Genomic DNA, 72089 nt, shown 5'->3' with positions numbered 1-72089 from the left:
TTGTTTAATTCATACATAAAGATAAAGGCTCATGCATGTATCCACATACAAGAAAACAGATTCAGACACCAAGAGGAAGATAGAAGCAGACTTCACTGTTAACATTCCGGCAGAAACTTCAGAAGAGATTTTATTAAGCTCAACTCAAATGTTTATTTTAGAGGGCACATAATACAAAAGCTGATGAGTGAGAAATAATTTTCAAAAGGCTGAAATTTTGCTCAGATTTTTTTTTTACATGACACTTCAGAAGCATGTACAGGAACACTCAAGATGAAAAATATGAGAGAACTATCTAGTGAAAGAACATCAGCTATTAATTGACCCAAGCATCACATAAATGGGCAATGTACAGAGGAGGCATTCAGCAGCCTTAGGTAATCTCTGGGGAGAGGTGGAGCAAAGCTATGTACTAGGAAAAACAGTATTTTAAAGTAAGCAATGACTTCTAATGATGAGTGCCCTGTGTGTCAGGTGTGTCAGTGGTGAAAATACAAGTCTGTGAGATGAACACAAGATCTCATAGCCTATATAACGAAATGGCCTTTTAAAACAAATCAAATTCTGTCCTAGGCAGAATGATAAACAAGGGAGAGCTCCAAGCTGAAAGCAAGCAATATATTTCAGTGTTAGAAGATCTATTTTTAATCTTCCTCTGACCACATTTTGTAAATATGCTAAAAAATAGTGCAGAGGAATGGAAAAAAATTCCAACTCCCTTAGACCAACAGTAGTGATCTAATTAAAAAAGATTCCGAATGGCCCCCAAACCCAAGAGCAGGCTGGGAAAACTACTAACTGTGTCCTAATCTCTAACTCACAAGGGACTCCAGCAGGCCTGAGACCAAAATTTAAAGGCTTACTAGTCCTTTTGGATCTCTGGGCTTTCAGCTTTTTCCCCAAGGAAGCCACTCCTCTTTCTATTCATCTGGCAACACATGGTACTGTGTTTTGATATTTCTTTTTGCTTTTCATTCCCATTCCTGTGTCTGGAGTCTCCATGCACTGTAAAACTCTAAGAAGTTTTTAATTTCTAATTCACGTTCAGAATATTGTTCTACATTTTCCACAGAAGCAGCTTTCTACCCCACGGTGCAAATTCCAAATGGGAAGCAATATGAAAAACTTTTGAATGCACCATTCTGTTTTCTTGCTGCCAGAGCTTCCAGCTTTACCATGAAAGTTAAACAACCAAAAATTCAGCCTTTTATCCCAGGTACTTAGGAACAGCAGGTGTAGGTGCTGAGGACCCAATCAGTAAAAGCCTCACCCTGATCCCAGGTATATTATGTAAATCTGGATTATCTCCATTGTTATGGATTTGCTTCATGGATTGTATAGATTTGCTCCATTAGCATAAGTGAGACAGTATATTCGCAAGAACTTTTTTTTCATATATTCATTTCCATTTCCATTGTCGGTCATCAATTTGAAATGTTATAACTCTGAAATCAGCCTGTCACTTATATAATTTGAAAACCTACTTACTATAGAGCTTGCAAGCACACTACTCCTACACACGTGCACTCCTAGTCAAATTAACCTTCAAGTCAATGAATATTTAATTTTTACATTATTTTCAGCATCTCATCTCTCAACAGTAAGTGTGTACTGGATAATAACATAGCTGATATGGTGCTAAATTCTTTGAGGCACAAGAGATGAAGCAAAAAGGGCTACAGACCAACTAACTACTGTCCTGAATAGAGAAAGCCCAAGTCCAAAGATAAAAAGACTCTCAAGTGGTGAAATGCAGGCAGAAGTTAAGGACAGAGAAACTCAGGAAAGACATAAAACAGTATTTCACACCTTGACAGCAGCACTAAAAGTGGGCTAGTAAGGAAATTAAAGCACTGGAGGCCACTATGATACATTATAAACAGATCAATAGCAGAAGATGTCACACGTATCTTATAAAGAGTTACAGAGCTGTGAGAAATAATCTGATTCATTTTGGCTAATGCTATAAACCTAAAAGCATCAAAGAGGAAAGTCAAGCCAAGAGATATTACTTACATTTTAAATAAGCTAAAGGCTTTCCTTTACTAAAAATGCTGTCTTTTCAGAAAAGTGTCAGACTCCTACAATCTACACTGGGCAGTTCAAATTTTCAATATTATCACTATTTTGAGAAAAGAAAAAAAAAAAAACAGAAAAAAAATCTATGTCAAAATTACTGTTCCAGTAATATCAAAGCATTTTATGAAATCTGTTGGTCTGATGAAAATTTCACTTGTACACTTCCTCACATCCAGGTTCAAATTTTGACCAGAGCATGTGCCAGTCCTTAGACTAACCAGGAATTTTCCTATGAAGTTCAAATTATTTCTTTGTGTCAGGTAGAGGAGTGGTTTGAGACTGTCTCATTTCTCAACTGACTGGCCTACCATCTTTTGGTTACACTGAATTGGGGCTCTCCTCTCTTCCTCCATGAACTCCAAATGGATCCCCCACAAAATTTCAAAACCTCAGAACTTTTCCATGATCAAATCATTATTTTCTAAGCAACCCCACTGCTACTGGAAGTCATAGGCTTGAGTACCATGACTAAATGTCTAGATTACATGTAAATCAGTGTTTCCAGTAGTTTGATGTAAAAATATTTGAAAGAGACTGAAACCACCAATAACTATAGCAGGGAACAACAGAATGTTCCTGCATTGTTGGGATTAGTGGTGTCTAGTGTTAATTTCCGTACTGACAGTATTCTCTGTGTTTTTCTAAAAGATTATGAACCACAGTAGGCAAGTGAGAAGAAAAAAGAAGTACATCTTTGTTTCCATCTGATTGCAATGGTTGTCTTACAAACTCATGCAGCTCTTTAAGAAAAGCATGTCTTGCAAATAGCTGGTGTATTTAAAGGATTTCTAAAAAGATTTAGAAAACTAATTTTAATCAGGCTCATTCCAGCTAGGTTTTGCATTTTGTTTTTATATCTGCTTACAGAGGAGGGTTATTTATACTATTATTTTGAACCTACTATTCATGTATTAGCTGTCCATGTCATGAATAGCATCTCAGGAAAGAGCTGATCCTGGGTCTAAAGAAGATATACAAAGCTAGATATCCATCTGTGCAGAAATCTGATTGTTGGGATTTATAGCCATAGCTTCTTTCCTTCCTAAATGTTTTCTGTGAGGCTGTAATTCCATATGTTATTGCACAGGACAGCAAGAGAAAACCTTTAAAGTACAGAAATCAATGTAGAGCAACTGTGAAAAATAGCAGCAATTATAGCAAAAGTGGTAGTTGGATAAAGCCAGACTATTCTTTTCTTCATTCACACATAACCCAAGACTGAAATCCAGCTCAATTATTTCTAGGTTTCCAGAAAAAAAGGTAGAGGGAATGTGTTTAAAAAAAGACTACAGTTTGCTTTCTGTGTAATACTTTGAGTTGTTTTATTTTTCTTCAGAGAAGTACACTGCCTACCCATGAGGCAATAGTATATGCTGGAGAGGGTATTATCTGATGTTATAGCTTACATAAAAGGAAAATGTTCTCTCTTTCTGTTCCTCTTTTAGCTAGCCAGGACAGCCACATATTTTATGGGTATCAAGCAGGAATACTGAAAGCATGATAGAGGCAGTGGCTTCTGAATTTCAATAGAAAATTTTTCCAGTCAGGAAAACCAGCTCCCAGCACCACTCTGAAAGAGCTGTAGTAAGAAAGACAGACCCAATATTACCTTAAGACCCAATTATGTTCCTTTCAGTTGGAAAATAGAAAGCCATCATTTTACATGAAATTCCCTAAATAGCCTTGCTGATGATATTTTTTCTGTATTTTTTTTAAGTGGAATTTCAGTTCTACATGCCAAAGGAGACGAGTTGCTGATTAAAGTTGTTTGATCACACACCAGCAGACTGAAGACCTCCCACTGCCTGCTCTAACTGCTCCCTCACTTTCTCAAATGCATGTCTTTACTATTTTGACTTCATCTGTAGCCTTGTGTAATAAAAATGAAGTCATTTGTCTGGAAAGTATTTATATCGCTATGATACCAGTGCTCTGTTTTCACAAATCGATTTTCAGTGTCATTTCCATGTATGTTACCCTATTGCATCTATGAGATGCTCATCCTAATATAGAGCTGAAACTATATTCCTAACATGAAGCTGCTTTTCAATATATATTCCACAGAACAACTTTCTCTGAAAACAGTAATACAGCTATGCATTTGGCTGGTACTTTACTAATGCTACACACAACATCTGTCCAAAAGAAAAATTCCTGTCAGAATAATTAAAAATACATGTCGTGACTCATTAGGATCAGCATATGAAACTATTGCTGCTGGCAACACAAGTGACACACACAAGTCAGCTAGTGGCAAAGACGTGTCACTCCCTCTAATCACGGGAGGGGGGCACATAAGATCTCTGCTGATCACAAAGTACTTTCTCATTTTAAATTTAGTACTCATGTTGATTAAAAGGTTTTCCACTTTAATCTTACTTAATCAGATAAAAAGACTTGGTACCATGTGTATGGGGCAGTATCTATGACTCATGGTAAACTGCTGCTTAACAGAATGAATGCAGAATACAGTTCTTCTCACACATAAAGGAGGAAATTATGTTTGAAACTACACCATCCCTTGAAAAACAGCAAGTTTCATAATAAACTACATAATGAAATAGTATCATACCTTTTAATCATACATAATAAAAGTAGTGTGAACATGTGATACCTTTTTATCAAATGACCAGAGTGTTACTGAAGGCAGACCAAAACTATCCCTTTCTTGAGGAGGCAAATTAAGATAGCAATAAAAAGGTAAAGGTAACTTCCTCCAAAATTTCTGAATATTATGTGCAAGAAGGCATCATTATAACTTGTATAGCTTGGTTATAGTTTATGTGTATGTACAGTTCTCAAGACTGTATGAACCATCAGCTCACCATCTAACTGGTTATTCAGCCTCACAGCAATCATGCCTGTATGGTTGCAAGAGAGATGTTAAATTTTTACACACATAGTTTTGTTGCACAAATATTAGCCTGGGTTTCCTGCTGTAGAGGGCTGAGGTCATGTCTACACCAGAAAGTTCTTCTGGCAGGACTTTGGGCTGATTACAGCTTGTACACATTGCACTGGAAGAACAGATACGTATTTGCTGAACTGCCTTTGCTAGTGCCAAGTGTCCTCCCCTTAAAAGTCCATTTTGGCAAGAGATATGGTATACACACTTTCTATTGACCTTAACAACTCTGCCAAGCACAGTTCCTCAGGGACCTCTTGAAGCATGTGGTGAGATATCAACAAGAAGCTCAGGTTCGAATTCTCGTGATTCCCTTTCTTCCAGCCCACTATGTTTTCCCCATTCTCTGACATTCACATTTCTGTTTTAGATTTTTCATGATGCCTTTTCATCTTTCTGTTCAACCTCTCAATCAGAAATAGGGCCCCAGAGAGATAAGTAGCATACCAGAGCCTGTTCACAGACAAAAACTCCCTGCAGACTCTACTCCCGAGACAGCCAGCAGAGCTGTGGTAGACGCCAGGTGGAGTGGCTGATGATGGCAGTGCGTGAAAAGGGCAAGATGTGCTAGACATTTGATGATCAGCACTGCACAACAGAGCAGCAGGAAGCAAACGTTAAAGAATGTGCGTTGTTATGCTGCAGTACAAATCCAGGAAAATCACCAATGACCCCAAATTTCACAAAGGTTGAAATGTCCTCTGGCACAGGGACACTGGTGACAGCAGATGGAGGTTGTTCATTTGCCAACCCTCAGCCCAGATGCTGATTCACTGGGGGCAAGAAGGGCCAGGGAGTTTACAGCGGATATAATCCTCCCTTAGCATTGTTAGCATTATTGAGCATGCGCTCAATCTGCTCTGGCATAGCACAATATCCTCACAGCCATATGGATGCACAGCCTTCCTCTTTTTTCATATCCAAAATTTGACTCGTCTGGCCAAGATAGTTACCAAAGGTTAATGAGGTTGGGGCTGGAAAGCCCAGCATGGGAACAGGTTGTCGGTCAGGTGTGCCAGGACTGTTGGCAACAGGAACAACAGGCAGATTTAAAGTAATGGGATACATGAATTTCAGAAGAGGCAAAAGTGTGGTGCATAACCCAGTTTGACTCACCACATTGTGTCTCTGAGTACACAGGAACAGAGGAACAGCTACAGTGGCTCAGACAAAAGGTCTAACTAGCCTCGTACTTCTCTGACAGTGGCCAACAACAGATGCTGCAAGAAGTGTAAAAAGGAGACCAGGCAAGTGGGGGCACTTCTCCAGACCACCCTCCCAGCCTCAGGACTTCCTAGGGCAGAGGTTTTCACATTGTATTTCATAGTCTTTGATTAATTCCTTTTCCAGTAATTTGTGCTGTTGCTTTTTGAAACCCTGTAAAATTTTAGTATCCACAACAAGGTGTGGTAAGAAGTTCTACGATTTTTTGGGAAGCTGCCTATGGAACTACATTAATGAATTTTCTCTGAACAGGTAACTAATTTAATCTGAAGCTCATTATATTTTATACTGAGGGAGACAGCAAGAAATTGCTTGCTATTTACTGTTTCGTGGCCATGTGGGACCTCATAGTTTTCTACGATAGCACCCAGACTTAAGCAATGTGGATTCTTCATGAAGAGCATTCACTAGATGGGGAAGGTATGTGATGCTGCAGCCTTATAAATATAAAAACTTTTCCAACAAAACCAATAGGAGTACAATTCTGGGACCTACATTTGTGGATTTAAAGAGCAGTGCTGATCTTAGATGGCCATTCGCTTCCTTGGTTTATACTGACTAGCAATAGAGAACGGTTTGCCTTTTTTCTGAATAGGGACAACAAAGCTGTTGAATGTGTACCAAACAGACTGAAAAATCCTGGCAGTGACTCATGGCTAGCCTGAACTGTGATGAGTAAGTATTCTTATAGTTGCTACTGTATGTTATGTTTAACATAATATTTGTGGAGCGAAAACTAGCTGGACGGAGGAGTGAAGTGTAAGGACTGCTGATTTTGAATAACCTGGCACAATTAGAAGAGCTCAACAAGGCTGCAAAGATCCCTTTAACAGTCAGTCAGAATTGCACAGCATGCTGCTTTTGTCTAGTTGTTTGCATAGTTGGCTTGGATTTGGATTTTTCATAACCTGTAAATGCCTGTTATAAATAGGGTAGAGGGGATGTTAGAGCCTGTAAATATGTATAAATAGGAATGTCATACTCATTAGCTAGTTCATGATTTGAAAACAAAGTTATATCAAATTGTGATAAACAATGTGCAAATAGCAAAACACTTCAGAGCTTATGAACTTGAACATTAATACATCTTTTTTTTTTAAACTTCATCACACTAAGATGTGTGTGAAGTGTTTTCTGACACATCCTGTATTTTTTCCCACAGGCCAGTGTATGTTTCCTTCTAGCTATTTGTCTTATCCGTGGAATTCCTGTTACACACTTCCTAGACCTCCCACAGCTTTCACCATTCTTCTAATATTTGTCTTGTACTTTCTGCTTTTCTTCAGCCATGTTGTGCATTAACGCTTCGTGCTCCTCCTTGGACTCAAGCATGCTCAGCTGTTGTATCATGCACTCCCACTGATCCCTACTATTACACTTGACAAGCACTGGGGATGCAAGCTGCCCTGCTTTTTCTGATTTTCTTTTCCTAATCAAGGTCAATTAGTAGAGGGCTTTGACTTTGAAAAAGGCAAATATGCACATTGAATAAAATGTCAGGTGAGGAAAAATAAAACCACCTTGGTGAAAATTTGAAAAGGATTAGATTTGCTTCAGGGCTGCTCCACAATTTGAGCCATCACAAACATGAAGGCACTCCTGAGAGCTTTCGTGAGAGGTGTTTGTGGCGAGAGAAAGGACTCCCAGGGTCACTGGAGACACACTGGCACCAGACTACTAAAAGAGAAATAGGTGGAGATGAGCACTAACTGCTGCCTGTAGTTACGCTGTTCATGACTTGAGTGTGGGTTCTTGCCATGGATTCTGTGCAGGGTGGTCCAGCCCAGATCTACAAGTCTTCCTGCTTATCTGAAGGGTTAACATCCCCTTCCCTCTCCTGAATAAATTCATTACTGGGTGCTGCCAGGAATCCTTCCTTGCGGTCAGGAAGGGTGTCCTCTCTCATTTGTGGCAGTGGGGATCCAAACATGGCTGGAAGTTCTTTGGCAGCCAGAAATGGTAAGTTTTGGAGAGAAGCACCGGATTATCCTTTGCCTTTGTTCATCTAATAGTGCAACTGAAACAGCTGATGTTGTTTCTTGTCCTTGCTGGCTGAAGAATTATGTTGCTTGCAGAGGTAATTTTACTTTGGAGATGGAAAGCTGCTTTAACCAGCAAGAACTTTAGCCAAAACTTTACAGTGCAAGCTAAGTTTGAGAAATTGTTATAAAAATTACTGCAAAAAATCACAGTCCTAAAGTACAATCACAAAATGGAATTATTTACCATGCTGCAGATCACGACTGATCCTCTAATGGTGTGCTTTGTATTAGAAAGACATTTTGCATTATGAAAACATGAATATTTCAAGTGTTTCTTGATCTTCTTTCTGTGAAAACTAGATATAATAGAAAAGTAATCATATCAACACTGGTCTCCCATGGTTTAGAAACTGCGCAGTAAATACTGTAAACAATTAGCAAATCAACATTTTTGTTTGTTTTACATGACAATGCCCACAACAAAATGTGCCAGTTTGGGAATGTTGTTGAGAAAAACACTTGAGGGAGGAATCTTGCCAATCATAGTTGTATCAACAAACAGCAACAATAACACATATGCTTTTACATAATTAGGATAACTGGCTTTATTTCTTAAAACACAATTTTGTTCTTATGGATTAATTGACAGGGTAAACACTCGTGTTACCTTAAATTACTCAGCCCTTGTTAACCTGAATGCATCTTCTCAGTCTTCACCAAATATGTAAATGTCTACCACAACCTCACTGAAGTAGCTGCTAAATGGAGCCTTTGATAATATTCAGGTACTATTCTTTTCAGCTTCTGCTCTCCTATAGCTCCTCCACTCAGTTTCCTGGTGTACTCCATCGCCTTCCTGCCTCTTTCTAATGCAGCAATCCACTGCTTGGCATTCTGCTTCTATTTTGCTTCCTGCTTGCTGATGCAGTGATTCACCAACTGGTCGAATCTCAGATTTACAAGTGTGTTAGATAGCCCACAGTCAAGGAGATGAGGCAGTGAAAAGGACTGCCAGGGGAAATTAAATAAACTTGAAATTTATCCATCTTTAGAAAACGGTGCAAAGTCTTTTCATCTCTATCACCCCAAAGAATTTTTATGGCAATAGTTCTTCCTTCTATGTGCCCTCCTACCTCTCTTTGAAAAAAACTGTAAAAATAATTACAAGTAAAATAATGAAGTCAACAAACTTGCCAGAAAAAGGAGGATACCACCAGACTTCAAACAGAAATGGACACTCCGAGAGAGAAGAGAAACTCATTAAGCCCATTAGGAACTTTGCAATTAAGAAGTGATTTTATACAGAAGGTGTCCCCAGAGTATACAATTACAAGATTCAAAGAAAGGAGAGGTAGAGAGAGGGAGATGCGTGGACATGAGATGTTAAACCAAAGCCAAGACAGCTGGCAGACAGAAGAAAAAATATCAAAGCTGTGTGTAAATATTCTGGGCCTGATATAGGTATCAGTGCAAATCAGTCTTTTTCCCTTTAATTTAGTGGAACTATATACAACAGCTTAGTGTGAGTCCATCTGCCCCTTTTGCTGTAATTGGATGGCTAAGAAAAGAATAAGGGGGCTGTTTACTTATAAAATTAAACATGAGCTGTATTTTCTAGGAAAAGTCACATGGGACAATACACGTGTTGTTTCCCCATGTGGCTATATGTCCAACCCTTCTTTGGCCAGCAAGTGGTCAGTCTTTGCGAAGGTGCTTCTGCCATTGCATGATGTTGTAATGAGATTTTACCACATGAAAAAGAAAGGCTAATTAGTACCTTTTTGAAATTTCTAGCATGCACACACATACAAACCAATTTTAAGAAAACGTACAATCTACTTTTGGATCAAAACATCTCTAGGCTTTACTAATAAGGATCTGACTTCAAGAGTACCCGCATTCTATTTTCATTCCTACCACATGCTTATGCTTTATTTTTTTCATTCTTGTAAAGCATTAGGCTGTGACAAGAACGTACAGCATCCAACAGAGCTTGGGTTTGTTACCTTTCAAAATTTATATTTGGAACTTTATTAAGAAAAGGGGCTTGGTTTTACTTGTTACCTTTGTAATTTTGACTGACAACTGGGGTGAGTTTATGATCGTCAGCACCTGCATGCATATCCCCTGTTATGCATCAGTACACTTAAGTGATAGAAGTGTGCATTAAAACTCAAGTCATTCGGAGTTCCTCCCTCTTCTCCATACACAAAATACTACCTGTATATATGCTCTCCCTCTCCCACAGTGAGATAAAGAGGCTTAATATTCTCCTGGGCTCTGCATGATCTTCTTTTATCTCCTTAGCTGTGTTCCATATAATGAAAGTGACATCACAAGGTGGATTTTGCCTCTTTCCACATTACTTTCAAATTAATTAATGTCATAAGTTTAGAATGTTTAGAAGGATTTTAATTTATACTTGACAATTTTAGTTTGCATACATAATTTTTCTCTTTTTCTTGGGATGCGTATTTTTAGATCAGTGACCTTTTGGATGTATGATTCATGCTGATTTAATTTTTTCCAGCTGGTACATTTTCACTTAAGCTGATACACATGCGGTGGAACTGATACTTTTGCAATGAAACCAGCCATTACGCACCTGTGGTCTCAATTTTTTTATTGGAAATAAATAGATTTTCTTTTCTTCTATTCTCTATTTTTTTCCCAACATGTCTGTAATAACCTTTCAGGAAAAAAACAATATTAAAAAAAGCCCAAGCACCTGTACATTAATGCCACCTGTCACAGACCAGGAGCTATTCCAAATCAGGTAACTTAATGCTATTTAATTTATTGTGGAACTATTAAAGGTCAAGCACACCTTCTATTTATTAATTTAAGTAACTAATTAGATTAAATATTTTGTGCATCCATCAGACTGCAGTAAGCTCTGCAAAAATAATTTTGTGATTCCTTGGGTTGTAATCTACACACATGTGGTTCTTAGACCCACTCTCAAGAATATTAACAAGCATGCCCATCAGCAGCTGAGCATTCAAAAAAATAATGTCATAGCATGTTATTTGTCCACCAAGGAGCAGACCTGAGCTTTTAATGGGTTTCTTTCACAGAGGCTATATGTAGAGTGTGGGAGCAAATAGTGTTTCCATGCTTATACAACCAGGCATGTGTCCTTTCTGCATTATTATTTTATCATGAAAAAAAAGTCTCCTTACAATCTCCAGCCCTGGTTCCCTCCCCGAAATTCTCTTCTTCCCCTACAAAACGCACACAGACACATAGACTCACTCACAGTTTGAGAATTTGATTCACCCTTAACCTTTGGAGGAGGGACAGGCTTCACTTCCATATTACTTCTATACTCAGAAAGACACCTCTCTCCTCCTATGTTTTCTGCATAAAAGGGAGAATTATAAATAGTAGCCTGAAAAAAATAAAGAAAGAAATGAAACTATTACAGGACTTTGAAAATTAAGGCCTTGGGAAAAAACCATGGGCTTCTTGGTTCAAGTACAAAGGCAACATCAAACTGCACAATCGTGTTATCTGCAAAATGTTAAGAAAGAAAAGCAGCCGGGAAAGTTTTTAAACTTTGACCGTCTTTGCCGCCTTAGTGTAATCTGCAGCAAGCAGCAAAATCTGTAAGGAAGCAGCAAGTCACAGTACCAGTCAAAAAAAGTCACAGATATTGTTGATATAAACAGATCTTGGAAACTGGCACTTAACTGTGCTTCAAAGTTTTCTGTTTGTAATTATATTAACAGTATTCTATATATTGGTTTGGGTTTTTTTAATGTTCTCTCAAGTGAGTGCAGTGTTCTTAATGGTTTTGTATTTCTCATAAACTTAGGTTTATCCATTACTTAGTCTATGTGATCCATAAGCCCAATGAGAAGATTAAACTATGGACACCCATTGCAGCCATGACATAAATTGTGTATCTTTTTGGAAGACAATGGTATTAAATAGTTCTACTATAAAGAGTTCCAGATGTTGAGCTCATGGGGCTAAGTCTAAATGCACAAAGGCATGTTGATATTATTTTCTGTGAAATGCTATTAAGAATGCTTAAAGAGCTGGTTACATAAATGAAAAAGTAATCAGCTAATACTCTGTAAATGCAAACAAAGAGATCAGTTGGCCATTATTTGGGAGGATGTTATTATTTTTTGCCAGTTGGAGAAATATTTCTGCAAATGTTAATATGTATTATCAAGATAATGTTAATTCTGGAAAAATTTAGTTACTTGTTAATACCTAACTTTCAACATTAGCTACAGTACCAGAGAAAATATAGATGCATTCTTTTGGGGAGCAGAATCTGTCCCCTCTTATTTGAGTGATCACTCACATGCTATAAATAGTGAGCATCCAATATGAATAGTTTGCTAACCATTTACAATCTGAATTTTTCTGAAAAAATTATTCAACAAATACTTATGGGTAATGGTTACGCATGTAGAAAACAGGATTAGTTTGCACATACTTATACATGAAAAAGAACTGCACTTTCAAAAAGCTGTGGGGTCAGATTCCCCTGTCACTCTTGCTTATGTCAGTGTTCATTTCTTCCACAGAATTTCTGCTCACATTCATGGGATCACCTTCAAAGTGAACAGATAACAGAAATGGCCTTAATTTTTAGCAGAATAAAAGAGGCAGTGGAGGAAAAGGAGCCATCTTTTATTGTAGTAATAATACTTGCTTCTGACTTCGACTTTGAGCTCGCACTACTCTGCATCATGAAAAGCCTTAATGCAATCAGTGTCATCATATTGATGCAAAATCAAAACCAGTAGTATAATACAATAATTTAGATTGGAAGGGAGTTCCAGAGGTCATATAGTCCAAACAGCAGCTCAAAACAGGTTCCAACTTCAAAGTTAGGCCAGGTTGATGTCAGAGCAGGTCAAAATAGAAAATAAGCTGGTGACCACGATCATGATTGTCCTGATACTTTAAAGTTGTATCAATTACTAAACACTCTTCCAAATACCATTTAAACCACATAAGAGTGTTTATTTGCATTATTTTAAGTTTTGCAGCTTGCTTTTATCACCTTTGTCAAGACTGATTAATCATTTGCCCTTCTCATATAGAAGAGATTATATTTAAACTTGGTTCTCAACTTTAACACTTAAAAACCCCTGAAGTTTAACTAACTGCTGAATATGTTCAAGAGGGCTTCAGTATGGATAAGGCCAAGCAGCTTAACAAGAGCATTGCCTAATACAAGAAAAGGGCTAAAAGCTTAAATACTAGGGCAATGTCTTGGACTCAACGCTGAGCTTTCAGGCTCCATGTTCTTTAAAAATCCTAGAGACATACAAGTTATTTCAGGAGTAAAATGAAACTAAAATGTAGGAGTGGAATGAAAATAAAAATAAACAGAGATCTTCACTGTGCAAATGTAGCATCATAATAGTAGTAGCAGCCTGACACTGCTGCTGATTAGAGCTATATTTGGTTTGGAACTTATAAGAAAGATGGAACTCTAGAAATTAGTGAACTACACTAAAACCCATCAGCTAATAAAGAAGTGATAGCAAAATTAGTATGAATGACCCAGAATGATTGTTGGTGAAACGGCTAACATGAAAAACTTTCTAATATAACATTTTTAAGATGGTAATATGGATACCAGATACTTTATATTGGCATTGATACTCTCTGTTCATATGTATTTTATTAACCGAAAGAATTGATGCTTTGTGAATTATAAGTGAGACTATTTTAATTTCATAAATCAGAATCTCTGCCATAAAATTTAAGCTGGAGACTGAATTCTGCTGAGCTAGATCATTCCAGATTAATTAATCAGTAGCCCTACAATTAATGATTCTAATTAACAGACTAGGCCACAAAGGGATTACTGGTTTACCAGCCACTTAAGCAATGGTTTGCGGCACAGTGGGGAGAAGGGCTCTGCAGGGTTGCAGATGCCCTGCACAGCTGGACAGGAGGAGGTGAAAGAGTATGAGACTGAGTGCAAGGGAGCATTTCCCTCCCAGCAGTCCCTCAGAGGTAGGGTGGTAACTCGTAGGAGAGGTACAGTCCAGCAGGTAGGCTTTCCTGGAGCAGCTGGAAGGCCGGAATAGCCTTCCCAGGCTACTGTAAGGGTAGTACAGCAACACATTACTGATTGCTATTGCTTAATTGCAAATTGATCAATAACAGTTCAGATGACTGTGTTGGTAAGTGATAGCATTCAGCTCTTAGAAAAGAACTTGGGGTCAGATGACAAGCTTCTTGTTCACATGAAGTTTCAAAGGTTGTTTCACCAGAACGAACGAGAGATCAAAGCTTAGTCGTGCATCTTTAAATCTTTGCTGTTCAGAGTACACAAAATGTTTGCATGTTTACAGCATGCAAAAAATATATGCTAATGGTAGAAGAGTTTCCAGTAGGTGAAAATAAAATATCAGCATTTGTCACTGCTCTGATTTAGTGATTTGCTTCTGATCAGGGATTAGAAATGCTCAATGAGGATCTCACAGCCATTAGAGCTTCATCTCCCTGCATTCCATATGAGAAGGTTTAGATGCTATTATTCTCGGATTAAAGCAAAATACTTAAGGACAGATCACAGCTCAGGAAGAGAAATATGCAATTTCCTGTATCTACAGTAAATAGAGGAATTTATGTCTGGAAAGAAACATTTCTGTTTCTCATGTTCGTGTGCAATCTTACATTGCAGTTCTGTTTGTGGTCACATCAAAATAAAAACCCTTTGTAGGAAAAGTTTCAAATAGATTTGACAAGGAAAGGTGTTGATTTTTGTGTCCTGAGTTTTCCGTCCTGTCTGGACCCTCTGCCTTCCGTTTGCAACCAGTTTGCTGGAGAACTGTTGAAATTTAACTATGCATTTTTAACATTGAAATAGTAAAATTAACTTCCTGAGGTAGCAGAAAATTATTGGGAAATGTGCCTAAGTCACAGTGGTTTTAATAATAATTTTAAGGACTAACCTTGGCCTTGTTTTCTGTGGGTGGTCAGCAGGAAGTGTTCCTGCTATCCTAAACCTTGCATCGTGGCTTCCTCCACTCCTCATACAAATGGACTCCGTGTGAACAGCAACATTCAAAAGACTGGTGAGGAGGTGTAGGGCAAGAGTCACTCCACAGGTCATTAGAAGAAGAATCCACTGAGGGCTATTAAATATAAATAGAAAGCCATTACCCATAACTCAGGAACCTTCTGAGCTACACACAGCTATAGGGTAAGAAAACTTTCTGAGGAAACACCACTATACGCTTTCCATGTTCTTTTGGTGCTGTTGGTGACTGAGACAGGATGTTGAAGTAGATAGACCTTTCATATAATCTGATAGTCATACAATTTTATTACCTCAACTGCACTAAATGACATGGACAGCAGTGAAGAGTGTGCAACTAGTGAAATACCAGAATTTACAAGAGTACCTGGATCACAAGTGAAGTCTGTTGTCCACGACCACACACATGACTCCACTGTAAAGACCAAAACTGAGAATCAGTCCAAGATACAATATTCAGTTTTGCCAGTATAAATAAATTGGAATTAAACAAAATTCATATTGTTAAAGGGATAGAACAAGCGATTCAATCTCTCACACTCTAAATCCAGAAAGATAATTGTTTTGCCTGTAAGGATGTTTTTAAAGACTGTTGATGTGTTTATTCCTTCCAAGCCCAGCATGTATTTCTCAAGAAGGATATTCTGGAGAGAAATACAGGTTATAAATATACTGCATGGTGATTACCTTGTGTGACAGGTGGACAGAAAGTCAATTACCAATAATGTTTACTTTTAAGATTTAAGAAGGGGGGGTTTTTGAGTGTGTTTCATCGATGGAAGAGCTGTAAAGAGTGTTGCGGGATTTGATTTTTAAAACAAAATACAAGTTAAAAACTTGTCATGAATTTGGAAATGCAGCAGCATCTAGTCAAATGTCTCTGATTAATTCTACAAAGGCATGACCTCTTTAACCTCCCTCTGAAGTTCAGTTGCCAGAAAAAAAGCAAAGCCTCATGGCGAAATCTTCATAAGAAAAAAATCTTGGGAAGGATATGGCTGGCTGAAAGACCTAAAACCCTGCATGGAAGAACAAGGCAACAGTGGAAAGAGTTGTTTGTAAATGCAAATGCTCTTAGGTTCACATGATCTCAGTAATACACTCTGACATCCTGTGCTGTTGGAGCAGATGCCTAAACTTGTCAAAAGGCAGTAAGAAAACACATTTCCGGACTTTGCTGATTACTAAGAACAGTCTTATTATTTAATGCAGGTAGAGTTCCTGTGCATCAGCTGCACCTTGTCTTCTGGAGGAATGCAGTTCTGATCCACAGTCCCTATTTAAGACAGAAAACACTGAACCAATTATGACTTGTATAAACAGGGTTTCTCTGTGGACCACAGCCAATTATCAGTAATGTGACAGTCAGTAGAGAGGATGTACCTGTCAGTGTCTTCCTTTATTACAGGCTATTTGGAAAATTGATTAAAAGATCATTCCATTTTGTTTTAAGTGCTCACCACTTCCAAAACTTCATTTTCTTAAGAAAGCCTTTGCTAAATCTCACAGAAAAATGACAAAACACTGTTCAGTGCTTAGAGGTTTCTTTCAGTAACTGGGATCTCTGCTTCTGGAAATAACTTTGGAAACACTGTTGTCACGGTTAATGAACAAAGGAATGTTTGCTTAGACCCTGGGTATGTTTTTACAGCAGTTGTATAACACTAAGTGGTCCCTTTCCTGTGCAGGACCAATGTTTTACAATTTAGTTCCTTTTTCAATCTGATTACCATCTCTAACCTAGAAAACAAAAGTAGTATACTTTATTCAAAGACTTCATCACGGATGCTGGCAGAATGCTTACCTAGGCATTTGCCATAAAACTAAGGATAGCAGAATCCATATAATTTAAACTTGATTCTCCCCAGCCTATGACAGCATTTATGTCTGCCAAAAAATTGAATCTTAGAAGTGTGTATATTCCAGCAGTCCTTAATAGACTGTACATTTCATCATTGCCTCAATATAACTTTAGAGACTGCAGACATCACAAGAATCTTTGGCACATCATTATATCTTTTCTCACTCCATTAAAAGAAAGGAGAAAGAATCTGGATATCTGAAACCTGGTTTCTAAGCACAAATCTCTATCCTTCAAAACTATATTCTACCATTGCAAATCTTTTTAAGTAAGTAAGAGTTACAAAGTAGTAAAGCGTATAAGAGAAAAATTAAATTAAAAGGGATTTAAGTACTACATCTGAGTTCAACACACTTGGATGATTCCCCATGGAACATGTTACGTTTTTTGTCCCATGTGAAAGGAAGCCAAAGCTAATTATAGAACATAGCACTGGGCAAGCAAATAAATCAAGCTTTGCACTGTTGAATTCTCACATCTGCAAATTAACAACTATGGGTCTGTTAGTGTAGACTCTTCTGTTACAACAAAACGATACCAAATGCAAGTATAGTTGTTTATCTTAGAATAAGAAGATGTAATCCAAAAGGAAATGTCCACTTTACATGAATTCATAGCCATGGGCTAAACCACCACGCATAGAAGTGTGCATTAGAAGGAGAGCATTAGCTCAGTATATAACACTGCAAAAGCCCACTCACGGTGTCTATGTAAAACCTGTGTATACAGCATATGATTTCAGCACTGGAAATATAATCTCAAATACTGAGGCTGCCATATTATTATATCCTGTACATTATAAGTGTAGTATAATGTGCATTCAGTAATCTGTATATATAGGGATCATGCGAAAAATAATATATAAGTATGTACATGGTTATGTGTGTGCGGGTGTGTATAAGACAGAGAAACAAAGACAGAGGGAAAAACGTGCAGTCTTCCAAACAGAAACTTCCCCAGAAGATAACACTAAAATTTCTTTGTAACTGAAACTGTGAAAAAAGCCTATACACCCTTTGCACACCCAAGAACCTGTAGCACAGAAATGGTTGAGTCACCTCCATATGGGCAAGCCAGATTGATTACCAGACTATTTGAACATTCAAACTGAAAGATTAGTTTAAGCAATCACATTGTCCACTAGCTTGCATGGTTCATCCACTTGGAAAAATTGGTGTAAACCAAAATTTTTTTCTGTTTGCCAGCAGTAAGTGTTTTCAGACAGAAATGGAAAAACACTACAGCATCAAAAAACTTTGAAGAACTGGAGCTCACATATAATTTTAACTCTCTCTATTTTGTTCTTTAGCTTTGTTTCTGTTTACTTGGCTATTATCTCTAATGAGTAAGTAGGGTGGCATCATAACCTTGAGGGATGATTCTCATTACAAGACATTGCAGGTTTGCTCCAGCTTTTTTCAAACTAATGCATTTAGCCCCAAGCCAAAAGAACAAAACACAACCACCCCACCTTGCCACTCGCAATCACACTTGGGTGCTTTATTCCATTGATTTAAATATCTAAATACCTTTCTGGGGGGGTTCTTCTACATATTGCATTAGACTGCAACACAGGATAGCTTTCTCTAGCCAGCGTAGTTTCTAGTATAGCAGACGTCAGCTGCTAAATACCTGTGCAGAGTTATCAATAGGATTTGTAAAACATGTAGGGAAGTCTCTGGAGTCCTGATTTCATCAGTCTTTTTATCCGTATTAGGGAAGATTAAAGCTAGCTAAGACCACTAGCAGAGGAGGCGCTGAATTGTGTAAGGGCACCCTTTGACTCAGAATCGCCTTTCTGTGCTCACTTAACTACTTTGCTGTGCTAAATCCAGACCTGGCTAAAGCTATTCATCACACAGCACTAAGCCACAGATAAAAGACAGGAACTCAATACCTGAAGACCATGTTCTCGATGAGATTAATGCAGCGGTAAAGAATTAGAAAAGCCTTCAGCATTGCCCAAGCTCTGCCCCTTCACAGATCATTATAGTCCTGCTGTTAAAACCAGTAGTGCAGAATTAGGACACCACTGCACACTTTAAATATCTCAAATGCACGGATTAGCATATATGAAAGTCATTGCCTTTTACTGCATTGAATCCAGTTTGCTTAAGCATGCATAATGGACATCGTATTGCTGGAGATTTTCCTCCTTTTTTGAATGAGCTAGATGCTGACTGGATTTTATGAAAAATAGGAAAAAAACCCAGGACTTTTATAAGAGCCTTCTTTCAGCAGCTGGCCACACAAATTAGAACAAGAAGTTAGAAGGAAATTGGTTTTGGTAGATCCCCACTGATTTCCGAGGATCCCCTGGTGATTTTGGAGAGAAAATGAGAAACAAAAACTAAGCAGATAGATAGTAGTAGAGAAAATCCCATTAGATCTGTAATAGGTACTCTTGTGCAGTAAGCCATCAGCATCTGTCAGTGCTGCTGTTGCTCAAAAGACAATGTGAAGTGAACTGTGCTTCTTATTAGCAGTGCCTGAGTTGCATGGTGTCTCCCTAGATGATTTGGAAATACAGTTGGCATATTTTACTTGAATTATGAGGTAAATAACTGTGTGTTTGGAAAAAAACAATCAGAAGAAGAGAAAAAGAGGCAACACTTGTCTAAGAAAAACAGTGCACAATCCATTTAGCAATTTACTGCAATGCAAATGGGTCCCACATCATTAGCAAAAGAGTTTTTATGAAACATTTCAACTTTGAAGCATTGCATAAAAAGATCAGCATGCGATCACTACCTCATCTTGATCTGCTTTCCATTACTCTTCTACAGGAAAAAAAATGTTTTGATACAAGACAAAATGCAGTTCCCAGCTGTATTTTTTCATGAAATGGCTTTCATAGCTCACAGCTCTACTATCAGGAAAAGATTCTCAGCAGCTGGGTAAATACATTCTGCTCTGTTGATGCTGCCTGTTAATTTTGCATCTGAAGCTTGCCAACGTTATAGAACTATAAAGCTTCAGAAAATACCATTGGTGGGAAGTGCAGTTACTATACTATAGATAATTCATAGGCAACAGATGAAAAGGATCATGCTGGTTCCTCTCATGAAGTATTCCAGGATCTGTTTTCAGCGCAGAGCCCAACAATTAAGTAGATAGGTAGGCAGTCAGGTGCTTAGATAGATATTGTAGTATAAATGTGTGTATGTATATATGGGCTTACTGCCAGGTAGTTTTAAATAGTAAGTTTTAATCTCAGGAAAGAGTAGCTTCAGCATCAGCCACTGTCACTTTAAAGGTACAAGTATTGAAACTAAGAAAGAAATTAAAAATGGTGAAGAAAGCTCATGTTACAAATGGTCTTCCAGATATTGCCTTCAGTTTTAAAATACCATTTTCAGGTATTAATCCTTGTTTGTAATGCTTCAGTGTGTTGGCTTTATACCTAGAAATGTTTGCATGCACCTCAGACATTTACAACATATCTTTATGGCATAAGGTATTGCTGGCAGGAGATACCAGCATTACCTCTGATGGAATTTACTTCAGAAATGCAAACAGTGCAGCTGTTAGCATGATCCTACAGCACTGAAGCTAAATAGCTCTCCTCCCCACTTCCCCAAACAGCCTGGGTGGACCTATGTAACTGAAAATGCAATTTACATCAGCTAATCTGAATCTATGCATGCATGAAAATGTACTTAGAGGAGGCATCATCCCTTTCCTGAAGAGTACAGAGTCAAAAATACACTGACACAAAGAGCTCGGTTATCCCCTTCCACCCGTCCATGCTGCCTTCTCCCCTAGTGTCTGGCCCAGCTCCCTTCTGCACTGAGATGCTGCTTCTTCCTCCCTTACTCCCTCCTGCGCTCTGCAAGAGCCCCACTTGAGAGAGTTTTGGCACTCAGACCCTCTCCCACCATCCATGTGTTTTTGGCATGCCCATTAGCTTCCATTCGGGATTTTCCCTTGACAAAACAGGCTGAAGAGCCTTGGCACAGAGAACCAGTCTTAGGGTAGCTTTAGATAATCCCCTAAACCAATGACTAATCAATTTGAAAAAGAAACAGTAAATGGAAAGAAAGATCACTTGAAGCACAGATTTGGGCTGATGACATTTGCTGTTAAACCAAAGCTAAGTAATCTCAGCAGCTGCAAAATTTCAAATCAGTTGCAGGGGCTATAAACTAAGTCATAAGACGGAAGGAAGGAAATGTGGAGAACAAGAAAAGATGAACTGTTAAGCTTCTTTTGCAAATACAGAGTTTGATTTAATGTTCCAGATTACTAACTTGGATAAGTTTATTCCAAGTGCTGGGGTTAATCAACGCTTTCCCTTAACAAGTCTGAATGAAGTGTTCTTTCCATAGCCCCTGTAGAGATGACATAAAAGTGCACAACAATATTAATAATAGGGAAAGTCAATATAATCCTTAATCCACAAGGAAAATATCATAAAGTAGCACGGTCTTTATAGGAACTACACAAAATCTGGAGCTTGTATTTTGCAGGTCTCTCTGGTGTTACCATTGTAGAGCTCAGCCTGCAGCCCCAGACATGGCCAGTAGACATGTGTTGGCTGGCCTAGAAAGAGGAAAAAAGTATTAAGTATCCTCCCTTAAAATGGCTCTCTTTTAAAGGAGCAGTTGAGTATAGTGCATCTGAAGCTAAGGAAACCAGGGCTCCAATCTACAAGATAATCGGTGATCTACCCATTTATATACTAAATAGAAAATACGAAATGCCTAACTAGATGCTACAGTCATCTATATATTTCTTCAGGAGTGGGTCTGATGTTGTAGCTTTCTATACTATGTTATCATAGATACATACCTTGTCTGTAGTGTATGCAGAAAAAATGCCACTCAACAGCTCTTTTACTAAAAAAAAGAATCACAAAGGGCAGCTGTTAGCAAGTGTTTAAACCTTTTATCAAGCACTGAAATACCATGGATGTTCTTCAGATCTTTCTGCTTCTTGTGCAGCACTGCTGGATGGGTACAAGCTCTCACTTACGATGCCTGAATTTTCCTTCCTGGTTAAGGGCATACGTTAGTGAAAAATAGACATGTTAGAAATCCTCCAAAGTTAAAACATCATAGAATTGTTGCAGGCCTTTGTGTCACTAGCACAGCTCCTGAGTGTTATCTCTACATATACAATATCTCTACATATACTAAATGGGAATAGTAATTCCCTCTCTCAGCAGTGTAGCAAGGAAAACTGATAACTCCCTTGAAGACTAGGAAGTCCTCAGATATTGTAGCAGTGAGGTTCTTATAGGTATACCAACAGACAAACCAATACATTCAAAAGATATAAAAAATATTATCTTATATGGTCAATTATAAATTTTAAAAGATTAAGTAATACAGTCAGTGTGCTCTCAATGGGCCTTAGTTTTGCTACACTTCCTCAAGTAAAGTAATCATACATCTTTATTTGCTGAAGCTACTTGCACTGTAAAGTTCTATCTTCATTAGGATAACGGTAGCAAAATCAGACCTGGCAGCTCTACTTTCCTTTAAATCTTCCTGCTCTAGTGTAACTAGAATAGCACTGAGAATTAAAAGGAGACAAGAGAGGAATATAGACATAAAGAGAAGGAACAGACATTATTATTGTCAGTGAGAATTAGCCAGTCAATCTTTCTGACCACAAAGCAATTTAATTTGGCCTTTAACTGCGTCCATTTTCTCTGATTAATTTTAATGATGTCAGACTTCTTGTCCCTTGGGGCTGGAAGTCTGCGGGACGTTGTCCAAGTCTTTAACTCAAGGTCCTGCATCCGCCTCTCTGGTGATCCTGCAGGTGGAAGCAGCTGGAGTCCTGACACTTCTCAAATGCACAGGTGATAATCTGACAAGCATTCTTCCTCTCTCTCTGAAATGTGCCGTAGCATTAAAGGCCTGAGTTACTGCTCAGCACTTAACAGCTGTTGGCTTTTCCTGACAGCATAAACACAAGATTAGACATAGAGATGTTTCAACAGTGAGAGATGTTTAATGAAATTGCAGGTCTGTGAGGTTTCTATCAAAGGTGTTTATTCAACCAGAGTTCACATCTGCAAGACTTTGAAAGAAGAATTTATCTATATACAAAAGATACCAGTAGCTTGAGTCATTTGCACACAAAATGACTCCACTTGATGCAAAAAGGTTTGCATTTTCTTACTCCCCTTACAGGAAGTCTGATCTGCTGTCACCAACACATACAAGCTTTGTCTGTTTGAAAAGTTCATTGTCTGTTACTATGACCAAGCACAACACCGAGACAGCTGTGTCTCATTCCTGTGTGTTCCAATGCTTTTCCTTAAAATCACACCAAGTACTATTAACAAAAAAAGGCAGCTTAAAAAATAAAGCTTAAAATAACTTTAAAAATGAAAGGAGCCTTTTTTTGCCTTTCTTTTTTTTCTTTTTGGATATCTACCTCCATCTGCTGCTTCTAAGTCTAATGCTCAGAAATAAATTAACCAGTCAAGAATCCATGCATTCTTCATAAACTGCTATATAAATTAAGTAGTTGTGAATTTATTCGTCTTAGTCCCTCCCTTCTTTTGCCCTAGTCTCGCAGTCTGTTCCTTCAACATCTATGTTTACTTCTGTATGTATTAATTTTATCAAATTCAAGTTCCCTAGTAATATGCTTGAAAGCAAGAACGTAAGTGAAGCTTGCATACCTCCTTATCCTGACAGCATCTTCTTTAACTACTTACAAATCAGGATCAAGATATAAAAGTGAGACAATGAATTTGATGATGACATGGATTTCTATCTGATTTCCATGACACCACATTTTACGGATATTACTAAGTTCAATGCAGTAAGAATGCATTATCAAAAACTTAGATACTCTCTTCTGGAAACATGGTAGGAAATCACTGAATAGAGTTCCAGTAAAATAAGAAATGTTTTGGTTTCATATCATTAGACTTTCTACAGGAATGAATGATGCAGAAAAGGTCAAACTAAATTTTAAGCTTATATTTCAATCTGACAGCTTCTGGTCCCAGATGTAATTAAAAACATAGTTATTTTATAATCTATTGGAATATAAACCCTTTCTCTGTGTAGTGGGGACAAAGCTGCTGTGTTAATCACTGAATAATGACTGTTTCTTTTAAGAAAAATAAAAAAGAAGAAATGTATATTTTTATGCTGAAAAGGGTTTTTTGCATGTAAAATAAAGTTAATAAATATTTGAATTCAGTCACTTAATTAAAGACTATATCATAGTACAAATGCAAAAGGAAAGGGGGGAAAGATACATTAGCATCTTCAGTTTTGTTATTTCCTGACTGTTATCTGCTTAGCTATTCAAACCGAGCATTAGTTTAACCATTAGTTTTTGTTCAGAAAAAAAAAGCAGATGGTCAACAAATATACCTAAATCTGTCTCTCCAGAAGTGACCGAGAGGTACAAAAAGATATTTTTAGAAGGAGCAACCCAAGTCCTTCAGCCCTTGTCGGAGCAGCTGCGGAATAATCCAAGGATACTGGTAGAGGACTGCCAATATGAATTAAGTTAATTAAGGTGAGTTGTCAAATCCTTCCCAGTGAGACTGGCACTGTCATGGTTTGAACATACTGTTCTCTGAGAAAGAATGTAATTTACTCGAAATAATATAGGTGAGGAGAACAAAAGGCTGAAGGCCTATTGTGTATTTCTCTGCAGTGGTGGGTGGCTCTTTTTGCAGTTACTCCAGAGTGATTTTAGCTGGTTTGGGCACCTTTGGGCCTCCGAGCAGCTGAGGTGGGACAGCATTCATTGCAGGCTACAAACTCACCGAGGAACCCACCCAGATTTTTCTGTGCTTGGACCATGCTGAATGTTTTCCCAACGCAGCGACGCTGCTCTCACCATCTGAGATAGCAAAGGTTGAGCCCAGCTCAGACATGTCTATACTGGAGGACTTGCAGTGAGGGCATGGGACTTCCCCTACACATCTAACCCTAAAGGCATCAAGTTGATTATATTTCTGGTTTTATTTCCAGGCAAGCAAAATAAGAACAGTATCTTTTGGCAGGACAGGCATAGCCCTGCAAAAATATGGTACATTGTAATAGATTATTTCATATTGACTGGGAGGAAAATGTGAGATTAGGTTTTAATGTTTGTGCTTAAAAATAGGAGAGTGACCCACAGGTAGAAGATCTCCTTGTTTAAAATTGAAGAAGCTACTTGACCTGTTGACTATGTTACTCTGCTAAACCAGTATGTATGCAAAATCCAAGACCCAAATGCACTTGTAGCTAGTTGTCTAATTCACACTGATGTCAAGAACAGGAATAGTCATTTGTGAGTGGAGACCCTTGCAACCAGCACCAAAAATCACTTTCTACAGGAATGTACACCAACTCGGGCATTTTGTCATGCCGCCGTTAAGCCTCCTTTCAGGTATAACTTTTGACTTTGGGAAGGAATACCAAAGCAAGCAGAACACCGTTTCTCTCCAGTAAGGGGTTTTATATATTTTGAATTAAGGTGACTTATGGTATATGATTTTAGAATTTTTAATCTGTGTGTCATTTGTTCAGAGGAAATCCTGAATCCAATCTTACAAACTCTAGCCACATGAATAAAATAAACCACTTCTGGAAGTTGTTTATATGCATATGAGCTAGCCATCCAAAAACCTCATCATACCTGACTGCTTTCTGAATGTAACATCGTTCTTGCAGATTGGAATTACATTGCATCGTGATGCTTGTTTTAAAAAGCTTTTTTTTAAGGTTCGGGCATGGCTGAGATTAACTTTTGGGCAGCAGAATTAAATGTTACCTCTAAGTTTATTTTAGCCAAATTAATATAACTGCTAGGATTATTTAGAGTATTTTTCTCAATGCTCCATGTATACTTGAGAGAGAAAGAGCAACTGCACCTTCAAACATACATTTCCTTGTCCAATTCATACTTGTGATATATTTACCAGTTATTAATTAAAAAGCAGATGTTAATGCTCATTTTCATGCCATAAAATCTTCTGCTTTTTTGTCCTCAACAAGCCTCCCTTTTTTTTTTTTAAGCAAGGCTCTTAAAAAGCTTTATATTTATACTCAGAGCCCTACATTCATATTTAGGCATAAATCCCATTCACCTCAGTGGGTCTCGATGGGATTTTTGCCTGAGGTAAGACTAGAAGATGCAGATCTGATGTTCATGTGTTTTGACAAAAACATCTTCACACATTTTGAGTTCTTCAGTGCTGACAGTATTGATCTTTTTTTCTTTTTCCACATCCTGCCAGTGCATTGAATATTTAATAGTACAGGTGATATCAGGCCCCATTATCTGACTCATATAAATAACATAATAATTGAAACCAAATCTCCTTCCTTCTCTACAGTGTATGCAAGGCTGGAAATTGATCTAAATGAATACAATGTCTTTCAAAAAATCCCATATACATCAGTGGTAATGTAAAAGAAACTAGCATAAAGTGGACATTTAAAAAAATGAACCAGTTTTTTAATTTTAAAATATTTTGCCGCCACCTTCTGGAATTTAATAAAATGTGCATCTCAGTTGTTTGTAAGGTGGACGTAATTTAGCCTTCAACAGCAATTGCTAACATTATTACAGGGAAAGAATACATACCTTTCTTCTTTATTTTTAAATTCTAAACAAGTATGTCCAATTTCACCTTCCACAGAGAGACGGAATAGCACAGAGATGGAATAATTTAAGGCTTTCATATGTGAATAAAACAGAGGAAAAAAAAATGTGCATCAAGCATAACTCTCAACAAATGCCATGAATAATCAGCAGATCAAGCATTATTTGGTCATAAGTAAATACAGGTAAACAAAGCATGGAGCTGCTCTCAGATGATACATAAATATCAATTAATTATTCACAATTAATTGTTTAAATCCAAGAAGAACTCGGGGCCTGTTTCCCCCAGGTGTGTTGTGGCCTTTGCGTAACTGCACTGCTTTTTAAAATATAACTACATAAATAAACAAGAGGCAAACAAGTCCTAAGGCTCTGGGCTCTGTCCTACATATCCTTTCCCTGTTTCTGTCAGAGAGATTTGTTTCTGCACAACATGTGAAAATGTAATGCATTTGGGGGAAGATTAATATATGCAAATATAACACCAGTGCAGGGAACACGTCAGAAGTTCTTTATTATCACTAAGACAACTGGAGCACTACTCATTTTAGAAAAGGAGCGATCAAAAGCATTTAACTGGAGAAAGAATAGAAACGCCCATATCTGTACGAGGTCCTGAAGTTGACAGTTTTCTTTTGATGCACGAGATCAATATTCCCAGAGCATCCTGGAGTTTGGTCCCCTCCATCACTGCTCACACAGTGGAGAGGTGACCTCTAGGACAGCCAGCTCTGCAGGGACGTGTGCTGCTTGGCAAGGGGTCTGGTCAGCTGGGGGTCGCTGCTCACCAGGTGTGTTGCACAACCACCTTTTGGGGAAATAAAAATCGCAGTATTAGGAGGCGCAAGCACCAGGTGATTTACTTTGATGCTGTGAAAAGCTGAAATCAGGACTCAATAGTCAGAAGACTATTAAGCAGGTATGCTTTATTGCTGGGCGCACAGGGGATTTCTTCTCCTATTGTGGGCGCTTGGTCAGGTTAATTGCATAGGTTATATACAGGTTCTATATACATATTCATCAGATTTCCAAGAAAAGTTTTACATATTCATTAGTTTTCTGGGAACTCATTATCATATGTAAATGTCCTTCACGCAGGCATACTCAAGGTCTCTGGTGGTCTTCAGGAGTCCTCTGGTGGCCTTCAGTAGTCTTCCTCCCTTGTCCGCTAGTTGACACTCCTGGGATGATTCTGCAAAGTGTGATCTTCTGCATGTTTTGATACATCTTATCCTAAAGAGTGCTTGTTAGTGCTTCTATTATCTTTGCTTACAGTTTCACTTAATCCATATGGATACTTCTAAGCTAAGTTATTGGAGAGGGCTAAAGCCCTAATGTTCTTCAGAAACTGCAAGGCCATCCAAAAGCAATTTCTCCTACATTTTGCAATGTACAGAACTTTTATCTACCACCTGTTAGCAAATAATTGCGTAAAGAAATAGCAAGGCCATTGTATTCAGAAAAAACATCTTTGCATCAACTTCTACGCCACTATCGCTCCTTCACCTCTAAAATTTCATTTAAATTAATGCACAAGTGCTATGAGCTTTTTCTCCAGAAAACACTGAAATGAGTTTGTTCCTTATGGAAAGCGTTGTCTACCTCAGCACTTGAATCCCAAGCGGGAAGTTTTGGACAAAGCCTGACTGCAAGAGTGGGGTCGACGAACCTGCGTCAGTCCCACCTTCTGCCCCGAGGGGCATACGTGTATATTTACACCTTGTCGGAACAGGTACGTGGGCTATGTGTAGGATATGGGCACAAATAATAAATCCTGTGGACTTCAGCCGGCTTCTGCTGAAGCAGGGGCGAAGCCTGACTTTGCCCCAGGTCAGACAGTTGCTCAGCGGTGACAGAAGGCCTCGGTTTTGACGCACAGCCCCGCCTGCCCTCCGCTGCGCCCTAACCCTAGCGGAGGGCCTCCTGGTTCGGGGTGAGAGGCGGGAGCTCAGCGCTGCGAAACTCGAGGCCAGAGCGCCGCGACCTACCGCCACCGCCCGCCCTTTATTCGCGCTCTTCTGCGCGGCGGCGTTGCCAGGCGACGGGCAGCGCCGCGGCGGGCGGGGCGGCGGCGGGGCCGGGGCTCTCCGGGCTCTCGGAGCTGTCGGACGGCGGGCGGGCCGGCCGGCCGGCCGGCGCTGCCAGGCGGGAGCGAGAGGGCGCCGCCATGTCGGGGGAAGGCGCCGGCAGGCGGGCGGTGGGGCGGCGCAGCGCGTTGCAGGTGAGCGGGGGCGGCAGGGCGGCAGGCCGCGGGCGGGGAGCGCTGCCTGTGGGGCCGGGAGGCGGCGTCGGTGGCGTTTGTCCGCGACTGCGGTCGTTTGCTGTTAAAGCCAACACACGCACACAGCCCAAAGCCGATTTGCTATCAAAATGAAAAGTGGGAAGCAGGTTTCCTTCTGTGTGGACACTAGAAGCTGTTCCCCGTGCATAACCTGGGAAGCAGTCGCTCCAAGACGGGGACAGCCTGACCTCCCTGTTCCTGGTAGTCCTGCAGAAATGTCTCTGGCTGAAGGACCAGCAGTGGCCGACAGCAGGTGCCTCGGGAAGAGCGTAAGACCCGTGTCAGACAACCTGCTCTCAAGCCTTCCGTGGTTTGTGGCTCGGGGTCTTCCAGTCTGGAGAGAACCGCTGCGTTTTGCCGTGTATTTTTAATCTATAAGTAAGGCCAGTTGCTTTCAGAACCCGTGTAAACATGGTGTGTCCGTGATGTCCTGTGGCAGAGAGTCCAAAATACCAGCGCTGCCTTATGTGAACTTCTCCCATTGTTTTGGACCTGCCACCTGCTTCAGGTTCTTGTACTGCAACAGGCAGTGGAGGGGTAGTCCCTGCTCGCCTTCTCGATCATGCGTGACCGTACAGACCTTTTTGTTGTAGTCTTGCCGATCAAAACATACAAAAGGGGGAAAAAGTGTCACATGCTGATACGACATTGCCAAAAATGGAAAAGGGATCTGCAAGATGTTTCTTGTGAAGCAGAAATATAAATTAATATATGGAGGGGGGTTTTTTAACACAGAAAAATTGGGGGAATGATGACAGAGTGGAAACACTGTATTTTACTTATCCTACACAATAATTTTCAGTTAAATGGGTTAATCTCTGTTGCTCAGTTTTACTTATGTATGTGTGGGAGAGGGGAATGGGTGCTGAACTTGAAGAAGTGAATCTTCCCTTCTGTGTGAAGTTATTTGTGAAACCATTTCAGGATAAGCTACAAGAAGCAATTTCTGCTCATGCAGCAAGAGAGCAAACAGCTGATTACTCAGACGATTTTGACAGTGATGAAGATGACATGTTAAATGGTAAGACAGAATTAAATATTTGTCCTCGTGTACTTCCCTTTTTTAATTCATTACTAGATCACAGAGAATCTTTGTGAGTCGATGTGATTTAATGTTCCAAGACTTCATATTTTAACAACTTCTAAATCACTTAGTCCTCCTCCTCTAAGTTAGGAGCGGAATTCCCAGTGAAATCAGTGGTGATGCCAACCTGCTAGACCAGACGCAGTCTGTGCTGGTTCCTACAGTTGTGGTGCCCAGTTTTACTCCTTAGCCATTGTCCTGGGTTCAGCTGGGATAGAGTTAATTTTTACAGGAACCTGGGAGGTGGGGGGGGGCATAGCCAAGGCAGCCGACCTGAACTAGCCAAGGAGCTATTCCATACCATGTGACATCATGCTCAGTATATAAATGGGGAGCGGGCCGGGGGGAGGGCTCGGGACTTTCGGTGGGGGAAGTGGCGGAGCGTCGGGTTCCGGGTGGTGAGCAGTTGCACTGTGCATCACTCTTTTTGTATATTCTTTCATTAGTACCGTTGTTGTTGTTGTAACCTTTTTTTTTTTTGTGTTGTCCCAGTAAACTGCCCTTATCTCAACCCTCGAGGTTCCAGGTTTTTTTTCTTTTCTCTCCTCCATCTCCTCCCTATCCCACCGGAGGGGGCGGGAGGAGTGAGCGAGCGGCTGCGTGGTCCTTTGTTACCGGCTGGGCTGAAACCACGACAGCCATATTGTTTACACCTGGATGAGACAGTAGCGCACAGTACTGTGAACGAAAGTGGACATGGGCAGAGAGAAAGCCATGTTGTTGTCTTACTGTTTTCCCAGTCTGGACAATCAGCGAATAAGGGCTGCAGGACGAACTGCAGAGCATGCTTGCCTGGCAGTGTACACAAACCAGGAACTGGTTTGATCTGGCTGCTTTTCTTGGGCCAAGATGCATTTGATATTTGGTAACGTTTATATTCAGTGTACCGAGATTGGCCGAATGGCTCTTCTTCCTCCCGATATGGTGCTGCTACATGTTAAGGGAAATATGAATCTTAAATATCATAATATATTTTTAAAAGGACTTCTTCTGTGTCCTGTTTTTCATTCACATCTGAAACATTTTTTAAAAGTTCGTGGGATGCTTTGATTTCCCTTTGCTGACGAGATTTAGAAAAAAGCTGCTCCTGCATTAAATATGTTACTCAACTATCATGACATTCTTTTGTTGTCTTCCTCGAGCATTTGAACTCTGAAATAAAGTCAATTAGAAATAACAGGCTACAGGAAGATAAAAATATTTTTGTTGAACACATGAACCTTAGCATCGGAGCAGATATCTCCTTTGAGAATCTTCTAGTAGATTTCCGATGGGACAGAAGTGAAAAGAATGGAAGGGGAGGATGGATTCTGGTAACCAAACATGCCTAGCTTTGTTGTTGTTGACTTGCTTCCAGTTCTTATGGCATTGGAGACACAGGTTTTTAGAAGGGATTTAAATTGCATGACAGATAAGATTTAACAAGTGAATATTTGAAGTATTTTCTTCGGATTGGGTCCATGGAAACAGATGACAGGAAAGGAAGTAGAATAAGGATCTAGTTTGGTGGCTTTGCAGAGATCAGAGGTACAGAAAGAGAAATGTTCAGAGACTTAAGCCAGGAGAGTCTTATATGAAAAATACTTTTAAATTATAGAAGATGTTGTTTCTGTGTCCCATTTTTTTCCACTTGTCTCAAATGGAAGTTGATAATGTGCTGTTTTCAGGTATTGGGGAAGAACTTAATGAAAGTAATTCAGGTGCTGAAAGCACTAAGAAAGCAGTTGCTGTTGAGAGTCCTCTCTCAGATGATGATGCTTCACAAAAAGCAGCAGATTTGAAAAATGAAGCTGCTGATGACTTGGCTTTATCCTTTCATGAAAAGAAGCTTCAGCAAGTAATGCTTTTAGAAAGTGAAAACATACAGGATGACAGAAAAGATGGTGAAGAAGAATGTTTGGAAAGTCAAAATGAGGGTGATGACAGAAAAAATAATGAAGAGTGTCCAGCTGCTGAAGAAGTACCATGTGATAATAGTGAAAGTGACCATTGTAATGACTTGCCTATTCATGAACTACAGAAAAAAAGAAAGCAAGAGGAAAACAAACCAATACCAAAGCCACGGGTGCACAAAACAAGAAATACTTCAGCATCAGGTGAAAAGAAGGCATTTGAATGTTGTTTCTGCTGCTTGCTTAGCCATATTACAATATTTTAAAGTGTTGTAATTTGGGTTATTTTCTGTGTTAAGTATCAGCTGCTTTGGCTTGCAGGGAACTTATTCAATATTCTTCTAAAAGTACATTTCAATAACCTCCAGCTGCCAGGGGGTAAACGGAACCAGCATGGGCCAAGTAGCAGGAGGTTCCTATTTGCTTTTTCCTTTCAGGAGGTGAGAAACAGCTGTTTGGGTACTTAAAGTCCAGCTCTCCATAAATGCATGTCCATGGAAGGTGTGGGAGGGCTGCAGAGTTGCCTCCTCTGCCTGCACATAGCACAGAAAGCCATATTCACACAGTGTCCATGGCATCCATGCACCCTTTAATGGAAAGCTCCTTAAACAGACATCCCTTCTCTATGACCAGTGAAGCTGGACCACAGTGTTCACAAATACAATGTTGAAGTCCTGATGCTGAGACATCATGATGCTGTATTATTAACAATGTCAGAAAATGAGCTGTAACCAAAACATTTATGAATGGTAGACATCATCACAAAGTTAAAACTTCAGATGATCTTTTACTTGGGAGATACTGAGCCACTTGGGATGTATAGTCAAACACGTAAAAACCCCCGAACTTTAATGTTTCATTATAACAATAGCTATATCATTTTTAATACGCAAAGCAGAACTTGAAATTCTGCTAATTGACTATATGTGCTTTTACAAATTTAAATGTCAAAAGACTTGATATTTTTTATCTACTTCCTAATATAAGAAGAATTTGCCCTGTTTGATGTTGAGAGACATTTATGGCTGGTCATTACCTGTGATGGAAGATTACAACTTTGAAATTGTAAAGCATGATTAGTGATATCAGCTCCTTTTTTTCTTTCCACGTGATGGCACCAAAGTGCTAGATGCTTGAATGTGGAGCTGGGCACTGCAGATGCCTCTCTTTCATGGCCAGTATGCCTGTGTAGTTTTACACTGGGAGAAAGAAGTTGTACTCTTTTTCTTCATGTGAATCTAAGTAGTACAGTGATACTAGCATATTGTCTTCAGTAGTCAACCATTGTAAATTTTCTTATATTGGATAAATTGATCTCTGTCCAACAGAGGAGGTGACTATCCAGAGATTAATCAGCTTTTTCGGCTCCTTTGACTTTTCTTGTGATTTACTGCATGGAAAAACTGTTGATGCACTTGTAGGAATATTGTTGTGATCTCTTAGCTCTCTGAACTTCACACTAATTACATAAGTAGACTTTACGCAGCTGAGTGTGCTGGATGGGCATGGTGATTCTCCCATTTCCTGCAGTAGATTTGTGTGAACTAGGACTTAATAGGAAATGCTTCTGTAGCAGTGTGCAGAATTAGATAAGCATTTCTATATGGATAAGCATACGTAAAGAAAAATGCAGGTAGAAAGCTGTTGTATGGCTTGATCTTGTTAGTGGCAGGGCAGAGGGAAGAAAAAATGAAGAAGTTAGGATTACTAAACAGGAGGAGGGTGAGGAGCCAGAGGATAGAAATTTGTAAGAAACAGTTGCACAGTGGTTCTGCTGCTCAGTGACTGCCTTAGGGGGGAACAGAGACATCACTGAATAAGCTAGAAATATACCCTCCTCTTCGACTGCATTTCTCATGATGTCTCCTCCTACCCAGGGTTGTTCTGTTCTGCACCATGCAGAGAGGAGCAGTCTTCCCTTTGTAACTTTGCTAATAGATAACTGAACAGCAGAATAGCAAAAATGTTTTCTTACAACAGTGCTGTATTAGATACATGCTCTCTTCTATATTTTTGAAAACTCTGTCTGTCTCTCTGACTGCAGATAAGCCCTTGAGTGTAGTTTCAATATATACAGAGATAATGATAAATGAAGAAAATAAGTTTGTAGGTTGTCTATGTAGAGATTATATTAGAAGCTTTAAAACTTTGGTTAAACTTTCTGAAAAAGTGGCTGTAACTCTTTATATAGCTGTATATGGCCTAGTGGTGTTAAGAAAGCTGTGCTATTATTTAAATAGCTCATTTAACTGAAAATAGTTAGTTGGATCTATCTTGGCAAAATAGTGTTCCAGACTAAAATGTCTTTAACTAGACATAACTGAAACTATAATTTTTATTTTCAGCTGAGAATATCAGCATTCCTTCATTAAATAGCTGCTACAAACCATCACCTCAACCAAGAATTATGTTGAGAAAAAGTGGTCCTGTGGAAGATAATGAGCTTAATAGGTCAGAAGGAAAAATAACTTCTAGAAATGGATTTTCTTCGTTTTCGGCACCATCATCCCTAATTACTCTGAATGCCCGAGCCACACCCAAGAAAAAACTCCTTGCCAAAAGCCCTAATTCTGAAGTAAGAGAGTATATGTGTTGTTTTTTTACCATCTACATTGGAAGCTTTAGAAACTAACTTTTATTTAGCTGACAAAATTTTGGGGGAGAAAAATAGGACCAAAATAGGAGTGGGAAAAAAAGTCTTTGCCAGTAGCGTTCTTATCTGAGGGCCAGATAAGAGAACATTATTCTTTTTCTTTCTAACTAGAAACAGGATTTTGTGACGGTTTGCAGCCTTATGTGCTGATTGGTTTCATTTCTCCAAATGTAAACCAAGAATTAGACTTCTCCTAGAGAGTTCTGAACATTCTATCAAAGTATTATAAAGTCAAGTTAAATTATACTGTTTTGTTATAAATTGCTCACTTGTTTATTTGTCACTTTCTGATCTAAGGGTCCATGGCTAGGAAGTACTTCACCACCATTTTCCATTAATTTTACTACCCACAATGAAAGATCTGGAGACTCCAATTTACTGATGTGTGGAAAAGCACCACCTGTAAAAGGTAGAACTTAGATATGTACAACCAGATAAGTGTTACCATTTATACCTTAGTAATATCTAATGTTCCAAAACAAGTCTTCTTAAAATCAGTGGCGTTCTTAATTTCCTTTCTACTCTCCTTCCGTATCTTTCTCATGCCCTTGTGTCTCCTTCTGTTCTGGTTTTGAGAATGGCCCAGCCTCATTCGTGCAGTTATGTCCAAGTACAGTATCATCCCAAGTATTGAGAAATTTGGCCCTAGAGGCATCCCAGGAATGGAGAGGAACAGATTAAAGTTTGAGAATTTAGGTTTTATACTTTGACTTGTGTATGCATCATCATCTAAGCATCTTTGAGACTTACAACAAGTAATTTTGATTTCATTTCCTGTTTTGCAGTCAACATGACTAGGGTAAACCTTTCACTTCTTCCTGCACCTTTTCCACAAAGTTTAATACAAGCTGAGTAGCGCTTTTCTACTTTTTTGGATTTGTGAATCCCTAACAGTTCACAGGGGATGTGCAGACCCTTTGAGAAGTATCAAATCTGTGGGCTTCTCAGCAGTATCCATTGAACTTACCTTTCTTAGTCCCCTTTTTCAGACTGGTTACAAAATATCCATGGACCCCAGGTTAAAAAACACTGGAATAGGCTGTTAGACACCTTTTTAAATTTGCTAAGGGAATCATGCTGGGGGGTAACTTGCTGTGCGCAGGACTGTAACAGATAGGTAACATAGACTGTCAGATGCAGCAAGAAGAATGCTGTCTGTATGGCCTATGTAATGTCTATATGCTGCAGCCTAATGAGATAAAAGATAGGACTTGGCTTGAAGAATTTAGTGCAGAAAGGTGAACAAAAGTTGAAAACTCAGGCAATGTACTAAATAGTAAATAACAAGTAAGCTTAGATCTGTGTTTAATTTCAGTTCTTTTATATATTTTGCTGATTCCTCGGATTAGAAAATTTGTTTGGTATAGCTTGATGTTTTTAAGCATCATTAATGAAACAATGTCTAAGGAGAGTTTGTATGGGGAAAAGGATATGGGCATCAGTGTACTGGAATGGGTAGATTCTCCAAGTGCAGGGACAGCATAAGAGGAAGAGGATGGCAAAGGTGGTGTTGTCAGTACAAAGGAAAACTTAGAAACAGCAATGTCTTCAACAAAAGTGGAGGAAAAGGGATTGGAAAAGATTGTTTAAATATGATGCTGAAGTGTGCAGGTGTAAGAATTCCAAGCAGACTGATCAAACTTGTGTAGCTTGAATTGTCAGGAAGGAAACTACAATAATAATACTTAGAGGTTTTATTCCCAGCTAACCATGGGAAGGTTAGTATTTTGTATCCCCTTTGCAAACAGAGCCAAAATGACTTGCAAGTGAAGTTCTGTGAAGTTCATGCTACAAAGCGCTCATAGTAAATCTGCTGTCGCCAGTGTTCTGTACACTAAATGCTGCAGCTTAATTAGGATTGTACGGTTTCAGATGCCTACAGTTTATATACACTTGTACTATCTAGTAAGTGTAAAGTAAAATATGAAAGTTTACATATCAACAGAGGGTAGAAAATGGTTCATATACATTCAGAATTCTCCTTGTCACCTCGAACTTACCTCCATCATTGTAAATCTAGGTTAAATTTCTTAGATTGTCAGCATTGATATTCCTTTCTTCAGGTAACTTGGAGTTAATCTCTCATCCACAATTTATATTTCTTTTAAGAATTCCATCAGAAAATTGTGGAAGACTGTAATTTGGAATTTATCATGGCCTTTTTTGGTTTATGTCTGAATTGTTTTACAAATTTAGAACTTTGCGTTAATGACAGTTCAGATCTGATAAAAATGGTTTTCAAGTTTTATTAATAAAGTGTTACATAAATGACTATTTCACCACTTAGGCATACTTTTAAATTGAGGTGACATTTTGTTTAAATCCCCACTGCAGAATCTTTCCATTATTTTGTTGTGTCCCCCACACCCCTGAAAAACGCCACGCAATGAAAGTGGTTTTTTTAACCCAAATTGTTGTACAGACTTCATTAGTAGTTTGCTAGATGTCAGAAGAGCTCTTGCTGTCATTGCAATGGCTCTTGCTTTTGGTTTCTGCACTAGAACCATGTTGGGTGGTAAGGCAGATGAGAAGTTTTGCCTTTGTCGTGCTCTCACATTCTATAACATTTGTTAAAACTTCAGTTGACTACTCCAGTCTTACATTTAAATACAATGCAAGTGAATACTCTTATTAGTCCATATAGTTTTTAGAAGGAGGTATACGGAAAGTACATCATATTATCTCAGATTTAGTAATATGTTTCATAAATAGATGGTTTTCGTACAGAAATAACAATACTCAGAAACAATGGAATTCTTGTTAATGTGTCCTCTCAATCTTTTTCCTCCCGTTAAATCAAGATCAGAAGAAGATCAGCACCAGTGACTTGAAACTGGAGGACAATAGTGGAAAATCCTCTTCTGTGATAGAAGTAATGATGACCACAGTATGTGAAAAAACAAAGAAATTAGAGAAGTCAATAGATGACAGTTCAGGTGAAACGGTGAAAATAGTGGAAGGGCAAATACTAACTGATACAATACCGGAGGTATCAGCGAATGATCAATCTGAGCATGGGGAGGCAAAGAACACTTCAAAGGACTCTGTCAAGGTATTATTCATATGCGTTTTTACCATTGTTTAGAACAGCGTCCTAGAAGCATAGCGAAAAGTTTTGTAAAGTTACTGTTGGTACCTTAAATGTGTAGAACTCTGTTTATAAAGCTGACAATTTATCTCTGGGTTCTAGAGCTGAGGTTCTTACAAATTCTGTATAGTTTTATGGAAGATGTAGGGAATGCCTTTTACACAAATCATTTAAACCAGAAAAAGGTATTGAAATGTGTGTTTTTCCAATCTTAAGGAAATACCCTTATCCAAGTGAAAGCGTCAGCTCTCTATTGTGAGGTTAGCTGAATTGGAATAAGCAGTGTATGTTGGCTGAGGATGGAATCCATGGTGTGACTTGAATAATGGATAAGATGCAAAGCACTTTATGCTTTATCATAAGAAAGAAAATATGTAGAGATATATATAATTGTTAAAGCTAAATATTAAAAATAGCTAAAATACTGTTGATAAAATAACAGGGAAACCCACTACCCAGCTTGGTTCTTTTTATTCCTTTGTATTTCTAAACTATAGACTATGTTTTTACATAATACAAAGAAACATTTCTAGGTGCCATTCCAAAAAGATACAGGCATTCTGAAAGTTTGTTGGTTTGGTTTGGGTTTTGGTGGTTTTGGTTTTTTTACTTTCTTACCCTGTACTGTACCCTTTCTATATTAGAGTGGCTTTCTTGTGTATTTTTCTAACATCATAGAATATCTCGACTTGGAAGGGACCCATAAGGATCATCAAGTCCAACTCCCAACATTCTTGTTAGCTTGTAAAAATCTGTTTCATCCTAATCTAGTTCTGTTGATTGAGGACTCTATAATTTTACTTTTCCTCTGTGTTTCTTAGAAACTAGGTGAAACAAAGGAGAGAGTTCTACAAAACCCGAAAGCTTCTTTGTCTGTCAGGTAAGAGAAAGATGCTATGTATCACAGTTCACAGAGTGTGAGATGCATGTAAGTGCCCTGACAATGCTGCTTCACTCTCATTTTCTGTCAGCACTGTCTTCACTGTCAACAACCTCCAACTATCTGTGGAAAACAGTTTAGTAGATGTGGCATGTTATTATAACCCTTCCTCAGGGTTATATCAGATCAGACTCCAAGTCTTTTGCCAGTGTCTGTGATGAGTGTGTGCTACAGGATCCACCAATGAATCCAGTCCATGATGTCTTTACAGGTTTTAAGCTGTTTTGTAGGTGAAAGTGTAAGGAATTTGTAAACTTTCTTGGGCTGGATATGTTGAGTAGCAGCTTGTTTTGGCAATAATAGAGCCCTCAGAAGAAAACGGGCTTCTTCCTTCTTTCCTTTTCCCCTATCCCCAGCCAAGTGCATGTACAAACAGAATCACAGTAACTTGTGGTATACACTGAAATAAAAGGAACACTACTTGGTATCAGCTACAATAAATTGAAAGATCGTTAATATGTTTGTGTTTTGGTATTTTTATAGGTCTCTGTCTTCTGCACACTTAAAGAAAAAGACAAAGGCTACATCAGCTACACCTGTTTCATCTCAATATCTGGGAACATTAAAGGTGTTGGAGGATAAACATGTGCAGAAGAACAGTACAGAATTTCATAAAGCAGATAGTTTACGAGCAGCTGTTTTCCAGGTAGATCTTAAAAACAAACAAATAAAAACTGAATAAAACAACCAACAAACAAAACTATGCATATAAAGGTCCTGTTGTAGGAGTCAACACCCCTTATTTTCTTGAAATCAATATTTCTGAGTGTATTCCTTGCATATGATTATAGGTGTAATAATCCTTTTATTCTGTTGGCTATGCCTTTTCATCAAATTATGAACTAAAAAACTAGATGAGAGGGACCGTGGTTCATAATTTATTGTGTCAGACTATTTTCAGACAAATATACTATTTTCCTTTATTTCTACTTCTTCCTTAACATTAGTAAGTGTGTAGTTTAAAGTTTCTTTTCCTGATATGTTCTATTCAGTTGGCATTCAGGAAAAGTGAAAACTAGTATTCTCTCCAGAAGGATAATCTATGTGAATTCTGTGTAGAATTTCATAATGATTAGTTTGTGGGTTCCAACAGATTTTTGCTACTAATCTGTGTGAGAAAAATCTTCATTAGCAGATGCTGTTCATATTGGTATGTGTTTTAATACTTGTTATGGTTCTAGAACAAAATTTAGAACCTCAAATCCATATTTATATTCTTTCTATAATTTTTAAAGGTAAAATAGGCTTCATTTAGGACACTTGTATCTCTAAGCAGCATACCAAATACATAATTAAACCTTGAAAATTTAAGCCTGATTCTGCAAATGTCTTGTAACACTTTATGGATGCCTGAAGTCTCACTTTTCCCAGTTGGATTTTATTCTCTAATTATAGATATTTGCAAGAGAGACAATAAATGTAAATTATATTCCTATATACTAAGTGATAAGAATCTTTATTCCATTCTTTTGGGGTTTTTTTTGATGCTTACATTTTTTGGTGGGTTTTTTGAAGATTTTTTTTTTTTTAAAGATCCTTCAGCTTTTTCATATTTTGTAGCTATGATTTTAGAACCTTACACTTTTTTGGTCACAGTCTTTGTGTGATCACAGCTTAGTCTTCCACATAGGGTCATTATTTAGGTAGCACATGGAAGAATTAGGAGTAATTTTGGTGGTCATTATATTGGTGTTGCTCTAATAATATTTGGTTGTTTTAACAGAACTTCTTTAGTTATATCTTAAAAAGACTTTAAAAGTATAAAAGTCTTCTAATGATTCTTCCAGAATTGGTTGGAAAAGAAAAGGGTCTTTCTACTGGAATTAAAGAGAACTGAAAAGGAGAAAGCTGAAAATCTAAGGAATGATACTGAAAAGGTTTGTTTACATTCTTGTTTAAAAGAAGTTTGCAAACTATAATTCTTTGAAGTATGCTTACCTGTGCTTTCTGCCTAATTTCATCACTCTGCTGTTCTAAGGCATCTGGTTTTCTCTAAATAGCACGAGGTGAGTTGAAACAGTAAATGGCGTCCCACTTGTTATGATTGCTGTAAAGGCTGTGTGGCTGATGCTTCCTTACACATTTACATAAAGTATGTTAAAAGTGTGCTCCTTAGATTAATTTTCAGGTTTGTTTACAAAGACCTTGGGATGCTCAACCCTTCAGGTCTTAAGTTTTAATTTGTCATCTGTCAGAAGATGAGTTTGCTCCCTATCTCAAGAGATGCTTATCTACAGAGGACTGTATTTTGAATAGTACCATACACAATTCTTATATTTGGCTTTTACGTATTTAGTACATTTCGCTTCTAAGCATTTAACATGTATTTCATATTCTTCCACACATATTTTGCAGGTGTAGTTTGTCTCATTCGACTAAGTTAAATTAAAAATGAGCATAGAAGAAAAACACTTTATATAGTTCAAATTTAATTTTGAGTATTACTTGGACAACTTGGAATGTTGTCTGCAAATCAATTTCCATTTGTCTATTGCTCCATCTAATCCTACATTTGGCAATGAGTTTAAAACTTACTATTTCAATTATAGTTTTATACTTAAGTGTATTTAAATGTAGACTGTTATTTTCAATCTAGAAAGAAGCTGTTAAAAGAGAGGAAGCAATTGCATCTTTTGAAGCCTGGAAAAAAAAGAAAGGAAGAGAAGCAAAGAAGTTAAGTGAAAAAAAGAAGCTTGAGGAACTTAAGAAAAAGAAAGCAGCAGAACAGAATGAGGAGAAAACAGAAGCAGCACAGAAGGTGATGTGAAATATGTACCTAAATGTGTATTGGATATGGTTCAGGAGGTTGTTGAGAATAATTTTGATTAATCCAGCAAGAGGTGGAAATGAACTAGATTCTAAAATCTAAACATGCTTAATTTTTGAAGAAAGCTTGTATAAGATTCTGATCTGTTCTGTTGGAAGTATGTAATGTTTATATTTGTACACAAACAGGCATTTTTCTGTATTTGGATTCTATGAACTGAATGTAAAGTAAACTCCATGCAAATACATTGGCAATGAACTATTATTTACTGGGAAAAATAATTTATTCTTTTTAGGTATAGTGATACCCACTTCTGAGCAATGCTACAAACACATATTCGAAAATTGGGACATGTAGAAATTACAAAAAATAGTAGTACAGAATAAGCAAATGGAGTATTGACAAAAAGGTGAGGGGTAAGATTTTAAATGAATCTGTGGTTTTCTTTAGGCATTTGAAAAATGGAAAGAAAGTAAAGTGCAATATTTAAGAGAGCAAAGGAGAAAGGAGAAACAGTCTGAAAGAATCAGGAAGAAGAAGGAGGAAGAACTGGTTGCAGAGAAGAAGAGAGACAGCATGTCAGCAGTTGAAAAATGGTACTACTCCACTGGGTTTTGGAATATCATAGTTTCCCAAATCTTTGCTTATAAATGCAATAGGTCTTCTGTGAGTGCTTGATATGCTTTTAATTGGGAGACAATGGCATGCTTGGGATCAGGCTCTTCGGTCCCATTGGAGAGCAAGTATAACAATGAGAACAAACTGTACAAGCTTTTTTCGGTTTGGTAACTTAAATGCTTTCCTCCCCAAAAGGCTACTACTGTCTTAAGCCCAGGCGGAGATACTGCAACTGAGAGGTACAATTCATGGGGTAGTATAATGTCTTATGTGGTTAGTCTCATGCTTCATTACTAAGCCATAGGAGGGAAAGTAAATCTTTATCTTAAAGTTTTGTGGAATACAATGTATGAATGTAGATGTATTCGGGAGCAAATGAGATGTGTCTGCTGGAGAAATTCTTTTGTTAGTTTTACAAGCCAAGAGTTTTCACAGACCGTGTGCAACTTATTATTACCCACAGAAGTTTTGAATCTTAATTTTTTATATGATACCAAATACAGGAGAAAGTAATACAGAAAAGGTGATGCCATAATAGATAGAATAGCAGGTTCATTTATACCTTGGTGATATAATATATAAAGATGGACTTTGAAGATTTTAAATGTATCTTCTTGGTCTTTTATTAAATGCATAAAATATCTCTTTTGACTTAATTTAGTTAATCAGTCACAGATGCAGCATTTAGTCTGTTACATGATGATCTCCTGTTCTTCACTGTCACTATATAGGAATGAAAAAAAGGAAGAATTTATAAAACAGAAGAAAGTAGAAAAAATCCTAGAGAGAAGAAAGCAAGAAATACAACAGGCAAAGAAGGAAGAAAAAAATATAAAGGCTATGGAGGAATATGAAAGATGGCTGGTATTTTTTTTTTTTTTTGCACTTTGTCAAAACCAAAAAGATTAGTGTAGTAGTGAGTGTGAACACTTTTGTATTGTAATATTCGTGGGTTTTGATGCTGTTATGAGAGAGGCCAGATGATGGCGGCATTACATAGCTAGTCCCCCAAAATTCTTGAGCAAAATGACGGTAGAATATGGTGGGCTTGATATTTAGCATATGTGGAAAATATATTCTCCCTACCTACGTGTCATAGAGTTTTGTATTTCATAGTTAGTCTTAATTTTTTGACATTCCATGTCAGGAGCAACCATCTCTGAAGGGCCAACTCACCACAGCACAAAACCTGCAAAGCCAAGCAGTGTCACCAGCTGCAACAGTGAGTGCATACACATTCAAGGAAGCTTTTAAAGTGGAGACTTGTATACCTTAAAATTGGCAAAAGTGCTTGTAACGAGGTTTGAGATTATTTCCATTTACTAGAAAGGTTGGAACTCTGATGCTCCCAATTATATTTTTCCTACAACAGCGTTCTTTAGTCACAGTTGTTAAGCAGTAAACTAATCTAGTACTCAAGTCCTAACAATAAGGCAGGTTTTTTTCCTTGCTACAGAAAGACAAACTAGAAGAGAGATACTCTTAGCATTGTTTTCTTAAAGTTGTGTGACTTGCTAGTTAAAGGAAAACCTGTGGTTTTTATCCTCACTCTGTGACACAGTCATTCGTCATACTGACTTTCAAGGTTTTCTTAGTTTGAGAGTGTTTATTCTGTTGTCTCTCTTTCTTTTGATTTTTGGCATGCATCCTATGCATATGGTCTCTGCTGCCATTTATAAGAATGGGATCTTGCAACTCAGCTGGCTTAAGGTACTTACAGGGGTTCATTTGTACTATCATTAGCTTAAAAAAAATCTTTTCCAGAGTCTCGAGTGGGCTTTCTGGCTTTTTTTGGAGGCGGGATAGATGAGAACTGAGGCAGGCACATGTACAGGTGTGGGACAGATTTTGAAAGGACAATCGTCCTTTACTTGGCTAACTCAGAAGTATGCAGTTACATAAAACAGCAAGAGCCTGCACGGTTTCCCTTCTCTCGATTTTTCAAACCTTTTTAGTCTTAGGTTTAAGTCTTTTAAGATCTTCTTTGACCTGGTCCCATTTTGGAATACCTCTGATTTCTGTAATCATTGGCAAGAAGCGTTTCCTCTGGTCCCCTTAGTCAAGTGATTTCCAGCTCAGTTTTGTCAAATGATTAATGTCCAATCTTAGATTATTTCTTGCTTAGTCAATATTCCTGGTTCCCAAGGAAGGAAGTACTATGCTTTGAGTAGTAGCTAACACTGTCCAGGTATGCTCCCCTTACGGAGACTATCCTCAATTAGCGTACCTGTACCAAAACATGAATATTACCTCTCATTGTACATTTGGCTGCCTTGCTGTCTTGGACTCTGTACAAATGTAAAAAAATTGCCCCTTTTTTGGGGAATGAAATATGCTGCCTAGCACAGGCTCCCCTGTTCAAATTGTGTATAAATTCCTGAGGTCATCGCTTCACTTCAGTGGGATTATTAATATAAATTTTAGTAGTTGGAGGAATGACCAGATCTAAATGGATATACATGTGTCTACATGAGAGGAGCAGTTTGAAAAATAAGCAGGTGTTGGAGCATGTGATAGGTACCGGACTGGTTGGCAGAGGTACCTCTAAAATTATCTCCTTTTCCATGTCTATGTGCGAATGCTGACTGATGTGTCTCATGCCCAGTCTTCACATTTTTACTTTCGTAACTTGTGCTGGTTTTTGCAGCTAACACACAGTTATTTGAGAAAGCGTATTGGGCAATGGCTCTGTCATCGTGTTTGGCCAAAATATTATCTCGCTTTGTATAGTAGTAGAGAAAATACACACCTTCATTGAACTGCAGGAGAGAAATGCCTTTAAAGTTGTCAGTGTATGATCAAGGGAACTAAGATGGTATCTGCCTACAGGTAGATAAAGAGGCATCAAATCTGAGAGGGCAGAATTGTGGAAGCCTTTTAAGTATATTATTTCAAATAAGATGATTTTTGTTTGAAGGGAAATAAAATAGGAGGAATGTAGTGGAAAGTATTCTAATATGTTTTCATTAACATTCAACAGAAATAAATGTGTAAATTCGTTCTCAGCTTTCCTGAACCAGGTGTTGACCATAACGCATGGCTAAAATGGACATAAAAATCTGCTTGTAGTTCTTCTAAAATATAAGAAACATTCTGCTTTTATGTTAATGGAAATTCTGTTACTTATACTTCTAGAGGTTATTGTGTGAGTGTTTGATAACATAAGTGCATAGAGAAGATTACTTTTTAAGCCTGAAAATAAATGCCCTGAAAAAGGCTATTAACACTTGTAAAATACTAACATAAAAAGGATAATCTTGTGTTGCTGAGGAAATTTAAGCTTCTGATTTTTTTTGTTTCTTTCATAGTATGTGCCTCTTGCTACTCACCAAGTACTCTTTGAGCCAATCTAAATGTTTTGCTTGATAAATGATCATTTTGTACTTAATATATAATACCAGTGTCTGACTCTTGTCATTGGCATGCACCTATTCTGAGGAGTAGAGTGTGGAGAAGAATCATGTAGAAAGTTTTTAATGACAGATCAGTTTAGTTTCCATTATTTTTGAGATAGTAATCTTGATACCTATTTTCTGTAGAGAAAAGTGAGTATCCTAGATCTGTTATGTTCTCCATTTTATGTGGTAAACATTAACCTAGTATGAGTTGATGAGAAGTAAGGCTGCTCTCAAATAATGCTTGAAGATCAACATAGCAAGGTTAAATGCCCTAGAAGAAGTTTGAAATTTTACCTGGAGGTTGAGCATGCTCAACACCTATTTTTGGCATTCTAAAGCTGTTTAAAAACATCAGGAAATTATGTACTGGATGAGTCTCATGGATTTGTTGCTTTTCTGGGTTAGAAACAGCTGACATGGGTTATTCATTTCATGTGGTTTAATAAGATCTATCTGAAAATACTTTCTATATTGGAATTTTAATCTCCTGGCATTGCAATATGTTAGAAATAAGGCTGTTATTGTTACTCCTCTTAAATGTTGTAAGGCTTCTGTACTATCTAAAATTCAATTATTATGTGGCAGTCATACTGCTAAAGAATGTGATCTTCCCAGAATTTTTTAAGTGAAAAATGTATTCATCTTACTAGGCTACTGAGTTGGAAATTTCCACAGAAAAATCAAGCCATACAATCGAGTTGGTCTAGTGTATGACAAGCTATAGTTATTGATTTCATCTTTCACTATTTCTGTTACTCTTCTCCTGTTAGTGCAAATAACATCTTGTTTATTATTTTAGGGAAGATTTATATCAGTTACATCTTGTGAGAATGTGAACTGTGGTTAGGACTAGAAAAGAAAAAGCTTTGTGTGTGTTGAATGCAGGGAAGAAGCCAGTAAGTCTTCATGTCAGATTTAATCTTTAAAAGCAAGACTCTTTCCTTGGCACTGGGATTCATTCATGAAAATTGGATCTTCAAACCCAAACATTCAAAACTGAGACATGATTAAAAAATCCAAAGCAACTTTCATTCCCTTCCTGGGTGGGTGTATGCTTTATCTTTGGGTTGGGTTTTTCATACATAAGTCTGTTGTGCAACATGTATTCAGTAAAGAATGCTTTATAAACATAAAATATGCATATTTCTTTGTAACACGTGACTTCTCAAATAATTGCCAATACTGCTACAGTAAGTCGTATTTTTAATGAGTTTTTAGTTACCTGTCCTGGTGTGTCTTTGAATGTCAAATACAGATTCAGATTCTAAGATTTGTAGAATATGATTAAATTTTTGTAAGAATAAATTGGCTGGATATGTGCAAATACTCCAAAAGAGGAACATGAATCATGTATGTGTTCCATTGCAGAGCACGTTCTTCCCAAGCTCATCTGTACTGCTTGCACATATCTTGTCGTCTTTTTTGAAAAATATCACTGATAATGCAGACCCTTTTCCCCTTAGGGTAATAACCAGTTCCCTTTAAGAATTCCTGAAAAAAAGGTCTTGAACTTGTTCTAAAGATGCAAAGCCACTAGTGGTGTTCATCCGAGGAAGATCTCTGTGGAAGGAGAAAGAAGGCAAAAGTGTATGATGACAGAGAAGAGTCAGAATCTTACAGTGCTACAAGCCCAGTTTGTCTCAATTACTCCATATAATCCAGAAAGATACAGTTTGTATGAAGAGATAATATTTTTTTATTTAGACTAACTGTGATGAACTTTTGTATCGCTTGTTTTAGTAAAGGGTATTACTCTCCATGCAAACTTTGCCTTGCTTTTTATCAGCTTTACTAGTAACAACATGAAATAATTGTGTTTATTTAGCCAGACCAGGCATTTCTAACAGAATTGGATCTTCAGATTTATGTTAACAAAGACCTAAAAGGCCTAGATTGAAATCATATTGATAGGGTTGATGTTTCAGTGCATGTTAGCTTTTTAAAATTTTTTTACATATCACATGTATAGCTAGCAGTTTGACTGCTGCATACATGTAAAACGAGAAAAATTCCACTCAAGCTCCTGTTTTTTACCATAACACTTCTACCCCCATTTACCAGTCTACTCCCTTAGCCACAGTTACTTCCCTATTTCTCTTTTCAATGATGAATAACAGGCAAACACTGCTAGGGTCTTGGGAATTTGCAGGATATACAGTGTCCTCAGAGGGATAGGATCATGTGTTATCTGAGAGTGCCAGTTACCTTACAGCTGTCTTCAAGGAGCAGTACTTCCACTACAATGCAGTTCATACATGTGAAAATATGAAATTTTTATGTTTCTTCAAAATACTGGCTGACAGGCTGCAGAAGAGGAAAGGACCAAGGTTGGATTTGGCACAACTGATGATGGTTTTAAGCCTGCATATCCACATTGCATCTTTACTACCAATGATGTGTATGCCAGCTGTTGGTCCTAGGAATGAATGCACTGTTCACATGCCAGAAAGGCAGCTGCTCAAGGACCTTTTATCCACCTGTCAAGTGGGGCACTGTAGGTTATGCTCTGGTCCATAATGTCAACCTTGGTTCCATCAAGAGAGAAACTACTTTAAGTCAGTAAGTGGTGTGCTCAAGCATGCACCACAAACTTGCAAGTACGATACAAGGAAAATTTGCACCTATAAAGAACTCTCCAGTGTACTAAATTGCTAATGCAGATGCACCCTTAGATGCTGGTCCTCACAATGGTGAAATGGCAGTCATCTTTGCAAAGAAGAATGCTTATCTTATATAGAATGGAACAATATAAAAATTTGGAAATAATTATAAATAATTGCAAATTTTTTTTGAATGACAGCTATCTTGAAAATCATTAGTTAATCAGGCACAAAAAGAATATTGCAAGTGTCTTGCTTATCCTTCATCATCCTAATTGCCCATTGCTGTTTGAAACAATAGAAAATATCATCAGAACCTTGCAGTGTTTATAATATGTTAGATAGATATTTGTTTATAATTAAATTGTTTAATTCCCAGTTTGTTCTAGTACATGGCAAGTGTGATTTAATAAGTACAGAAAGTTACAAAGATGCATCAGTGCTCTCATGTAATGAGAACAACATATTTAGCACTGTGATTTAGGTATCCTCTTAAAGAAAAGAAGTAATTAAGATGAGGCTAATGATATACAAGACAAATACAGTACCTAATCCACTAGGCCTTCTGTTGGGCCTTTTGTTTAGATAGTGCACAAAACCAGCCCATCCTTGAGACAGTCACCTTAATTGTAAATGACACCAGATGTGCAGCCTCTTGTGTTGCATTGTGCAATGTGTGTGACTGAATCCCTAGAAGGGATGCGCTAAGCTCCAAAAGGCAAATCTCCATTGCATGTTAACTTTTCATTTTACTCAAGAAAGGTGTAACAATAATTGTAACTTTTCTGTTGGTGGAGTTGTTTTTTTGGTGATTTTTGTTTGTTTGTTTGTTGTTTTTTGTTTTGGGTTTTTTTGACACATCTTTTCATTCTCAGGAAAAGAAAGAGAGGATGGAGCAGCTCGAGAAGAAGCAAAAGAAGTTGAAGGCTGTCCATGGGGATGTAGTGCCTTCTCCCTGGAGTCCACCTGGCAAAGTCACATATTCAAGGAATTACTGAGCAGTCTATTGCCTTCTATGAGAAGACATGATCCACAGAGTTATGACAATGGCTAGTCATTATTTCAATAACAGCTGATTTTCACTGTATCCATTATAGATGTTGTATCCTTTCTTTTTGGTTTGTCATCTCTGCAGTTTAAATAGATCAGTTGTCCCTTTCCATTGCTTTAAAAAATGTATTAATTTTTGTAATTCCACATTTAACTTAGTTTTGCTAAATCCTGTGTTACTTTGTTCCTTTTTGGTGAAAGTGTATATTCAGGATACATAAGGCCGGACTCTGGCATTTTTTTCACCCAATAAGTAGCAGAAGGGTTATTTTTAATTTACTAGGCTACACTGCTGGGGAATTAAGTCTGGAAGAAATGCTTTGTGAAGTGGGGAGGATGATGGGCAAGATGTTGGCTCTTTTGTGGTGATAGAAGACAAACGGCTAAGCAGTATGGTAAGGGGACGTCATTTTCATACATGAAGAGACAAGCTACAGAGAACATAATATAATTCTTGGAGTATGTTACATTATGAAATACAGAAGTAGCTTTTAAATTAAAACTGCATTAAGCAGAAACAGGATTTCATGTGGCCAAAACCAGCCAGCCATGTGATGGTACAAAAGAATTAAACTGGAATCCATATAACGTAAAATGATCCAGGACTAAGTAAGACTGTAGCTGTTAATCCATTTCAGGTCTTCATATACATTCCATAGATTGCCTGCTTCCTACAGGAAACAGTGGTTTTAGAGGCATGTTTTGCAGTTCACACAAAATCTTACACAAAAACTGCAAGGGCAGAACAGTGGCACTCCTATGAGGCAACCTTAGACACTGAAAATTACCTTTTTGGAACTTAATTTAAAGGCTTCTGTGGTTGTTTGGACATGATCAAGTACATCCTTCCCCAGTATGTTTTCATCATTGCTAATGAGCTAGTGGCTGTAGTAAATTATTAAAATTTCTTCTGTTTTTTCATGGCTATTTGCCTCACTATTTTGGAAACAAATGCAAGACTACATGTCTTTAGAGATCTTCAAATCTCTTGTTTGCCTACTGTCTTAAGTCAAGCTGTTAGTTATGTTTGTATTTTCTTATTTGAATTTTAATAATCACTCCAGATAAGATTTGCTCCTCAAGTGTGTATTCTTAAAAAAACCTACAAAAAACAACATCACCAACCAAGAAGTAAAAAAACCTAGTCTTTAAATTATAGATGTATTTTCTCAAATGGGAATCTTGCTCCTGTATAGACTGACAGCCTCCTTGGGAAGTCGAAGGAGCATTTGAGAAGTACACTTGCCTTTTTCACTCGAGTCTTATGCTGTTCATAAATCACTGAGATACTTATGAATTCTGCATTTTATGTAACACTAGGGCATCTCCTCAGAAAAGAAGAACCACAAGACCAGCAACCAGATGAATTTCTTTAGTTTCCTGATGTTTCTTGCTTGGTTTTTTATGCTTTAGTGAGAGCCACTGAGGATTTAGAGGTGTTTGGTTTGGCCATAACTGTTTCTACTACCAGAATGCTGTACAGGTGAAATTTATTGCTGGTATATATGTAAAAGTAAGATCAGAACAGTATCTATTCTCTCTCGTTGTTGAATATGGTCCTGTTCATTATTGTCAGTGTGAACTCTCGTTCTGTGAATTCCTAATGCAGACCTTTTGCACAGTTTATGACAGGCAGAAGCAGGTGCTAGAAAGCAAAAAGGTAAGATACATTTGTTACAACAGTAGGTAGTGGTATAGTTACCATCATTAACCTAATTTCTATTGATAAACAAGTGTAGAGGAAGGCTTGTAAAATGTACAATATTTCTATTGCATAGAATCTATTGACAGTGTCAAGAAGTATTTGCTAATCTTGAGAATAATGGTGAGGTTTCACTAGTAGTTGTGCTGGATTTGTGTACAGCCAAATCATCTGACAGGTCGGTTTTGATCCATTGTGAGGAATGGCTGCAGATTTGATACAGCTTCTAGATTAAGTATTTTTATTGCAGGATCACGTTTGAGTATATTGCCTGGTATTTTACATTGCATGTCTCAGCTTCCAGCTGCCTTTCATGCACCTTGTTCATGGTAGCCCTGCTGTGTATTGGGATTTTTTGAGCAGGTCTCTGCTGGTCCTGCCTCTCGCTTTAAGTTCTATTTCTTCCTCAAAAGACAATTGTACTGGACCTGGCTTTTATTCTTTTATTTGTTTCTAGCCACCTGTCATTGGGCTGCTTACCCAGAAATGTTGTGGCTGGAACAGTTTTTGTTCCACTGAAGACTTTGTAGAGAAGCTAGGGACCTTTAGAACACCCATCCTTTGATTACGTACAGTCTGTGGGTTATGCGCACTTGATGTCTTCCAGTGGACCTTAATGACAATAGTGACCTTTTCGCCCCTTCTGTGAGATTCAGATTTGTGCCAAGTGTCATCACTCGAATGCTGAACTTCTGGGTAGGGCAGCATTCATATGGGTTCATGCTAAGCATATCTTTTTTCATTTGGGGGGAGGAAGACGTTGGTTGAGAAGGGGAGAGGGCGGGAGAGAGGCTGGAGCTTTCAGAAGCACCCCGAGGCCTGCGGTCTGTTCTTGGAGGGCTCCTGGAGTCTGGCTGCGTTCCTAGGCCACTTGTGTTTTTTCTTGTAGGCTCTCTTCATAGTACCCACACTGAGTGAGCTTCCTGCACTGCAGTGTTGCAGTGCATTGCATTACCACAGAAGTTCCCAGTTAGGGAATCCTGCGCATTAGGTTTTTTTGCAGAGATCCAGCAAATCTAGATTTTTATCTGGCTTAAGCTAGGCTGTAGCACAGATATTGCAGACAAGTGAACATGGGGCTTTCATAAACTCTGGGACTAGCTCTGGCTGTTACCTTATGACCGATCAGGCATTTTTTCCAGCAGTAGTGGTATCACAATGACAGTATTGGCATCCAAGGAGAAAGAATCCACTGCTGACAGAAACTTTCAAGAAGCTGAGGAGATGCCCAGCCAGAGCAGCTTTAGTGGGCAACCTAAGAGGTAGGGTACAATTACAGATACCAGCAGGAGAGGTAGCAGAATGACAGCACAGGCAGAATGCAACAGAACTGCCAACTCAAAATTGACCCACCCAAATTTTATGGAAAAAAATTTGAATGAATTCAGGCATTTAGGCTAGAGCAGTGAGGTGCATCATTGGTCCTCTAGGCTTCTAGCACTTTGAGCCTTGAATTCAAGTTTAGTGTGTTAAACTATAGCTATAATATCATGGGAAGATGAAATGTGTAGCAGACAACAGAGTTTGCTGTACAGCTGTCATGATCAGATCAGGAGAGTCTGAGGCAAAGCATGCAGCCTGTGAGAAACAAATCGCCTGGATCTTTATTTTTGCAGTGTTCAGCTAAAGCAAGTAAGGCAGGTCCCTATGCTGACAGGTCTGTAGTTGAGGGATGCAAATGAAAAGTATGGTAGAGGTAGTGGCAGAGCTAAAAAAGCATTTGTCATGTGCCTGTGCCTGAACTGAATACTGCAACCTTACTGGCTTTAAGCCTTTAGATGATTGGATGGAAAATTTTTGACAGAAGATAGAAGTGGGAAGATGTTGGTGACATCTTTCAGAGGAGTGATATACCTGGCACTCACATAAATTCACAACTTTTCAATTAGAAGAAGATGCTGAAGATCTGTAGACATGGAAAAACAGTTGATAAAACTGTGTTTAACTTTCTTATAAAAATTTTGGAAGCTTTGTCTAATTTTACATTGTAAAAACTTGGACATGTTACAGCATGATGCAAATGTAGAAAAAATAGAGCTGAGAAATATGAACATATGTACATTAATTTATAAAAATGTACATGTATCTGTATAAATCCTGTTAATATGTTTATTGATGACAGAGGGAAACTATATTGTATTTAATAAAGTATATTTTAGCATAATGTCCTCCATGTTTTCATCAGATCCTAGGATACAAGTCTCACATGCTTTAATGCATGTAAATGAACTAGGTGATGTCCCTAAGCATAAGCTATTTTTTCATCACTGTTAATATGACAAGTAGACAGGCAACTGTATCCCATTGAAGTTGGAGCTTCTGGCACTACAGGTCTCTCCTCCAGCTCACTGATGCCCACTTTTCGTTGCTGCCACACCAGTGCAAACAAACATTTCAGGAACACAGGGGTTTCCAAGTAATAACCTGGAAGATGATCAGTATAATTTTTTTCCAGAGTATTTCATTCAGGCATTAAGTTGTTGCATTGGTGCACTAAAGGGGCAGGTTGATGATAAACAATTTTCTATTCCAATTCTCTCATTAAAGAGAGAAAGATTGTACACTGTTCTCCATCATATCTTCTTTTTCTTTCATACTCACAAAGTATTAGATCATCTTACCTGGTCTGTGTATCATGCACTGCTACATTTCACTCGGTTAATTTTCTGTTGAACTGAGTTACTTGAGTCTGACTAACAGGGAGGAACTAGTTTGGGTTATGAACGCTGATGGCAGCCTTGGCTGCAAGTCAAGAGCTGGACTTGCTCCAGTATGTCTGTATCTTTCTTGCACTGGGGAGCCCAAAACTGAACATGGTGCTCCAGATGCAGTCTCGCACCCCGATGCAGTCTCACACATGCCAAATAGAGGGGAACAATCACTTTAATCAACCTGCTAAATACACTCTTGCTAATACAGCCCACAATGCTGTTGGCGTTCTTTGCTGTGAGAGCCCATGGCTGAGTTATGTTCTGCTTCTTGTCCTCTCGTACCCTTAGGTCCTTTCCTGCAAAGCTGCTTTCTATCCTGTTGGGGCTCAGCCCATACTGTTGCATGGGCTTATTTGGCCCTACATGCAGGACTGACTTTGTTGAACTTAGAGGTTCCCATCAGCCCGCTTCTCCAGCTCCCTCAGAAACACCCTACTTGGCTCCATGGACGTAGCTATGTCCACTTAGCTGAAGTGCTGCCCTGTTCTGTGTTCCTCTTCAATGCTTCAGTGCCTGAGGGCAGACCTCACCAGTGAAAAAAAAAAAAAGACAAAAAAACCCACCAGGTACCTCAGCCTTTTCCATGTCCTGAGTCACAAAGTCACCTGCCCCCCTGAGCAGCAGGACCACGTTTTTGTTTCACTGTCAATATACTTACAGAAGCCCCATTTGTTGCCCTTCAAATTCCATATGAGCTTTAACTCCCGCTGAGCTTTGGTTTTGCTAAATCCTTCCATGGTCGCTCAGGTAATGTCTCTCTTGCTGCTGGGTGGCAAGTACCCTTCACCATGTGTGTGCTTGCTTACTGTCTGAACTCAGGCAGGAGAGCCCCATTCGTGCATGCTGGCCACCTGTCACACTTGCTCCACCACCTACGTGTCAGAATGGGCTGTTCTTGTGCTCTGACGAGGATGTTCTTGCAGGTCAACCAACTCTCCTGGGTCCCTTTGCTCTTCAGGGCAGTCTCCTGTGAGATCCTGCCAAACAGATCCCTGAACAAACCATCATCTTCCCTCCTGAAGGCCGAGGTTGTGGTTCTACTATTTATCTTGCTTGCTTCTTACACGATTGAAAGCTTCACAATGTCAGTCGTGGCAGCCGGGCGGCCATCAGCTTTCACAACCCAGACTAGTTCATCTCTGTTACCGTGCAATAACTAAATGTCCTAGTTTCAGCTGGGATAGAGTTAACTGTCTTCCTAGTAGCTAGTATGGTGCTATGTTTTGAGTTCAGTATGTGAAGAATGTTGATAACACACTGATGTTTTCAGTTGTTGCTAAGTAGTGTTTAGACTAAGGATGTCAAGGATTTTTCAGCTTCTCATGCCCAGCCAGCCAGAAAGCTGGAGGGGCACAAGAAGTTGGCACAGGACACAGCCAGGGCACCTGACCCAAAGTGGCCAACGGGGTATTCCATACCATGTGACGTCCCATCTAGTATAGGAACGGGGAAGTGGGGGTGGGGAATCGCCGCTCGGGGACTGGCTGGGTGTCGGTCGGCGGGTGGTGAGCAATTGCACTGCGCATCATTTGTACATTCCAATCCTTTCATTATTGCTGTTGTCATTTTATTAGTGTTATCATTATCATTATTAGTTTCTTCTTTTCTGTTCTATTAAACCCTTCTTATCTCAACCCGTGGGTTTTGCTTCTTTTTCCCCCTTTTCTCCCCCATCCCACTGGGGGGGGGGGAGTGAGTGAGCGGCTGCGTGGTGCTTAGTTGCTGGCTGGGGTTAAACCACGACACTAAGCTCAAGTCCCAAGCACCTCTTAGGTCGTCAGCACTTCCACCTTCAGATCTCTGCTGAACCGTTGGCTTTTAAAGAACAATTTCTAGAATTTTAATAACACTTATTGGTTATATTTTCCCCTAATGGATAATAAAGTGATTGCAAATCTCTTACCTTGTTATTTCAGCCTGGGGCATGGAGAAGTCTGCTCATATTAGACTGCATTCGGGCAGCTACACTTTCAACATAGCACATAATTTTAGCACCTACACTCGAAACAGAAGAAAAGTGCTAGTAAAAGCCCTTGGTATTGCAATGTATTTTTCTTTTTTTGCTACTATTTTATTTATTAATAGTCTTTTTCTGTCATGCTTTTACTTCTGGGTAGATTCAGACTAGAACAGTTGAAAGGTTTTTCATTAATTCTTCATTTAAAGAAGCAGTGAGAACTCCCATTATAGCTTAATCATTTTTCAGGAATAGAAATATAAAATTAATATATATTCATTTTCATGAATATAAACTGGGATGTCCAGTCCTTGATGATAACAAATGATAGGAGTATACCATTGTTTTCAAGCATCGTTAACTCTCAACAAGTGAAGTAGGACATTCCACCATTTAACTGTTTTAGTGCCCAGGTGTAGCACAGATATTAACAGTAATACCCTGGTTGACTTAAATTTTCCGTTGCACCTTTTAACATGGTGTAATACACTGGGCATCCATCCCCATATGCTGCTTTCTAACAAAACAATTGAGGGAAAACAACAGGAAAAAAATTTAGAGGAAGGGAAAATATTCAAGCCATCCTCAATCTATTTCACTTTCTTGTAGAAGAATCTGCAGAATCATGGAGAATAAATGACATTTGGGGAAAAAAAAAACCTTACTGAATTCCTATACGCTTCTTAGCACTTCTAATATTGAAGTATAATGAGGATGTGCAGAGGTGATTTAGCACCTGGTCTAACCAGCTGGTCATGAAACCCTGCAGGTGGGCAGGACAACTGCTCCCATCCTGAAGGGCTTCTGGGAGACCTGGGGACTGCAAGTTCTGCTCCCTGCCACAGGCAGGATGATATCCACTCTTCCCTCCCCATACCAGAAATACCTTTTCACTGACAGCTGTAGGCAAAATATGAGCAGCAGTTAACTCAGCCAATAACTAACCACCGCAGATAAGTTTCTAAACTTCCCAGATTTTACTTTTGTCTAAGTAGACCCTTGTTGATAGGATTTTTATTGCTTAGATCGTCTGCCACTGAAGGAGAATGTTGTCCTTGATTGAAATGGGAGCAGGAAAGATTTATATTGCAGAAGGTCAGGGAGCAAGATGAAGACATTCTGGCTTTTATTTAAACATTTTTTTGGCTGTCATGGTGAAAGAGAGGATACCAGTGAGAAAACAAAAGCAATCAGTACCATCATTATTAAATTTATCATTTGTAGAAACATTAGCCGTTATGAACATGGTCCGGGATACTGCACAAGCAAAATGGAAAGATGACTTGCTACAGAAGGCTCCCCATGCCAGAAAACACATAATGGAGATTTAGTGAAAAGTGCAAGGAGAATGAGGATGGTCTTGGGAAGGCAGCAGCAGTTTCAGAACAGCAGCCATGGTACAGCTCCTGGCAGTTTGATTTCACAGTCCACCAGCTACTGTCTTTGCTTGCTATCTTGCCTTAGCAGACAAAGCCAATGTGCTCATTTTCCCCTTGACTCTTCTGCTGACTATGTTGTCAAGCATCATCTGGTTTCCTTTATTCTAATGTACCAAATTTCCTGCCTTTCCTGCTTAAGATACCAAATAATTCTGTCCATTCTTGCTGTCATACAGCACCTCCAAAAGAGATCAATCTACTCAAAGAATGAATCTGCCGTCAGTATTGCTGTACAATTTAAAGTACTATTATAGCATTAAACCCTAACATCAGCTTGATACTTATTTTCCCTTAAACAGATGGTAGTGCATCAAGCTGTTAAATTTCACTGCAGCAAAAATGACATTCTGCTTAAAGTTTCTATTCCTCATGTGAATCAATAAAATGTAGGAACACTGCATTAGAGAAATGGTCTTTGCAAACAGCTATGCATTTGTAACCTATCCAAAGCAAGGGCTCATGATAATGACCCCTGATTTTTCAAGGGAAAACTATGTTTTTTAGCTTACCAAGTATCACTAGAAAGAGAGGTTATGTGCAAATAATATCAGGGCAATGATAGGTGGAAACAATAGGATTAATAGCTCAAGGCTCAATGTAGCAAGTGCACTTTAAGTGTCTCACAAAGCCTGTCTACTGATTTGTAAGTCAAATATCCTTTACACTCTTCTCTTTATAATTCACTTTCACCTTTTCTCACGCAGATATCTGTTTTAAATAGTCATATGCGCTGGCTAAAGCAGCCATAAGAGAAAGAGCAGGGAGAGTTTTACCTGTATATGCAATCCTTGCTGTCAGTCTATAAGCTACATGTAGAAGTAAAATTATAAAATGGGCATGGATGCAAAACATAAATTGCTAAAAAAAATTAACTTGCAAGACTGTTCTACTTGAAATTACTGCCACAAGGGAGGGAAATGAAGTGTGCCAGCTTACAGCCCGGGCTCAGAGCCTCTGCATCAGATGCCACCAGACCTGGTTTTCTGTGCAGCTGTGCCACTGGGTTCATATAAAGGCGTCCCAAGGGGCCATGCCACAGAGCTGCGATGACATCCCAAGCTCATGGACTGCCTCCCCACTGATGGGGTAAAACAGAGCAAGGACAAGACTGGCCAGTGGGTTTTTGTACAGGTTTCACTCTTCGTTATGTGCTGAATGTCTCTTTTCTGACCTGCCAGTTTGCTATAATGCCTCTGAACAAGCTTCTGTCCACATGTGCCAGAACAGGATTTACTGTGGGCAGGATGTGTTATAGTCATGGCTGGCAAGTCTCTGTTTTCATCAATTTAAACATTTGTTCCTTAAAAAATAGATAATCTGTTGCCACAGTAAACTACTCCATGGGCAATAAGGGAGTCTTACTCATCCTTAGCAAAACAGGCAGCCAAGAATTAGCACCCACATCTTCGTTGCTCTTGTGTGCGACCTAGATTGCTCTTGAATATTATTAAGAATACTTAAGGGAAAAAGCAAAGATTGTTATTATGGCCACACTTAAAATCCTAGCAGCTCAAGGACAGATCCATCCTGCCTTATGAATCCTGAGCCCCAGCTCTGTAAAACAAAGCAAGATTTTCAGGTGTTAAGCATCTGAACTTCACAGAGATTTCACTTGTATTAATGTCCAGCCATACCTGGAATAAATTAGAGTACTTACTATTCATGGGTAGTGTGATAGATTTGATACACAACGTATCATTAAAGAGATCCTCCCAATGTCCCATGGGAACAAGTTAGAGCTGTTATCCCCCATGTTAGACAAATGTAGTTTCTTAACCCTGAGTCACGACCAAACCAGAGGTCAGAAAACACGACTTCTTAATTCGCAGACTTGCATTGTCTCCTGCAAATGTTGCTGGTTTTCTCACAGGGTTTTAACTGTGCAAATATCATCATAAAGGCTTCAGGTTCTGCCAGATTAATTTACTGCATCGTTCCCCCCACCCATCACACACAGTCTTTGGTTGTTGAGGAGAATGGGAACTTGTATTTCAGATATTTATACTGTGAGGTATTGAAGAGCTACATAGAGACATTGAACAAAGCTCAGCAACCACACCAGTGTGACCTGAAAGATCCTCTAAGCCCCAAATTCTGAAAGTGTTGTCAGTAACCAATGTGGCCCATCCCTAGTAGAAAATTTAGTGCCTGAACATTAGCACTTACTGTGCTGCAGATTCATCAGGCTAGCCAAGGTGACACTAACAGTATCATGCTCTACTGTGGCTCACAAGATCTGTTCATGGGAATTTCTGTGAAAAACGAGTGCTGGAGACAAACCTTAAACAGGGCAAGTAGAGAAAACCCTGAACTGTTCATTTCAATGTGCTGTGACCAGTGTGGCTGACTAGACAGAGACATACTGAGACTTGAGGAGAAACTCGAGGAATAGAAAGTATCTGAACATAACCAGACGAGACTGTTGAACCATCCAACAGGCTGAGTAAAATATGTATTAAAATGGTTTTGGGAAATATGCAACCAGTTACAGACCAAGAGTCACAGGCTGCATTTCCCCTCATCTAAACACGTGAGAACATACCACCTTTTAAAGATGGTGATTCACGAAGCCGACAAGCACGATCCCCTACTGCGCTTGCAGCAGGGATGTCAGGGTGCCTCCCACGACCGGCACCCCACCTGCCTCCAGAGCTGCACACCCATCACCAGCAAAAGCTTTAGCAAAAAAGTTACATTTTCACATTCTAGATAGGGTTTAAGTTCCAGACGAAGTAGAAACTTTCCGCTGCCAGCTTTTGCAGTTTGGGCTGCCAGATGCCCTGCTGCCGCCGTGCCGCCAGCCTTGCTCCTGCCAGCCCCCTGCCACCCACATCGCCCCACTCCCACCCCCCTGGAGAACTTTTCCCGCTCCATTAGGCTACTGCCTTTTTGCCCCAGACATAGCATCGCTGTGCCGGATCGCAAACGGCACACACCCTGCCTGCCAGGGAGCCGTAAAAGCATTCATTACACATTTATAACTACCGCCCGCTGCCTCAATGAACCACCAGCAGGCAGCTGCCGGTGTGGCAGTACCTCAGGGATGGGGATGGAGCAAACAAGATGGCAGCAGGGAGAGGCGGCTCAGGCCTTGACGGAGCCTGCTGCAAGCAGAGAGGGTTCCTGCTGGTAAGCATTGCTTCTGCTCAATTACTGTTTTTTTCCTGACTGTCACCAGAAAAGTTTGAGTATCTCTTGTGGCCACTGACCCCAACAAAACAGGTTTTTTTGTCTGGCTCCAAACTTTCTGAATGCATTTGAAAAAAAAAAAAGACCAACAAGCTACACTACACTTTTATTTAATTTCTGATACGGTATTCAGGCTTTCAGTCTCTCCTGGGAGCCAGACCCCTTGTAAATATGATTATGGTAAGTATTTCACCTGTATTGCATGTGGTCCATTACACAAAACCTTGCGTGACCAGAGACCCAGGCTGACACGGCAGATGGGGTCAGCAGCTTTCCCAGGCGACTGCTCAGACAGGGCTAAGTGTTACTGCCGGCCGGTGCTCAGCCAGTGAGGATCAAAGCACTTTGGGCAGCTCAGTGAACCCAAATCCCATATTCAATTATGGATGGGGAACATCTGTTTTGACTGAAACTCTTGAAATAGCTTAGTTTACTTCTTCTAAGAGGGAAAGCTTTGGAAATGTGTATTTCTGAATTATTTTTATTGCCATACAACCTGGAATAAATGCTGCTGCCCTCCCTCCACCACCCACAGGAAGCTGGTTTTTAGCTGAGATTCGCTTTGCCGGCTAATGAGGGAGGCTGCATTAAATGGCAGTAGCAAGGATGGGTCACAGAGAGTCCACTACCACCCCCCGGAGAGCAGCCAGGAGGGATCCCACTCAGCCGTGCCTGCACCCGGGATGCGCTGAATCACTCTTTGCCCTGAAGTTCTCCTTACACCGGCATGATCCCGCGGGGACCCCCTGCTCACTTGTGTTCAGCGCTCGGGCTTGACAGTTGTAACACGCAAAGGAGTTACCATCAGTGTTTTACTAAAGGAGTGTTGATACAGCTAGTACTTGGAAACCTAAACTCCCTTGAACATGGCTGCACGTGTATATTTGCTAATGAGTCTGTGTGGGCACCAGGAACTGCTTATTTTTCTTCATTCATGCTTTATATCGATTCATTGGAAAAATAGGTGTTGCTGTAGTCTTGCAGCAAAGAAACTTGATGAAAACAATAGGGAAACTAGAGACCGATCTTTTATTAATATACTGAAAATATTCTAGATGTGCGTCCAAAACGTTGACTCCTGCATCCAGCAGGGTTATGATATAGTAAAACTCATCTCTTGTATTAATGTGGCCTGTATATTACACTTGCTAAAATGCTAGCAAACACAAAGCTGGTTGAAACTGCTTTTCTAAGGGGGGAGGGGTGTCCCCCAAGCCTATATCTGATTTACAAAGCAGCATTTGGAAAGTCTAAAGCTGAATTCAGGGTACTGCTGAGAAGGCCTGGTGAAAGAGTCAGCATGCTGATGCTCAGCATCACGCTGGTGAATCTCTCTGGCCAAGCTTAAAGGTGCTCTGCCAGCTGCCTGGTCTCTGCGGGACCCTTACATCCCAGCAACAGCACAAATAGAGAGATAAGCGAGATCACCTAGACATGCTTTATAGGGTCATTTGCATTCAGTGGTAGCTGGAGGATTCACACATGTAAATGAGGGACAGGAACCCAGGGAGGAGGATGTTCCCAGAAAGCACATTCAGATGATGGGGAACAGCTGGTGCAGCTCCCTGAGCAGTATCCCAGCTGTGGGAACTGAGGAATAACAAGAACTTTTCAGCTCTATGTTCAGGTATAGTCTAACTCTGAGTTTCACTGTTCATGCTGAGAGCTTCATGGTGTGGATCCTGATCACTCCTGGGCTGCCTTCCTCTGGGTTTTCCTTGCTGGCTTAGTGCACAGGTATGTTGCCTGAAGCAGTATGGGAGTCCCAGGAACAGGGGGAACTCTGGATGGGTGGTGTCCAGGGACCATGGATGATGCCAGTGCTACATACAGGGGATGAGAAATGGAGGCTAATAGGAGGGGCTATTCAGGAGTGGGATAGGCAGCACCAGTGAAAAGGATGGAGTGGAAGTCGCAAGTCCTTTCTCTTCATTCCCGTCTATATTCTTTTCTGCTAGACACTTCTGCCAGCATTAGGGCTGTATATTTGGCCGTTGTAATTAGCAACAGTCTTGTATTTCTGCATGGGTTTCCCTGATGGGAAGTGCATGTTTGTATATTATTGCAGAAAGGCAATGAGTCCAGGATTCCAGTGGTGTTCCTCCCAAATACACATTATTATTACTCAGTCAGTGCAGTTCTAGTGTGATTCCTGTATTTCAAAAAGGAAGCAGATAGATGGCAAGGGGACAGACAATCCGTGGTAAAAACCTGGGAAGTGCTAGGAAGGAAGTATGGTGAAGTAAATCTCTCACTGAGCCTTGCCAAAGGTAGTATTTGCCATGAAAATACACAAGCTAAAAAGAAAAACAAATGTAGCAACAAAGGAAGATTTAATTAAATGAAAGTATAGAAAAAGTAAGAGAAAAGCTGAATTCCAGTACCTAAACAAAAGCATGAAGAAAAGATTAAGATAAAAATGTTGATATAATTAAAAAGGTGGCTGACAGAAAATGAATTAAACACAGCTAAGAAAGATTGGTTGGAACTATCCACTCAACAACAAAAAGCCTCAGGGAAAACTTGGCTTGTCTATGCTTGCTGAAGAAGCTATAGATAATGTCTCTGAATGTTTATGTCTGATCTCCAAAAACAGTATTATTGTAAGATTATTTCTGCTAATCGCATGACATTCCATAATCTATTTTTGCTAGACATGGTACAGCAACCGTGATGTTATCAGACAGTCGTGATTTGATTGTGATGTTTAAATGTTCTCAGAAGTGTGGTTCTTTGACTGTGTAACAGCAAGCTCAGAGTATCTGTAGTGAAATAGTCTTGTGGAAAATGCAGTTCAAACTGCTAAAAGCATGGTTTAAAATTCAAGCTAGTACTTGGCACTATTAAATTACAGCACAGCACCCTGGAAACTGGCACTGCCACTTGAAAGTAGGATTCCCACTTGCTGAAGTCTTGTTTAATAGAAAGCTTTAAAACCAGAAAGGTTAGAAAACCTTCACAGCCAGGGGAATTTGTGTGCCTCTGTGTAAAGTATTTGGTAAAACATGGCCCAAGAGACAGTGTTCTCTTGTGAAGTGATTTTTTACTCCGATGGATAACTTACAAAGCAGGGGTATCCGGTGAGGAAATGGGAAGCCTCAGGATCTTTACTGGAAATGTGTCCTGGGTCTCAGTTCCCAAATGGACCTAGCTACTGAGGAGTTCAGGCCGCATCAATGAAAAGGGCTGAGCAGAACCCCACGGAGGCCAGCATCTATGGCAGTCTCTCCTTTGTCCTTTAGCTCTTCAAAGCAACTTGGAAGCTGCACACTAATCTTTAAATGTTTAACTGCGTCAGTCATAATTGCATGGACTATTTTCTCTGCGCGGTTCATGTGCATGGTGTTGCCACATAAAGACGCTTTGGTGTGGGAGCAACAGTAGACGTGATGCCTTGCAGACATTGGGATCCAAACTGAGAATCTGCACTTTTCCAGGTGCCCCTCTCCCCGCCACCCTGCATATTATTGGAGCTATTCAGTGGCAAAAAATGAGCTGGCCAGGTTTCACATGGAAACCAGCAAGACTCGGGGCACCTTAGCACATCCCTTTCTGACACTAAAGGTGTCAATTTAGGTGATGCTTTTCATTTAGAGCAGTTTAAGCAAATTATGTGCCAGTCTCTGCCAGCATCTTCAAGTCAGCTATATTCATGTCGTTCTCGACTTTGTCATCATCTTCGCTGCCTGTCACCCTACCGCCTCCAGCTCAACAGTTACGTGCTGGTCACTGGTCCCGATGCTTTGCATAAAATAACATACATCTATTTGAATGTGGCTGCCCAGCAAATTCTTAGTGCTTGCATTATCTATGTTAAAGCAGCAGGAAATTAAATTAATACAAATATCAATTCTCAGTGCAGCACAGGTGGATAAGTGATGTCGTTGTCCAAGGGCACAAAGGTATGTTTCTAACACCTTCCTACTTGTTATGCTTGTTGTCCTGTTGAAATTAAAGGCACCAGTAATGTGCAAGTAAAAAACTAAAGGTATTTTGAATCTGGGCAAACTGGAGGCAGTGAATATACAAGGTCATAGGATAGCCCTGGACACCTTGTCTGTGTTCCTCTGTTCCAGTTAACCTCTAGAAAGATGCCTAAAAATAGCACCAAAGATATGAAAATAGCTACTTTTTAAAAGCTGTTCCAGGGAAATATGGGCATCAGGAGGAAATTTCAAACAGGTTCCAACATGTGTTATAGTCTTTTAAATAAAATACAAATTAGTTACAACACTGTTCTGAATGTTTGATTATGACTCTCTAGTAAAGGAAAAGAAATATAAATGGTACTTTTAAAACAAATACCAAATACTGGAACATGAGCAGTTACAAAATCACAATTCCTATGCATGTAAAAGTGCAGGCAAAGGGATGCCTAGGTTAGCTTCACTAGTCAGACTATATGAGATGTTTGATGTTGTTTAGCTGCCATATTTTCATTCTTAGTTGTAGTCTTTAAAGTAATAGTGGTACTTTATTCTACTTAGTGTCACATGAACTTCAAAACATACATGTCTATAGCCATTCCTAGCTAAAATAATCAGTAGTTGTCACCTGGATAACCTAACTGGAAAAACCCAAGAATCTAGTAATCTGGACAACTCAGGTGTATCCAGGTGTCTTATTCATTTGTGTGATCATTCCTACAAGAAAATCCTGCCAAAACATGCACACTACAAAAATGCAAGAGGGATAACTGTGTCCAGTTTTATGATAGAGAAGATCTGCCCAAGTATTTCTATTACAGTGTAATCAAATGATTGAATTCCTGATTCAATTTAATGGTTAAACAATCCAGAACAGGTATTTTGTCCAAAAATGTCTCTTCCCCTCAATTCTCTTTTAGGGACCCTTAGATGTGACTGACTGTCTGGAAGTTATTTATAAACCAGTAGGTCCGTGTTTGGGAGTTTGAGAATAACTTGCCTTCTGTCAGGTGATGAAGAGCAAAAGTTCTTCCTTTGTAGCTCATGCTCTATTTGTTTCTAATCAGTCAAACAAAACAAGATTAAAAGGGGGGACTAGAGTCATTAGTTTTATGGAAAGCTGTTCAAACTGCAGTAGTAGAAATAGTAAAGAATCTGAGTCTAGGGGAGGGAGTAAGATAAAAAAAAAATGCGGAAGCTCTTTCTACAGGGCAACTTTACATTTTCTAACTTTGAAAATATTATCATTACATTAATAGGGTTGTTTGAAGAGGAGAAAAATAAATCAGAATCTGAGATGCTGGAGTCTATCTTGTTAAGTGTGTTTTGTTCAAATGCAAATGTCCATTTTACCGCAAAGCTGTCTTTCTAATTGCTATAGGGTTTTTAAAGCTACTCAGGATCTTCAGACTGATTGAGGGTAATGGTGAGCTTGTGCTTACTGCAAGGAATATTCCCTAATTTTTCTGCCATGCTATTTCTTACTAGTCGATGTCTGAAGCTGGAGAGATTCTTGAATCCTGTCTTAAATCAGCAGGGAATTTATGTGCCGATTAGAGCTCATTGCTCTTAGGTTCAGGTCATTTGATATTCTGGCACCTGCAGATATGCACTCAGCAGTACTGATCAGCACTGACAAGCAATCCATAGAGCAGGCTGCTTCTCAGAGCTTTTACAGGCTTTACATAAAGGACATATGGCACAGAATTATGGGAGCCATGCAGATATTCAGACTGCACTCTCAGTTGTTAATGCTGTAGTTTGCTATCAATTCCCTGCTTAAATTTGTGGAGGTCCTGCTCTCTCAGCCACGAGTCACGGAAAGTATTTCAGCAGAGATGATGCATTGCAAATAATTTATATTCTGGCTTATGGCCAAGAAATGTTACCTGTATATGCTGTTCTCTGTTCAAAGTCAGATTTTTACCGAGAGCAGTGATATAGCTGCAGGTGAGGTGGGGGTAGTGTCTTGCCTTGTGTCACCGCTCATTCTTCAGGACTTTGTCATGATTTATATCATGCAGCGTGACAGTGAGTTCAGGGAAGAACCCCAATGGCTGCTGTCCTGGTTTTGGTACTCCTGTTTCATTTTTTGTGCCTTTTCAGTGTCTCTCTTCTGGATAATTTTTAATGTCAGGAGTTCATATTTCACCCATTTTTTCAGTTATTAGCCACTGAAATGACAGGTATCTGAATAGTTAATTCTTACATTCGTGTTTTTCTTGAGCTTCAGAATAATTTTTTTAACTGAGCAAGGAAGATTTCAACGCCCAGCCATTTTTCAGGCTATCTGTAGGAAGGTAGAGGTATAGCAAGAGTTCCAGATCTATATCTGGAATTTCGCCTTTACAAAGAATTGCATTTGCACTAGTGTGGGTTAAGCAGGTCATAAATATTTCCTGGGGAGGTGGGAAGATTTGAAATGTGTTCCAACCCAAGGAGTCTTTGTCTGTATCAGACTTTCAGGACACCACATGTCTGAAGTTGGCTGCTGAGCAGACTGCAGTCATTTTTATTGCATCTTTTAGCTACAAAGAGAGCCACAATAAATGAATCATGATGTTAAAATCAATGGCCATCAGTTATATGAAGGAAGCCTTTGGGCAACACTTGCCCTCTGTTAAGCTGTAGTAGAGCCTAACTTTCTCCTGCAGGCAGTGCCGGAGCGTGGGGCAGCCACAGTGCTTACCTGTCCCCCTCAGCCCCTCTGTGGCAGGGTGGGAGCTTCATGTGTTCCCCAGGGCATGGCAGAGCCGCGACGGGGAAGTGGGAGGAGGAGGTCACAGAGGGGCAGGATCTCAAGGGTATTCCTGTGGCTGCGGTGCTGCCCCTCATCTGCCTTTACTAGAGTGACTTGATGTCCTGTGTCACTGCACCCCATGTCATGTAGTTTGGGATTTAGATGGTGCTTCCCAACGTACCCTGCGAGAACATGCCTTGCCGTCATGTATGATGTACCTGGAAGAGGCAAGGGAAAGAGGTTTACCTCACCTTTCTCATTCACATCTCTAGCCTTCTAAATAGAATGAGTCTAAATCCCTAAAGTAAAATGCTGAAAATTAAATTCTCTTTATGTTCAGGGTGATAGTGTGATACTTCATGAGTGTTCAGAACTTAATGGAGCTTAGTCTTCTTTCTCGTGTTTAGGGGGGGAAGAAGAACTTTCGTACATTGCAATAAAATGTAGCCGTACAAAAGCAATCAAATTCTGAGTGCCAGGGTAAATAAAAAATTATTCTTATTCACAGTCCTAGGATGATTGCATGAAATTGTATTCAATATTAGATTCAATATGAAAGAATATACTAGTTAAGAAATCCTTTAAATGAGAATTTATTCGGTCTGTGGAAAAAAAAAAGCTCTTTATCGGAAAAATAATGAAACCTGATGCGAGTCTGAAAATTACTGTGTATCTTTTTACTGTATGTAAAACTGACAGAGGAGCAATTTCTAAGCCTCTGATGAATGATCCCTTCTGACCTTCTGAAATGCTTCTCTTCTGAATAAACACTTGAAACTATAGGCCATTTATGAGAATTAGGATATACTGCCCTAGGTGCACTCATGAGTAATTAAATGATCTCTGCAAACTGATTTGCCATGCATCTGACTTGTGTGTGGGAGTAAGTAAATGGCTCAGTGCACTGATAATGAGACTAAATTTTTATTATGAATTCTGTTGAAGTTTTGAAACAGGCTGCATGCAACCAGATACTGAAGGACTTTAAATGAATTCCAGACAGAAACCAGGTCTTACCCTAGTACGTGTCCTAACTACTAAGTTTCAACATTTTTCTGTTATGCTGTCTTAAACGTTCTTTCTAGTTAGTAAGTCTTTTGGCTCTTTTGGGTACTTAAGTGCTGTGCTAACGGCAGGCAGCTCCAGAAGGACCTCACAGATCTGAGTGGGCAAAAAAAAGGGCAGACAGTCTTCAATATAGATTACTCTGTTAAAGCAAAGTAATGCCTCTAGAGAAAAAATAATCTGTACATATGGGATGCTGAGCTCAAAACTGGCAGTTGCAACTTATGGGAGCACGCTAAATACTGGCCATGCTTTCCCTAACAGCATCTCATACTGCTGCTGGGTTTACTTACTGTTAAACAAGCAGACACAACCTTCCAGCACTCTGTTGTTGAAGATTAGGATATGCTAGAGAGGGTGCAACGTCTGTATTTCCTATAACCTGTAGATTTCCTTGTCTGTAGATGGCAATTTACTCAGCATGACGCCTATATAGAATCCCTGGGTGAGACACCAGCTTACCATCAGGTACTGTGTGTGGACCTAGGGTCTAATACAGGTTTCAAACCCCGCTGTATTAATCATGAGCCTGAACATTAGATATTATAGTGACTGACTTCTAGGTGCCTAGATCCTTTCTGGCTATATTTCATATTGGCAACATTCAGTGGTACATGTGAAGTGAGTTTTCTTTTCCTCAGTCTCGTATCTTGCAGAGAGGTTTCCAGGTGCTCATTGGGGTGTTTATTGTGATGGCTGGATTGTTTTACTGTGGTTTTGGTAAAGCCCTCAAACCCTGCCTCTACACTGAGACCGAACTTTTTCCATTCTGATAAATTATCTTCTGTACTAGCATTGTTGGACATGGGTTACTTAATTCTGTGTTTAATGCTGTGTTTGTTTCTGGGATATAGACTGGAGTGAACAGGAGTAGTAGTTTCAAATACATACTACTGTGTCTTTTCTGCAACAATGTAAACAATTACTTTTGTCATATGCCAAATTTAGCATATTTCACAGGCACAAACACAAAAAGATTGAACTATTCATTAGTAGATAAGAATCAAATTCTTTAAAGTTTTAAATAGAAATTTGGAAAAATAGCATTGATGATACCCAGGAAATTAGGACTGAAAATATAGGCATCTTTTAAAGCGACTGTTAAGTAACTTGTTGCTTAATTGGCTGTAAACTGTTAACTGAGTGTTCTACATTCAGCCTTTAGTAACAAAGGAAAACGTGCATACCAATAATGTATATTAAAACAATCTACTATAACTGCATATCCAGATTATAGATACATCTTCTTTCATGCAATAGAAAACAGTTTTGGAAACTTAACTGAATCTTCTTAAATGTACATGTGGCCACCCAGCCTTCTAGTCACTGCCTCTTGCAGAAAGAGAGCAGAGTGTGCAGTAAGAGTGGGTGAGGCAAAAATACGAGACAGGAGAAGAGAGAAGCAAAGCAGAGGAGAGCTCCCTCTTACACGTCATGCCTGCAGTTCTGCAGTCTTTACAGATAGCAGCTGCCATGTTTCTTTTCGAGCGTGTGTGAATAAATAGCACATATTTGTCCACAGGCATGGTGGGCTCAGGCACTCGACACCTCTTTCATAGCCAGTGTGTAGCTCACAGTCCTCCACCCTGGCCTCTTTAGCAGCTTCCTTGCTATAACTTCCAGCTATATCTCATGAGTGCTTCCTTTCTCAGATATTTGAGTGACATTTCAGCAATCCTAGTAGAGCAACACATTTCCTACATTTACAGGAAGATATACACATATTAGTGTGTCTAAGTCTGTGTATACTTCATATCAGTTCCAGGAAATGTCTATTCTCATTTATCCAGATACATACAGAGATCATGGTGAAGGTTAGGTATTTAGGCAAAACTCCCATCCTGGGTAGAGCTTTATCTGAGGAAGATCTTGAGTTAGATATCTGGCCTCTTAAACTTTTTTTTTTCTTTGCCTTTTTTTGTCCACCACCTGGCCAGGATTTTCATAATTTAACCAGCTTTGATTTTAACTCTCCTTCCTGAAACAGTGATTGAATAAAATGGCTTTAGAAAATGCTGCACTATTTGGCATGAGTAGACAGAACCATGTTCTTTCAAGGTGGAAAACTGAGCTTGCTCATGCCTTGATACTTAATTGCTTATAAACAAGTAATTACCTTACTGTAAGGAAAACATTCTCCTTCAGCTGGTTGAGCTGGCACTCAACCATTAAGCCATTGTTTGTTTACAGTGATTCTTTATACTTGTCTGTCACCTTTATTTCATTTAAACACAAATTTAGCACCACATTTCCTGAATGCAGAAAGATAATGCATGGGAGGCATCACTAGCTGTTAGTAATGACAGTCTATGAAGGTAAGCATATGTTCTGTGACAAGAGTGCATTTGGACTGTCTGATTGCTCTAAACAGTTTTGAGGGATAATCCTAAAATATTTAAACAAGACCTAGGAAATTCCATGGTAGGTTGAGTCCAAGGTCCTGTATTCCATTTGCAATAGTGCGTAGTACCTGATGTGTCAGAGAAAGATGTGAGGGGATAGATTATGCTAGCTAAATTGGAACATAATATACCCTCCAAATTATTTGCTTGATTTATAATAGCAGTAAGACTTATTGAAGACTGAAGTGTGATCTAAAAAAAAGTTTGCAGATACTAGGGAGAAAATTAAGGATTAAAAAAACCACAAGTCTAAAGCTGACAGATGTAGCTTTTTCACTTTTTAAAAAAGCTAATCAGAACTGTTTAGAAAACTACAAATTGCATTTTTGTCATGTGTCCTGTTTTTCTTACAATATTCCAAGCTGTGCTCTGTGTTGCTGTAATAGCCAACATCTGTAGCAAATTGAATCCTTAAGATTTATTACCACTTTCTGAGTTTTAACATATGGGGTGTTTCCATTCCTTGAAAAGTTACTTTGGTGGTATCATATCACACAGCTGTGTGATGATAGGCGGTATGAAGTTAAATAGAATGTATTCCTTAACTTCTCCAACAGAGCTTTTAAAACTTTGGATGGAGCAGATAACATAATGTTGTCTTTTGATGTATGAAATAACATTTAAAATTCCAATTTTACATTCATTGCTAGAGATATACAGTGACTGTTGTTCCATCAAATGGAGCTTCAGCATAACTGTAGTCCAGATTCGTCATCCAACACTCAACCGCAGTTAGGAAAATACAGCAGATTCGATATACACTTCTCCCTCATTCCTGTATTGCACAAGCTAGTAATAAAAATGCAAATAGCATGACATAATCTGTGCAATCTACAAATAAGGTTGAACTTTGTGCAAAGTAACATTTTGTTGGTTTTGAGACCAGTTGCTTCGAGGCAGACAGTAACAACAAGATGTTTGTAGTAAGTATTAAAGGGAAGTTGACTTCTTTCTGTGGACTTAGAAAGACTGCAGAGTGTTCTGCAATTTGGATTTGATATTTCAAAAGACTTGCTATAGAAATAGCAAAGTTGGAAGGGTCAGTGAAAGCTGATGGTTTTTTTATCTGTACAGCTTCTCTGGTATGTCTGTGATAGAATCTTCTGCTGCAGCATCTCTCTTGGCTAAATTCTTATATCTGTCTTCTGCAAGCAAAATGCAAGTAAATCAGTTGTTGACAGCATTGATAAATATGAGTATGGTGAATGTGACCACTAGGAAGGCAATAGTAAAGTCTGCCTAAGAGGACATTTGGAACATAATTACCCACATACTTATTACTTTCTTACCCCAGAAGTTTACCTGCCTCAGAGAAAGGTAAAATGCAGAATTGATTATTTTCTTCAGATCCGCTCCCTCATCTGCTTAGCCACACCTTAATTGTCTCAATGCTGAGTTCTTTAAGTCTGAGAAGCTACTTGTTAGCTCTCACAAAGGGGGACGAAATGTAACAGGTTCTGCCCTCAAGACCAGAGCTAACATCCATCGGATCAACTGTTTTGTAGTTGAGCTTTGCCCGAGATCAGCTGTGCCTCGTTGTGTCTAGTCCCTTGTTCCTTTCCCTTACCCATCCCAAGCACCTCTCCCCTCAGCCCCATTTTGGAGCCACTGTCCCCTTGCACACAAACCTGCCCTGTGATTGTCATCGCTTCCAGCGTGGGCCTGTGATGACTAAGCTGAACAGTTCAGCTGGACCTGGCTGACTTGGTCTGGAGGCAGACACGGTGCTCCCGACTGAGTCCAGTGCAGCGGTGGCCAGCGCTGGTGCGGTAGGACTTACTCGTGCTTGGTGTTGTGTCTCCTGTGCTGTTCAGTCAGTATGAATGGCCGCGCTGGGTGAAATTGCTGCCGTGCCCTCCCCTGCTCCACCTTGTGAGTCAGCCATTGGGGGAAAATAACGAAGGCCAAAAAAATGGGAGATGCTCCTGCTGACTTTCAA

The 72089-nt window shown here is 39.2% G+C and overlaps 1 protein-coding gene across 3 annotated transcripts; it reads left to right on the top strand.

Moving 5' to 3' along the window:
- The first annotated feature begins 28793 nt into the window (after positions 1–28793).
- MAP9 (microtubule associated protein 9) lies at positions 28794–52885 on the top strand. 3 transcript variants are annotated; one of them, XM_052777850.1, is made up of 13 exons: positions 28794–28869; positions 29854–29950; positions 31681–32109; positions 34251–34480; positions 34856–34967; positions 37360–37610; positions 38468–38526; positions 39070–39232; positions 40374–40463; positions 41183–41344; positions 41804–41949; positions 42703–42835; positions 48845–52885. In XM_052777850.1, exons 1-13 carry the CDS (start codon positions 28816–28818, stop codon positions 48965–48967), a joined length of 2049 nt encoding a protein of 682 aa, XP_052633810.1. In that variant the 5' UTR covers positions 28794–28815; the 3' UTR covers positions 48968–52885. The 3 variants fall into 3 exon arrangements, with proteins under 3 accessions (XP_052633810.1, XP_052633818.1, XP_052633825.1); XM_052777858.1 differs by lacking the exons at positions 34251–34480; positions 34856–34967; XM_052777865.1 differs by lacking the exons at positions 41804–41949; positions 48845–52885 and having other exon boundaries at positions 42703–42836.
- The last annotated feature ends 19204 nt before the right edge of the window (positions 52886–72089 follow it).

This window comes from Harpia harpyja, chromosome 2, assembly GCF_026419915.1.
Source record: "Harpia harpyja isolate bHarHar1 chromosome 2, bHarHar1 primary haplotype, whole genome shotgun sequence".
Classification (NCBI taxonomy): Eukaryota; Metazoa; Chordata; class Aves; order Accipitriformes; family Accipitridae; genus Harpia; species Harpia harpyja.
The sequence above is the reverse complement of the archived record's forward strand: the minus strand, read 5'-3'. Positions and strand labels throughout refer to the sequence as shown.

Coding starts and splice junctions, on each gene's coding strand:
- MAP9 (XM_052777850.1), top strand. CDS start 28,816: ATGTCGGGGGAAGGCGCCGGCAGGCGGGCGGTGGGGCGGCGCAGCGCG. Junction 29,951..31,680: donor TGAAGATGACATGTTAAATG/GTAAGACAGAAT, acceptor TGCTGTTTTCAG/GTATTGGGGAAGAACTTAAT. Junction 39,233..40,373: donor TACGAGCAGCTGTTTTCCAG/GTAGATCTTAAA, acceptor TGATTCTTCCAG/AATTGGTTGGAAAAGAAAAG.